Genomic DNA, 72089 nt, shown 5'->3' with positions numbered 1-72089 from the left:
GCAGCTCACCTCTGTGTACACAGACATCATGTATTAACTCTTAATTTCAGTAGTGATTCTCTGGATGCAGTAGTATTATGATACCCCACTTTACAGTGAAGAAATCAAAACCCAGATAAATTAAGTCAGTGGATTGCAGAGGAAATAGGTGAGGACAGTAAGGATTTGAACTCTCAAGCCCAAGTTACAGGTCCTAAGCCTAACCAATGGTCCGACTTTCTTATTAGACCAATGACATCTATCGGAAAGTGGCACACAGGGGTCACAGCCAATGAAACAGACAACCTGGCACTAAAAGTCCCACCCCTGTTTTGCATTCTTTCAGCCCAGAAATACAGCTGGATGGCAGGTGGCTATGGTTTGACCCACAGTAATGTGGCCTGAAACAAAGAAGTCAGGCTGCTGGATTGAACTCTAAGAGGCCAGTGTGAAAGCTGTTCAGTGGCAGAATTTTCAACCCCTGGAGGGGACCCAAGACATCCCCTTCCTTCTGGAGCAGCATGTGAAGGATCCAAATGCACTTCTGGGGTGCAGTGGAGGGATATCCCAAGGGCACTGGTTGCAAAGGTAGAAGGCTACTTGTTCTCCTGACTCTTGAAAAGTCTACTTGAACCAGAGGAAGAAGGTTAGGCATGGGGTGCATTGTTGGCCTCCCTCACTGTAATTTATTAATACTTTGTAGCAGAAAATATTTAAATATTGTTATTTTTTAGTTTCTGAGATGGAATCTCACTCTATTGCAGGGACTGGTCTTGAACTTCCTGTGCTCAAAAGATCCTCCTGCCTCAGCCTCCTGAGTCGCTGGAACTGCAGCTGCACAATAAGGTGCTCAGCTCAAATATTACAGAGGATCGAATTAGTGCTGAGGCTATGACTTTTCCTGTCCCCTCAAGCAGTTCATGGTCAACTAAATCCATTCTCTGTAACATCCTCAGGATATGGGAGAAATTGTGTTCCCTGTTAGGAAAGAGAGTGGATATGTATGCTTTTGAATCTTATGTGACCTGTAGAGTCATTTACCAAAGGGACCAGATAAGATCATTAAGAAAAAACAGCCACTGTGTCTTCCAGTTAGTTGTGGAAACCCTGGGGTTTCATCATAATGATTTTAGCAAACAGACAAATAATCAAAAATATGCACAGATCAAGTCTTCCCAGGCAGGAGGTCAGGAAGGTTTGTAGGTCTCAGATTGGCTCAGAACAGACTTGGGGCTGATGGAACTTTTTTTGTGATATTTATCAGGTCCTCCTAGATCAAAACACTTGCTTCATAACCTACCAGTTTCACTTGACTGTTGGAAGGACGGACATGATGTCCATCTGCAGTAACAATAAAAAACGATTGTCTTATCTTTTAAAAGTCCATGTATGGCTGTGTTTTGGTTATACTCTCCCGACAGGTGTCTGAGACCAAGTTGGTCAAAGTTGACCTTTTTCCTATCTATGCTAGAGTCAGCTGAGACCTTCAGAGGTTATTACTCTTGGGAACTGCTGACCCCAGCCCTGCAGCTGTGCCCAGGGGTCCCTCACCCTCCTCTGACTGCCCCTTTCACTGTCCCTTCCCCTGCCCCTTCCCAGCCTCTGCTGAGCTGAACTTCTATATGGGCAACATTTTTAGCCTCCATACTTGAGGGAGGTCAGGCATCTTGGGAAACATAATCAGGAGGATCATGTGTTTAGGCAGCATCAACCAAAGCAAGGTGCTAAGCAACTAAGTGAAACCCTGTCTCTAAATAAAACACAAGATAGGGCTGAGGATGTGGCTCAGTGTTCGAGTGTTCCTGATTCAATCCTCAGTAACTACCTCCCCCTACCAAAAAAAAATCATGACTTTAGTTTATCTCAGAGGTATATGAAAAAAAATCTAGCAAGTATTTCTCATTCACAAGTTTCAAAGTAATCACATAAAAGCCACCCTTTGCTAATTCCTTCAACACAGAAAGCAGACATACTATGCCATAATGAATGGTTGCCCAGCCGTGTGGTGGCTCAGTATGAAAATATATCCATGATGCAATGATCCAACATTTACTCTCCTTCCTCCATAAGAATTTCCAAAAGTTAAGGCTGTGTTTTTCAGTACAGATGAAAACCAAAGGGCTACTTGTGGCATAGCCATTGGCCACCATCATCTGAATACAAGGACAAATAGGGTCATGTTTCCACATGGTTCTTGAGGAGGAGAAGATGCAGTCCAAACAGTACATGAGCACAAAGAAACCCAGGAGCAGCAGGATGGTCCTAGTGGCCCTCTGTTCTGGGGAGGCTTTTGGAGACAGGCTGGTGCCATGAAAGTGCTGGCACTGCCTCTTATGTCTATACAAGAGGGTCACCATGTACCCACTGGAGAGGGCCATGAGCCCTATAAGGATGACGTCCTGTAATGCACCCAGTACGATAAATAAATGCCTGAGGAACTAGCTCATGGGTAAGACAGTGCAGGAGTCACTGAGGAATATAAGAGTGTGTGTGAGGTCACAGTGAAGTTGTCAACAGCAGAGATTGAGAATGGGGACTAAAGGACATATAGAGGACCCACAGGAAAGGAAAGAAGGGACCTCATGCTGTCCAGTGGGGACTTAGGCTTGAACTTTGCAAGCAGGAGCTTGGGAAAAATAATATGTGTCCTCATTATATGGACCATGTCACATTCTGTCACTTTGATCCAAGGTTCAAATTAGCCCATTCCTGACTCCACACATTGTGATGCCTGAGATTCTGAGCTGTTGGGAATTCCAGGTGGGCACCACCACCTTGGGCTACATGCAGTTTTCTTTGTAATTTCAGAGAAAATCTTCCTCACCCTAGATTATAAGATAATCAAAACATTTGATTATTATTTAAGTACACAAAAGATAGTATTTATCATTTATCTGTGATTAAGAGTACGGGTCAGTGGCCTTAAGCAAATTCAAATGTGAGTGGATGGATTCTCTCTACCGTCTCCCCAGTTTTTCTTATTCCTAAAATATCTCTAGATTCATTAAATAAAAATTCCCAAGGGCACACCCTTGCTCAGCTGCAGGAAAATGCCATACTAATACATTCTGTATTTATAAATTATACAACCCAAACTTCCATCTTTTACAGGTAGATTTTATAGAAATGTTGATTCTTTTGTGACAGTCATTTGACCGAATGATTTCAAGATTCATCTGTGGTTTCTTATATATCAGCATCACCTTCGTATTTAATGCTATGTTTAGTATTTAATGCAATATTCTGTCTTTCCATATTATTCTACTGAAGATTCCACCCCCTGTGTGTATATGTATACAGTTTTGATTCTGATGCCCACTGGAGAGGGCAATGAGCCCTATAAGGTAGACATCCCGTAAGGCACCCAGGACCGTAAACAAATGCCTGAGGAAGTAGCTCATGGGTAAGATAGTGCATGAGTCACTGAGGAATATAAGGCCCTGTTAGGTCACAGTGGAGTTGTCAACAGCAGAGATTGAGAAGTGGGCTCTGAAGGACGTATAGAAGACCCACAGGAAGAGAACGGACCTCAGGCTGTCCTGTGGGGACTTAGGCTTGAACTTTGCCAAGCAGGAGCTTCTGGGGATGAGGGTGATGGTCTGCAGGACACTCAGCAGGCAGGTGGCAGAAATGGACAGGCCCCTCTTCAACCTGTACAAGTAGGCAACTGATTTACATGTGATATCACCCCAAAGCCCCGCCTGAGATGTAAAAGTGTCTGCAGCTAAGAACCCAATTTTGAGCAGCATCAGCAGGTGGGTTAGGGCCAAGAGACCAATGACCCAGCCTGTGTTCTTGAGCGTCTTGTCACACAGGAACTTGATGACGTGGAACAGAAAGAGGAGGGTGTTGGCCAAGATCCCGATTCCCACTTCAGAGTAAAAGGTGTTTCTTAGGTTAATAACACCATGCATCATGTGTTTTTTCTCATCTTTTTGGGGTAAGGAATCATGGAGTACATATCTTAGGGAGAAAAGTAAGGAAATGCATTATCACAAATATTAAATTGCATCCCTCTCAGACAACACTGTTGCCAGGAGGAAAATTTGTTGGCCTATCCAAGTGCCCCCTGTCCCCTTTAACTGAAGTTTTGCTGACACACCCTGGAAACCATTCTTTCCTCTCTCTTTTCCCATCATTTCCCAATCATGGATGGATTCCAATATATGCAATGTACAAAAGGATTTCCTGAGCATTAAAAATGATCACAACTGTCATATATTTCTCATTCACAAACTCCGATGTTATAGAAAATCTTTCCCTGATGTAACCTTGATTTTTTCTTGGTGATATCTGACTGCAAGGGTGGAGTATGTGTCCTTCCTGTAGTAAGGGCTATGTACTATTGGGTCAATTGAAATTATTGCAGTTTAATTAGAAAGAAACCTGTCCTAAGCAAAGAGCCTCAATGTCTTAGGCCATGCATATTTACGTTAGCTTCCTGTTACCTTTACTCTGGTTTGTTCATGAACACATGTAATTTTCTTTATATATTCACAGAGACAATGCTAAATATTGCAACCTCTGAAGTCAGATGGCTTGAACATACCTATGTAATCTTCCATTTAAAGGATAAGTATTCAATTTTGAGAAGCCCATGAACCTGGGCTCTTGGCTCATCTCATCTATAAGCTGAACAAAACCTCATCATGTCTGTACATGAGATACCATGCATGAAACAGGATGGAGCATGTTTGCCATACAGGAAAGCTTTCTGTGCTGTAATATCTCTGTGGAATTGTTCAATTTTTTAGACTTCTGCAGATCCTCATTCATAGAAATATCCTAATAGTTGACTATCTCTGTAACCAACTCAGAGAGGCTAAAAAATTACCAGAATTACAATCTGTTGGGAATCTCTGTTCAGAGAAAATTGAGTGAATTTTAGGATTATTTGATTTATCTACAAAGCATCCTATGTTAATCATTTTTGTTATCACATCACACTTTGACCTATGTGATCCAAGTCCAGTATCAAATACTAGCAGAAACACATTTCAATATTTTTTCTACTTAAATATGTACAAAGCTGGGTGCAATGGAGCATACCTGTAATCCCAGCAGCCCAGCAGTTGGGAGTCTGAGGTTAAAGGATTGTGAGCTCAGTGCCAGGCTCAGCAACTGTGATGAACTCAGCAACTCAGTGAGACCCTGTCTATAAATAAAACACAAAATAAGGCTGGGGATGGGGCTTGCTTGTTCAGTGTCTCTGAGTTCAAACCCCAGTATCAAAAACACAACAAACAACAAACAAACAAAACCACATAACATTAAAAAAAAACACCTTAAATACGTGGAATAATTGTGGTAAACAGAACCATAATGAAAATAGATACACATTCACTCCACTTGAGGAATTTATTGCAGTGTAAGTATCCAACTTAATTTTGAAATATGAGTCTTTTTGGTGACCAAGTTTTCCGTCTTCCTTCAAGAATACAATGACATTTCTCCAGACTCAAGGGGTCCAGATATAAAATTGATACTTGGGTTTATTATATTGATGCCTCACACATACCAGATACATTTTCCACTACTGAACTACATCTCTAGCTCTGATTCTAGAGAATTTTGAAATGACTTATGGGCACAATATTTACCTGGAAAACATATGTATTTACTTTAATACAAGCATCTCATATAACTAATAATTGAGATTTAATTTGTGTTTTCACATACTGAACCATAATAACACCTGAAATCAAAGTCTGAAGGCTAAATTAGTTCATGAGCCTACAGAATGTAAAAGACCCTAAGGAAATCCCAGCTACTCAGGAGGCAGAGACAGGACGATGTCAAGTTCCAAGCCAGCTAGCAAAATAGTGAGACCCTGTCTCACAATAATAAATCAAAATTGGGCTAGGGATGTACCTCATTGGTAAAGTGCCCTGGGTTCAATCCCTGGTACAAAACCCAAAAGTGCTAAGGAAAGCTGACATGTTAAAGATGTGTGAACATTGGGCACCACATGAGAATTTAGAATTTAATGTACAGGTTTTGTTTAGACATTGAAATGCAGATCTATTTATTTATTTATTTATTTATTTAATTTTAACCTTTAGCTGACATAATATCTGGACTTAGCGAGTCTCGTATTAGAAGTCAATACATGTTGACATTGCTTGCTGAACACACAGGGGAATTAACATTTTGATTTTCTCACATTGTATAATTTCTAAGTGTGAAAAGTCTCAAAACTCTTATTTGGTCATGTGTAATCACCTGATGCAGACTCTGGTGACCACAGTGAGCTATAGACATGAGAACTGCTGACCCCAGCCCTGCAGCTGTGCCCAGGTGACCCTCACCCCTCCTCTGACTGCTCCTTCCCCTGACCCTTCTCAGATTCTGCTGAGCTGCACTTCTATGTGGGCAACATGTTTATAATCCCTACATTAGTGAGAACATGCAGTAATTTACTGAAAGGAAAATTCTATAAACCATTAGGAAAAAAGTGGTTTTTAAAATGTAGTGAACAGTAAAATGACAATTTTATTTTTTATTTTGGGATTATAGGCATGCATGACTGTGCCTGGCTTCTGTCCAAAGTTCAGATCACATACTGATATATTACTTTATCACATGCATCAGACACATATGCCTTATTCACTTAAATATTATAAGATATGTAAGTATTCTAAAGGTAAGTATACAGCTATGTCTGTGATAATGTCTACTTAATATTATAAACATTCTGGTGAACAGGAGCCCTAAAATAAATACAAGCTAATATAAATACAAGCTAAAATAAATCACCAGGCATGTCCTCTCCCAGCCATGAATCTTGACACTCACATTTTTCTAGCACAGAAGAGTCTAGAGGCTGAGGGACAAGATGAGAACTTCCTACCCCCTTGCAGTGCATTCAAGGGGCCTCCTCAACTAATGCCCTTAATTTGGTGATGGTACTTGGAAACATACTGTTTGAAGAAAAAAAAATATATATATATTTATATATATATATATATATATATATAAAATATATATATATATATATTTAAATATATATATAAATTTAAATATATATATATATATATATATATATATAAATATATATATATATATATATATATTTTTTTTTTCTTAAACAAGAGAAAGCAAACCATCCTAAGAAATACTGGACAGTCCACAGATGGGGACATAAATCACAGGGAAGGTAACATGATTTGTGCATGGTGGTGCACATCTGTAATCCCCAAATCTTGGGAGTCTGAGGCAAGAGAATTGCATTTTTGAGACTAGCCTCAGCAACTCTGTGAGGACCTAAGGCTTATAGCAAGAGTCCTCTCTAAATAAAATGTTAAAAGATAGGGATGTGGCTCAGTGGTTAAACACCCATAGGTTCAAACATTGGTACCAAAATTAATAATAATAATAATAATAATAATAATAATAATAATAATAATAATAAACAGCATCAAAGGAGCATAATTTGTTTTGTCTTTTCCATGTACTTAAACCTCCCCCTGCTCCCATCACCCACTGTATATTAACTAAAGATGAACATAGCACCGAGTTAAACTTCCATTCAAACATTTGCACAGAGAAGATATTTTTTAAAGTGAAAATTTGAGAATTTCTTTACAAAATGTCCATTTTTCTGTTAATGGTTTTGTATCCATTGAGTCATGGGCTTTTTTTTTTTTTGGTTGGTAGGCTTTTGGTGGTATCTTCTATTTCATTGCTTTAAAATGATCAGTTTAACATGTGTATGTCATTCTCACTCAGTTTGGTTAAATTATATGATTGTAGACATTTGTTGATGTCTTCAGTATTTTCTGTTTTATTGGAGTATAAATTTTCAAAATACTTTCTAATTATCTTCTGTATTTCTCCAGTGTTCATGGTGATATTTCTTTTCTCATCATGGATGAGAAATTTGAGTTTTTCTCTTTCTCTACATTAGTATGGATAAGGGTTTATCAAGTGTATTTATTTTTTCAATGATCCAACTTTTCATTTTGAAAATTTAAAAAAAATAATGTATAAAAATATATGGCAGCAAAATGTATTATAATTCTTACTACACATGTAGAGCACAATTTTTCATATCTCTGTAAAGTAGGTTGACACCAATTCATGTCTTCATACATGTACGATGGATAATGATGTCCATCATATTCCATCATCCTTGCTAATCCCCGCCCCCTCCCTTCCCATCCCTCTGACCTAAATATAATTAATCTATTTCTCCCATGCTCCCCCTCCCTACCCCAGTATAGTCAGCCTTCTTATATCAGAGAAAACATTCAGCATTTGTTTTGGGGGGTTTGACTAACTTCATTTAGCATTATATTCTCCAACGCCATCCATTTACCTGCAGATGCCATGATTTTATTCTGTTTTTTTTTTTTTTTTGCTGAGTAATATTCCATTGGGTACAGTTGCCAAATTTTCTTCATCCATTCATCCACTGAAGGGCATCTAGGTTGGCTCCACAGTTTGGCTATTGTGAATTGTGCTGCTAAAATTATTGTGGCTGTGTCCCTGTAGTGTGCTGTTTTTAAGTCCTTTGGGTATAGACCAGGGAGTGGGATAGTTCAGTCAAATGGCAGTTCAATTCCCAGTCACTTTGTCAATTTTTAATTGCTTCTTTTGTTTCAATTTCTTTGATTTTAGCTCTGATTTTAATTATTTCTGTCCTTTATTGCTTTTGGTGTTGATTCATTTTTTCCCTAGGGCTTTGAGATGTAATTTTAGGTCATTTATTTTACTTTTCCTTTTTTTTAAGGAATGAACTCCATGCAATGAACTTTCCTCTTAGTAATGTCTTCATAGTGTCCTGGAGATTTTGATATGTTGTATCTGTGATCTCATTCACCTCTAAGAATTTTTAAATCTCCTCTTTGATGCTTTCTGCAACCCATTGTTCATTCACTAGCATATTATTTAGTCTCCAGGTGTTGGAGTAGCTTCTATTTTTATCATTGATTTCTAATTTCATTCCATTATGATCTAATAGAATGCAGGGTAGTGTCTTTACTTTTCTGTATTTGCTTGGAGTTGCTTTTTGGCATGACATATGGTATATTTTAGAGAAGAATCCATTTGCTGCTGAGAAGAAAGTGTCTTCACCTGTGGAAGGATGAAATAGTCTATGTATGTCAGTTAAATCTAAGTTATTGATTGTATTATTGAGTTCTGTATTTTCTGTTTGGCTTTTGTTAGGAAGATCTATCCAGTGGTAAAAGAGGTGTGTGAAAGTCACCCAGAATTATGGTCTTGTGGTCTACTTGGCCCTTGAACTTGAGAAGAGTCTGTTTGAACATAGATGATTCATTGTTTGGGGCATAAATATTTATAATTGTTCTGTCTTGTTGGTGTATATTTCCCTTAAGCAGTATGAAAGGTCCTCCTTTATCCCTTCTGATTGACTTTCACTTGAAGTCCACATTATTTGATATAAGGATGGAAAACCCTGCTTGCTTCCACAGTCCATGTGAGTGGTATGTTTTTTAAAATATTTTTTGTAGATTGAAACAATACATTTATTTTATTTATTGATTTTTATGTGTTGCTGAGGAATGAACACAGGTCCTAACAGGTGGTAGGTGAGCATTCCACCACTGAGCCCCAGCCCCAGCCCAAGAGATATATTTTATTGCAACCTGTCACCTTCAGTCTGTGGGTGTCTTTTCCTATGAGATGAGTCTCTTGGAGGCAGCATTTTGTTGTATCTTGTTTTTAAATCCAATCTGCCAGTCTTTTGATGGCTGAGTTTTGGAAATTAACATTCAGGGTTATTATTGAGACATGATTTGTATTCCCAGTTATTTTTGGTATTTAACTTGATTTGGTTTCTCTTTGATGGGTTTTTCCTTTAGAGTGATACTTCCGTTTTCTAATTTTCATTGTTTTTCATTTCCTCCTCATGGAATATTTTACTAAGGATGTGCTGTAGTTCAGGCCTTCTAGCTGTAAATTCTTTTAAATTTTGTGTATCATGGAAGGTTTTTATTTTATCATAAAAATAGCATCTAAATCAAAATTCAATTGCTAATCAAGATTTAATTTTGCTGGGTATGATTCTTGGTTGGCATCTGTTTCTTTCAGAGCTTGGTATATATTGTTGTAGGATCTTGTAGCTTTCAGGTTCTTGGTTGAGAAATCGGAGATCCTGATTTGTTTCCCCCATATATAATCTGATTTTTTTCCTCTTGTGGCTTTTAAAATACTCTGTTTCTCCTGTATGCTACGTGTTTTTCATTATGCTGTGCATTGGTGTGGATCTGTTGTGATTTTGTTCATTTGTTGTCCTGTACTCTCCTTGTATTTGATTTTCCAATTCACTCTACATGTTTGGAAATGTTTCTGATATTATTTCATTGAATAGATTGTCCATTTGTGTAGTTCGGAACTCTATGCCTTTCTCTATCCCAATAGTTGTTAAATTTGGTCTTTTCATGTTATCTCACAATTCTTGAATCTTCTGCTCATGGTTTGTTACCATCTTCACTGGGGTCAACTTTATTTTTTCAAGATTATATATTTTGCCTTGAATGTCAGAGGTTCGTTCTTCCAAGTGATCTATTCTGTTGGAGATGCTTCCTATTGAGTTCTTAATTTGGTTTACTGTTTCCTTCATTTCAAGCATCTCTGTTTTTTTTTTTTCAGAATCTCTATCTCCTTATTGAAGGAAACTTTTGCTTTCTGTATTTGCTTATGTAGCTCTTTATCAAAATGATCCCATGATGCCTGTATTTGCTCTTATATCATCCTTTAATTCATAGAAAATTATGTACCTCCTCCACTCCTTCTCTGTTATTTCTCCTGCTGTTCTGACCATGGAGTATAATAATGCAGCATCTTTGTTTAGGGCACATTCTTGTTGGTTTTTCATGTTTTTCGTGCATCTTCCCTTCCATCTCTCTGTTTTCAAGGTGTTACAATTTTTATCCTGTAGGCTTATAGTGTCCCCAATGGGTTCCAATAACTTTATTTTTAAAAAAAATTTATTTATTTTTTAAATACATGACAACAGTGGAATGCATTACAATCCTTATTACACACAGAGCACAATTTTTCATTCCTCTGTATATATAGTATATTCATGCTAATTTATGCCATTCTACATGTACTCATTCCTTTCTGCATTACAACTCTTATCGAACACAATTTTCATATCTGTTTGTATATAAGATATGTTGGCACAAAATTCAAATCTTCAGACATGTGTTTTTGAATAATGATGTTGATCATATTCCACCACCTTGCTTATCCCCTTCCCCCTCCATTTTCCTCTCTCCTCTCTGCCCTATCTAGAATTAATCTAATCCTCCCATGCTCTCCCTCCCTATCCCACTGTGAGTCACTCCGCATATATCAGAGAAAATACTTGGAGTTTGTATTTTGGGGTATTGGCTAACTTCATTTAACATAATATTCCCCAACTCCATCCATTTACTAAAAAGCACAATGTTTTTATTCTCTTTTAGTGCTGAGTAGTATTCCATTGGGTATATATATCTCATTTTCTTTATCCATTCATCCACTGAAGGGCATCTATGTTGGCTCCACAGTTTAGCTATTGTGAATTGTGATGCTGTAAACATTGATGTGGCTGTGTCTCTGTAGTATGCTGTTTTTAAGCCCTTTGGGGATAGACTGAGGAGTGGGATAGCTAGGTCAAATGGTGGTTCCATTCCAAGATTTCCAAGGAATCTCCATACTGCTGTCCATATTGGCTGCACCAATTTGAATCCCCACCAATGTATGATTGTGCCTTTTCTCCCACATCCTTGCCAACGCTCATTGTTTATATGCATAATAGCTTCCATTCTGACTGGAGTAAGATGAAATCTTAGTTTTGATTTGCATTTCTCTAATTGCTATGTTGAACTTTTCATATATATTTGTTGCTCAGTTGTATATCATATTCTGAGAAGTGCTTGTTCAGTTCCTTGGTCCATGTATCAATTGAGTTATTTGTTTTTGTGTGTGTGTGTGTGTGTGTATGTGTGTATGTGTGTGTGTATGTGTGTCAAGATTGAGTTCTTCATATACCCTAGAGATGAGGGCTGTATGTGATGTGTGAGTGGTAAGAGTTTGCTCCCAGGATGTTGGCTGTCTCTTCACCTCACAGATTGTTTCTTTGCTGAGAAGCTGTTTAGTTTTGATCTGTCTACTTATTGATTCTTGGTTTTAATTCTTATGCTATAATAGTCTTATTAAGGATGTTGGGGCCTAATCCAACATGATGAAGATTTGGACCTACATTTTCCTCTCTTAGGTGCAGGGTCTCTGATTTAATTCCTAGGTCCTTGATCCACTTTGAGTTGAGTTGTGTGCTTGATGAAAGAGAGGGTCTTAATTTTATTTTGCTGCATATGTATTTGCAGTTTTCCTAGCACCATTTATTGAAAAGGCTATTTTTTCTCCAATATGTTTTTGGTACTTTTGTCTAGTATGAGATAACTGTATTTATGTGTGTTATTCTCTGTGTTCTTTTTTCTATACAGTTGGTCTACTTGTCTATTTTGGTGCTAGTACCATGCTGTTTTTGTTACTATTCCTCTGAAGAATAGTTTAAGGTCTGGTATAGTGATGCCACCTGCCTTCCTCTTCTAAGGATTGTTTTGCCTCTTCTGGTTCTCTTTGGTTTTCCAGGATTAATTTTTATTTATTTTTCTATTTCCATGAGGAATGCCATTGGAATATTGATTGGAGTTGCATTAAATCTGTATAGTGCTTTTGGTAGCATGGTCATTTTGACAATACTAATTCTACCTATTCAAGAAGAAGGTAGAACTTTCCATTTTCTAGGTCTTCTTTAATTCTTTTACCATTTTTAAGTTTATAATCCCATAGCTTACACAGTAGCCATAATGTTGTAAAACGATCACCAGTGTTTAATTTCTGATATTTTTATACATAAAAAATCAGTTCCTTCTAACACCCATTTACATTCTCCCAAAGAATTAATTTTTGCATCCCTTGTCATTTTTAATGTTTTCTCATTTTTAGATTTTGTGTAAATTTTAATACTATTATGTTCTACTGTTTAGATTTTGTGTAAATTTTAATACTGTTTTGTTCACTAGACAACATATTTTAGAAAGATAAACGGCATAACAATTTGTTCCTTATGGCTTTTACTTTTAAGAGCAGACTGATACATGGGCTCATCCAGGGCAGGCCTGTCAGTGTAGATTCCCTAAGGGGGAAGTTTGTACATTTCAGCTACAATTCTTGGAAAAATGGTGATTGAACTGGAGGAATAATTTGGGGACTTTATGAACTCCAAAGTAAATAAGGCTGGGAACTAAGCAGAAACATAAGAAAAGTAAAAATAAAAGTTTAAACAAATATTATTCTTAAGATACACTAGGGTCATGATTGATTGTTTTAACTTAATGACATTAGAAATTAATGGGGATTGGTAAAAAAAAAATATTTCAAGTAGAACTTTTGAGACATTGAAGTTTCTACTACAGATAGGAGACACAGAAACCCACTGAATTCTGTGGTTTTTCCAAGAAAATGACAGAGTAGATTTATGAAATATCTGTCAAATCTCACTATGTTATCAAGGCCTTAGTGGAAACTATTGCATTTGTATTTGTGCTGCTGGTAATAAAACCCAAGGTCTTACACATGCTGAACAATTTCTGCACCACTTAACTACAACCATAGCTCCATAAAATATTATTATGTAAATGTCTCTGTAGGTGAAAACCTTACAGGTTATTTTGTATTTATGCATAAATTACATATAATTAATGAAATATAATTCATAATGTCACATAATTATTCATTAATATGACTCATTATAATAAATGATTTTAAATATATATGCTTAAACTATGTAACTCTGCAGTATTTTATATATCTATAATTATAAATCTATGTACATATACAGACATCTATAGAAAAACAGATGTACATACACATATCAAATCTCCATGGATCTGTATATGTTTATTATAGTTTCAGATTATATCATTCTTATTATTGCTTCTTATAAGTTTCTAATATCATTATATGTGATAGTGCCCATTTTTAAATTGCTTATTATCTCGCTCAGTATTTTAAAAATATATTTGGTTATCAATGGACCTTTATTTGTTTTTAATTTATATGTGGTGCTGAAGATCAAACCCAGTGCCTCATACGAGGTAGAAAATGGCTCTAACACTGAGCCAAAACTCCATCTCTTTTGCCGAGTTTTAAGAGCTCAATGTATTTTCTTTTTATTTCAGACCTTCATCATACATATATTTGGCAAATATTTCATCCAGCTTCTTCTCATTCATTTAATAGCATACTTCAAAATACAGAATGGTTTTCAACAGAGAAAAAGTTTATTAACTTTCTCATTTATAGATCTTGCTTCTGGCTTTGTTCATGTCAAGGACAAAGCCATATAGAATTTCTGCTATGTTGTCTGACACAGCTACAAATTTAACATTTTCTTTCAGATGAATGATTTAATTTTTCAAAAGTTGTAAGTTCTGTGTCTAATTCATTTCTTTGCATACAGATGCCAGGGTGTTCATAATTCATTAAAAAGATTATATCATCTCCAGGGAAATCCTGCCATCTCTTGTGTGTTTTTTGAGTTTATTTTTAGGTTTTCAGTTCTATTCCACTAATCTGTTTTTATACTCTTTGCCACATATCTCACCTTTTGGGATACTGTAAGTTCATAGTAAATCTCAGTGTCAGATATTTCAGTCCCATAGATTTATTCTACAGAATTGTTGACCATTCTATATGCCTGCATTCTCCATATAGCTTTAGAAGACATTTTTTTTATATTTGTGCTATAGGTTGTTACGATTTTATCATGGTTGTGTTTAATTCATTTACTAGAGTTGTATATAGCTGATATCTTAATATTGAATGCTTCTTTGTATGTTTGGTAGTTGTAGGGTCGCCCAATTTACAGGAAGTAGATCAGCAGTGTAGATGACATTCTGGGACTTATAAGTGACATCAGAATTAGGTGAAAGACTGCAATTTTGAGACACGAAGTGGTGACACTTGTGCCAACCAGTGTCAAAAACATGTTCTTTATTTAAAAAATATTTTTTTAGTTGTTGATGAGCCTTTATCCTTTATTTATATGTGGTGTTGAGGATTAGACCTGGTGCCTAACACATGCTAGGCAAGTTCTCTGCCACTGAGCCACAACCCCCATTTGATTTTCTGCAAATTCACACATTTTCTTCTAGAAAAATAAATTTTAAAGAACATTGTAGGTGAGGACTTTAAACTGACTCCAACTATGAGTCTGTTAACTGGTGAGAATTGTGACTATGGAAGACTAACCATTTCCTTTTTTTGCAAAAGGGATCTGAGATGTGTGGACTTTACAGAATTATTTTCTTATCTGCCCAGAATTACCTGACTCTCTGCTTAGGAATGAGCCACAGAAGGCCACAGTGTTACAGAGAGGGTTCTCCACAGTTTGGAAAAAATATTTATTCTAACATGTCAGGAATTTTATTTTTTGCTTTTTGTGAACAGTGACTATAATCATCTACTAACCTGATTTGTCTTGTTGTTGTTCCTTTCATAAAATCTTGATACCATACAATTCCAATTGGCTCAAGTATTTAAACATTTTGCTATTGAAGATTTTTAATTGGTTATTTGTGTAGATGGTGTGATTATGCTCTGATGTCAAGGTAATTCTTCCAATAAAGTAGCTGTGTTTAAGTAATTAGGATCCATCCACAAGTGGAAAACCCGTGTGGACACTTCTGGTGTGTCTTACTGATCTCATCTTCTTTTTGCACACAGAGATGATGACAGCCCTGTGACTTTTTATGACTCCTAATTTTATTATGTATTTCTCAAAGCCATCATTTTCCTTGGTTATATATCCTTGGTTGTATGAGTTTTAAGTAACTTATTGTTACCATTATTTTTCCATTACAATTATATTAAAAGGTCTTTTTTCTTTTATTATTCATTTCTTTGTCTCAGTTTTTGAACACATACATGCTGCTGTCTGGGCCTCTATTGTACCAAATTTATTCACTTGTTGAACTGCTTATAGAACTTAATATTTCAAGTCTGTCTTTTGTCTCCAAACATTAATACTTTATGAATATTTTACACATTGTGAATGTGTCATGGATGATACTTGAAACTAATTGTTTTGGGGAGCTCAATCTATCTCATGGATACAAAGCAAAAAGAATAACTCTCAGACTGTTTTCAAAAGCTTTTTTACCACTTTTTGTCTCCCTTGGACACAATCACCTTATGAGTATATCTTTGACAAGTCTGATTTGCATCTGGAATGTGCCCCAAATTTCATTCACTGGTGGAAGAAAAGTTAGGAGTTTGGCTTTTATTCAGTTCTTGGATTGTGGTATATATCTTTGACTTCACTCTGATATGGAATATATATACTGTTTTAGGATTTACTTTCCATTATCTAATCCAGAGGAAAATACGTATCTTATTACATAATTAAAGTAACTCTCCTACATGACAGTCAGTTCTACTAACTCTTAATCCAAACTGAACACTGAATAATGGTTTTGTCCGTGTGCTATTGATCTACCAATTTTTATTTTAGGAGCCATTGACATTCAGGGATGTAGCTATTGATTTCTCTGAGGAGGAATGGGAATGCCTGGATCCTACTCAGCAGAATTTATATAGAGAAGTGATGTTGGAGACCTACAACAACCTGATCTTGGTGGGTGAGCATAACTTTCCTTCAAAATTCCTAATTATTATTATTTAATTTTCTTCCCTTGAAGTATATCTTTTGGGAACTTCACCATAAAAATTGGATGATTCAGATTTGTGTTTTCAATAAAAAAGATGGGGTAGTTCTTGATGCTGACAAGAAAATATTTTTTCTTTTCATCCTTAATGTTTTCCTTTGTTGGCATGATGTACATCCTTCACTTGACATATGGTTGACTTAGAGAAATGCAGTCATGTCAAATACTGTGGCCCACATATAGCAGAGGACATAGTTGAGGTAGAGGAGGATGCCTAAATTCAAAAAGTTTGATTGAGAAGTTATCCAACAGAGAAGATTTTTGAGAAGCTTGAATTTCTTTCTCTTGTGATCATAGAAGAATCTGTCCTGTGTTTTGTGATTTCAAATAATCTAGTCTCCTGATTTTCCTCCAGTAATGTCTGCATACATGTAAATTAACAACAAAACACTCCCCTTGCCTTGTGAGTGTTGATATTATCTGACAACTCTTCCATAATTTTTAAAGATATTTTTTAGTTGTTAATGAAATTCCCATTTATTCATATGTGGTGCTGAGGATCAAACAGAGGGCCACATACATGGTAAGCAAGCCCTCTACCACTAGTCTATAACTCCAGCCCCTCTTCCATTATTTGCAGGAATTTTTTGTACATTTCTGGAGACCACTAGGTCAACCCATTTTAATACATTAATATCACAAGTCAGTTACTCTAAACTTATTTGTACATTTTTTTTCACTAAAAATTCCTAATCAGAGTTTTTTCTGATATGTGTAATGGAGTTTTTGTGAAATTATCTGCCATGGAATGAAAGTCAAGATGGACAAAGACTGCTCTTTTGAGAGATGGTTTAAGTTGTATTTGAATAAGAGGATTTGTAAAATAAAACATCTGTGTATATTTATAATTTGATTGGTTAATTTTTTTCCTTATTTCTTTCATTGTGTATAGTAGATTCCATGTTGCAGACTGGGATTCCCCATATCAGTTCAGTGCTTCACAAATTAAGATATGCATGACTCTTGTTTGTATTGCCAATAATGTTATATGTGCTTTTGCTTGTATAAATATTAAGCCTTTTTTTGTCTATGACTTTTATATTGTATCTTGATTGTCTTTTAATCTGCCCATGTATGTAGAAATTGAAATTTTCTATATGTAAATGTAATGTGGATTGATGGCAGTGATACTCTAATGCTGAACTACACCCCAAGCTCCTTTTCATTCATAGTTTGAGAGAGGTTCTCACTAAGTTATTGAGGATGTCTTGAATTTGCAATTCTCCTGCCTCAGACTTCCTAGTAGCTGGGATTAGAAGCATGCCCATCATTTATATATTGATGAGTTTGTTCTTATTTATAGGATAAAGACCATATTATTTTAAATGAAGATTTGAGAAATGTTGCAAATCTTTTATGTATTGTTTGTAATTTTCATTATGATCAAAACTACAAAATAAAACTTACTGTCTCCAAGAATTTAAATATACAGTTCAGCAACATTAATTCAAATTGTTATGCAATATATCTCTAAAAAGTTTAGATCTCAAAAAAAAAAAAAAAACTATGCCTAGGAAGCAAGGGCTCATTTCTGTCTCCCCATCACAAAACCGTTCTCTTTTCTTCAGAAAGCTGCTACTTTAGTTTAGAGATGTCATGCTTGTAGAATTCTGCAGTATTCTTTCTGTGACATTTCAGTTAACCTAGTGTATATACATTTCATAAAATATATAATTAAAATAAATTCTTTGACTTCAAAGTTCTATAGTTTCTATATTCCAATATGGCTCATCATTCTTTTCAAGGGATATTTGGTTTGTGTACCCCATGATGGCTCTGTTGTATAACAATGTCAAAACACTGGTGTGCAATGTTATTAATTTGCTACTGATGTGAAGGCTATTGCCACACTCGCTAAGAAGTCTGTCTATCTAACTCCATGTCTGCATTTATAATTGAATGTTGTAAATTTTACTATATTTTGAAGCAGGGAAATAGTCTTATTTGTACTTTGAGGGATATTCATACAATTTAAAGGTTAGATTTCTCTGCAAAAAAAATATTTTTAACAACGGGAGTCTGATGCATATTACCTGGAGTCTCTAGTTAACTTTAAGTAGTATAAACATCTTTGAATTTAACCTTTCAATTCTTGAACAACAGCATGCCCAAAGGTATTTAATCAACTGACACATATTTAGGGATTTTTGAATATTCCTATCACTTTTGACTTCAAATTTTTATTCCATGTTGCTTACAAAATAACTATCACTTAAATATTTATTAACCTTTGTTTTAATATATAAAATTGGTCTATCCAGCATAATATACCACTTGTGATTAAGAATAGGGATTCTATAAGTCTACAATAGTTTCAAATATTTTCAAAGTCTTGTACTCTGCAATTACCATTTTGCTTCACTGTATTTCCCTTTTCAGTAAGTGGGGATTGATGTCTCCTAGGATGACAGTGATTCTTTGTTTTCATTCAACTCTCTCAATGTGTGTTTGGGGAATAGGATATACATTGTAAATGTATTTACTCTTAATTTGGAACCTAGGGAAATGTTCCTTTTCTTTATTTTGCTTCTTTTTAAAGTCATTTTAAAATTTAAAATGATTTCTATGTTTTAATACTGTCTTAAACTATGTTTTGTGTACTATAATTTAAAATGCACAGGTTTTCTTGGTCACTTTTGTATGTGTCATGCTTGTATCCCTTTGCTTTCAGTATGTGTGTGTCCTTAGATTTAGAGTATACTGTGGACTACCTAGAGTTGTAATTTTTAGAGGTAATTCAGATAGCCAAGTTTTGTTTTCATCAAAATTTTGTAATCTTGAATTTGCCAATAAAAATATCTAAAAATGAATAATCTCCTACTCATACTTTGTATGAGGATCAACTTGATTTCACTTTTTAAAAAATTCAATATATTTGTGTCTTTTCAAAACTATATTATTGTTACAGGTATATATGTCTATTAACAGTTTTGCTTTTATTTTTTTCTTTCAAATTATATTTCAATTTTTTGTGTCCCATTATTACAATAAAATCAATTGTTTGAGCCAAGAAATGTTTAGAATTTCATATGAGTTGTGTTGCTGTGCACACTTACATTTCAGTATGAAGGATTATATTTCATACTTTTTGGAGAACAGATCTAGTGTTGATGAATAGTGTGTGCATTTATATCTCTAAAGTCTTTATTTTCCTTCTCTTTTGAAAGATAGTAGCTGTGAATATAATGTTTTGGTTGATAATTTTATCCTTCCATCCCTTGAAAATAGCCCTGAATTCCATTCTGTGCTGTGAAGTTTTGACTAAGGATTTTACAATTATGTAGTTACACTTTTCTAGGTGACCCAACTTTTTCTCTTGGATGCTCTGAATATTCTCTGTAAGTTTTAAAACTTGGATTAAAACATGCTTTGAGTCTTTACAACTTAGAGCTGTTTTGGATGTTTTATTTTTCTTATTTTCTGAGATGCATTTATTAGTACTGGAAAGAGAACTCCCACTTTACATTTTTTACCTTGGCTGGCCTTGAAATTTTGATCCTTCTGTCTCAAGCTCCTATGTTGCTATGTACAACCACCCCATGACTCTTTCAGACATTTTCTAAAGAAGGACTTTAAAAACACATTTTCTGCTTATTACTATTAACAATTCTTGACTAAATTTAATTCCATTTTTGTGTGTGTTGGTTTAATTCAGTCAACTTCTTTTACATGATAATTTACTATTCACTTTGAGTACTTCATAACTTATTTTCTTACAGTAAATTTAGCCATGATTTTTTCTGTTGGTAAGAAGGAACCCCTTTTTGAACAGTCCCCAAATATTTGCATGTTTCATATTTTTCTTTTTTAATGAAACAGAAGAAAGTTGGTAGATTTTTAAAATATATTGTGAAGGAGGAAAGGCTTTGTGTAACACAATGTATTTTCCTCTACTATATTACCCTTCATAGTAATGTACTCATCTTGGATACTGTGAACACTAAGATGATTTGGAAACTTCTCAAAGTAATTTTCTGTGTACATTTTTATTTGATTTATATGTTTCTGTATTAACAATGGGCTTATATTTAATAACCTACTCCCCTGCTGATATTCCTTTATTACTCTAATTTCTTATGTTTGCAAAATATACTCAGCCCAGTACAGTAAGTAAACATGATTATTATTATTATTTCAGCCATGACTTCTCATTACCCTGATGAAATTTTACCAGAGCAGGGAATACAAGAGAGAGAGGGAAGATATGGAAATTATGACATTAACCATTTACAACTAAGAAAACAATGGGAAAATATAGGTGAGAGTAAAGTTCAAAAATCATATTATAGTGGTCAAAACCAATTAGTAGTCCCTATTTATGATAAAAATTTTATGGTCAAAGGACACCAGAAATAATTAATATCTGAAAAAAAAATTCAATTTATTTCACTTACTTCTGAGGAGATGTGTGTTTGTAAGAATATATCCACAGCCATTTTTGAAGTGAAAAGAAACGTGGAAAATTTGAAATCTGGTCCATGCATCAGTTTTTAACTTGGCCAATTATAAATGTAGCACTGAGTTAAACTTCCATTCAAACATTTGCACAGAGAAGATATTTTTTAAAGTGAAAATTTGAGATTTCTTTACAAAATGTCCATTTTTCTGCAACAATACAGTAATTTCTCTTTGTGCCCAAATAGACAATATTAAGAATGATAGAAAGGTTTCTAATTCCCCACTATTGCTCAATGATAATTCCAATACATAATTCTGGAAAGTGTTCTATATACATAATGCTATAAGTATCACCATTAGCCATGTCTCTACCCTGAGTAATTACCAGTATATTTACATTGGTGATAAAAATTATGAATATAGAGAAACCCCTAGACATTTTCTAAAGGAAACATACCAAGATGAAAAATGTGGGAAAGTTTGCTTCAGTCCAGACAAAACTTGCAAGTGTAGGTATATGAAAGGGTTCTTTATCACAGTGCATAGCTTGCTCAATGCAAGATAATTTATAGAGAAAGAGAGTCCTATATGTTTAAAGACTATATCAAAGCATCAGCTTGTTCAGCATCTTCTAAACACAGTAGATACTATGACAGTGATAAACCCTATAAATTTAAAGAATACAAAAAAACTTTTAGTGAAAGGTTACAACTTGTTGAGCATCAGAGGATTTATATGGAACTAAAGACCTCTAAATGTAAAAAGTGTGGAAAAGACTTAAAAAATTTTCAACTCTTACTCAACACCAAAAAATTTATTCTGCAGAGAAGACCTACCAATGTGAAGAATGCAATGCACTCAAGTACTTTACTCAACATCACAGTGTTCATACAGGAGATGTGCAATGCAAATGCAAAGAAGGTGACAAAACTTCTAATAAAATCTCCAATCTTATTTGTCACCAGTGGACACACTCGGGAGAGATGCCCCACATATATAAACAATTTTGCGAAGCTTTTAGTCAAAAACCAAGCCTTAAAAATCACCAGAGAATGCATACAATAGAGAAGCCCTACAAATGTAAAGTGTGTGGCAAGAGTTTTAATACAAACTCAAATCTTGATTGCCATAACAGGATTCATACTGGAGAGAAGCCCTACAAATGTAAAGTGTGTGGCAAGAATTTCAGTCAAAAATCATCAGTTACTCTGCACCAGCAAATTCACACTGAAGAGAAGCCCTACAAATGTAAAGTGTGTGACAAAAGTTTTAATATAAACTCAAATCTTGATTGCCACAACAGGATTCATACTGGAGAGAAGCCCTACAAATGTATTGTGTGTGACAAGAGTTTTAATCAATCATCATAACTTACTCGGCATCAGCGAATCCACACTGGAGAGAAGCCCTACAAATGTAAAGAATGTGGCAAAACATTTAATCAAAAAATATTACTTACTCTGCACCAGAGAATCCACACGGGAGAGAAGCCCTACAAATGTAGAGAATGTGGCAAAGATTTTAATCAGCAATCCTCACTTACTTGACACCAGAGAACCCATACTAGAGAGAAGTTCTATAAATGTGAAGAATGGCAAAGCTTTTCAAATTGAAGATCACATCTTACTAAACATTATAGATTTCTTATGGCAGAGAAGTTTTCCAAGTGAAACATTGCATCAGTTTCTTTAAGGATGAATCAACCCTTTTTTCCACAGTAGTTCAACAGCATTTCATACCAGAGATATGATAGCACAGAAATTATACAAGTGTAAAATAGGGGACAGAGTCTCCAACAATTGTTCATACCCTACTCAACACCTGAGAATTCATACGAGTGAGAGGACGTGGGAAAATTTTTGCAAAGTTTTTGAACATTGATCAAACATTTTTAAAACACTGGAGAATTTATAGAAAATAGAAACCCAAAGAATGTGTCCAAGACTGTATACAAATTTCAGACATTTTTCAATTTCTGACCTCCTATCTGTAGCAAGTGTGGAATAGCATTTGTCCAATGTGTGTACCTTAGATAAAAGGAAAATATTTACAAAAACACCTTGACAAATATAAAGATTGTAGTAAGTTTCTTATGTATAGCCCATCCCTTGAAGTATTTGGGACCTAGGAGGGAAAAAAATCATTTAAATGTAGAAAATGGGTAATTGCTTTTGACATTTGCTGAAAATTTTCTTAACATCTTTAACTGATATTGTAGAAATAAGTAAATACAAATATAAAATAGTGCATCCCTAAAAGGATATAATTTTACTACATATCAACAATTACTAAAGAGTCTCATTTTTCACAACTGGAGAAATAACAATTCTCAGAGTTGATTATTTCAAAAGTCTCTTATAATTTATATAAAATTTTAAATTTTTAGTTTTTATGTTTATACATAAACTTAGGAGCACTTAATCAGTAAACCACATCCCTAGATTTTTTTCCATTTTTTTTAGAGATACAGTTTGCTAAGTTGCATAGGGCCTAACTAAGTTATGCAGCCTTGCTTTTAATTTGCAAAGCTTCTCACGTCCCTAGGGTCACAGGCATGGACCACCATGCGTGTTTTACAGAGCATTTTTACTTATATTTGCCTTACAGATGCAATTTGTTTTTAAATAAAGTGTGAGTTTCTTAATGTTAACCTTGTCATGCATGTAATGATGTTATTAGGTCACACATCTCCCACTATTCACATTGCTAATGGATCGATGCAATAGTAAAACATTCTATTGGGTAAATAATGCTATATCGTCTCCATTAATTATTTCATATGTTTAATTAAGTTTTATTTGGGGAATATTATTTATGTAAATTATATACTCTTTTGTTTGTAATTATGGAAAAATTAAGTTATAGGAAGGACCTAGGAATACTAAAATAATGCCCAGATATCCCTAGTTTGAATTACAACTTTAAAATTTCACCTTATAGTGTTGCAGGACTCCCTAAGGGATCTACAACTCTGGAGAGTTATACAAGCTCCCAATCAGGGAGATGAGAAAGACCCAAGAGACTTGGCGCTAACATGCATATTCGGGTAAAAGAGGAGGGTTGCTGAAGGGGGAATTAGTCTCAAAGTTTCCTTTTGAATCCTCGTTATGCACAGGCCCATCCTTACTCTTGGACTGAAGAAATCATGCAGTTCCTCATGAATTCCATGATGTTCATCACTGAGGAGACTAGACTCACCTTAAGTGTAGGAAAAACATGCCAATTTGGGACCACCTCTTTAGTTTTGGATACCCAGTAGAAAAATGTAACCAGAGACATGTAAAATGATGTTTGTAAAAAGAAAAAACATACTATAGGAACATTTATGCCCCACAGTTTTTTATTTCATTATGTATTTTGATTTTGTAGACCTTTTTTGTTCTACTTAATAACTTACAATATAATGTTTGTTATACTTATTGGATTATACAATAGATAGCTTGTGTCATGGTCTCCCAGACCCGTCTACAACCAGTAATTATAAGATACTATAAACTATCCCTGTCCCTCTTCAGATCTTAAAGCTCTAAGAGCCCATGACATCACAAAGAGAGAAACAAAATTTTGATTGAAATAAACCTCTAGACTCTCATCTACAAGTCCTGTTCAAAAACTAAAAACACAATATTCTCTTTATATGTGAGCTTTTGGGGTAAAAAAAAAAAAACACCTCCCAAAAACATTGCATTTAACTTTATTTGGGAAAATATATATTGATATATAATGATAAGTTCTAGGAGAATAATATTCACAGCATTTTTTTATTCCTAAAGGTAAATATCTAGGTTTCATGTTTATGTCCAGATTATGTTATGCAGAAAACTGGCTTGATTTTACATATGAGAGTTTTAACTATTTATAAGGCCCAGAGGAAAGAATCAGTACTAGAGGTCTAAGGAAAATACTAAAGATCTTCCCTTTTCATGTGATTGCATGATATCTGCATATCCTTGATGAAACAGCTAAAGAATGTCAATTTCTCAATGCATCTGACTCGGTCACTCACTCATTGGAACCCCAATTTATTGAGTCATCTCAAGGCTATCACTCCCTCCTCTAGGATCTGACCTGTTCTTGGGAGGATGTAGTGTTCTTCATGGGATCACTAGGTCATCCAAGATGTTAGAATGAAGTTTTCTTTGTTCTATCTTGTATTTATTTGGCCTCACTTTCAATACAAGTTAGAACAAGATTTCAGATTCTCACCTGTGGAGAGGATGCTCTGCCCAGGACTTCCCATTCAGGACCCTAAAAAGCTGTTTGGGACTCCCTAGTACATAGGTTCAGTGTTGGGGTTTTCCTAGTCTGGCAATACAGTTGCTTGTGTCTATTACTTTTGCTTTCTCTCTTGCTTTAATAGTATTACTCAAAGAAACACTGTCTTGTGTGAAGAGAGTGTCTTCCTTATCTATTTGATCTGACCTGCCAAGTTGAGCAGCTTAATGTCACAAACACATGTATGTGTTGTCTAACCAGTAACTAGCGTATCTTTCAACTGCATGATTTTTTATTGCATGGGGAAGGAAACTGAGAATGCTTTCTTTGAGTGCACACAGCACTATTAATAGTATTCATAACACTGTTATGTAATGTTTCCTCTCTGCTCAATTTGTAAGTATTTCTCTTGTGGTGCCTTGTAAAAAAAAAATAGAAAAGAGTTGTAAACCAATATTTTGTGATAATTGATAGTTGCACAGACTGACTTGGGCAACTCTATTTGCAATTGTTTATTATTTTGTATGGGATCAAGGTAGTCTTTTATAATTTTATTTAACCTTAATGACATTACCATTCATTGAAGAGTTTTTCACTCACAAACCTTCTCTGTATACAAATTTTCCCTTATCATTTTTAAAATTTCTTACGTTTTTACATATATATGACAATAGAGCAAATTTTGACATATTATACATGGAGTAAAACTCATTTTAGTTAGCATTCCATTCTTGAGGTGTACAAGGTGTGAACCTTCACTTGTGGTGTTTTTATATATGAACACTGAAATGTTGTGTCTGATTCATTCTACTGTTATTTCTATTCCTATTTCCCTTTTCTTCCCTGCATTCCAGCTTTGTCTAATCCACTGAATTTCTATTCTCTCCCCCTCCCTTGTTGAGAGGTTTAGCATCCATATATATTATATATTATATGAAATGTCTGTTTCACTCTACTATCATTCCTATCCACATATCCCCTCCCCTCCCTGCACTCCTCTCTACTTAATCTAAAGTAACCATTCTTCCCCACCCCTCATTGTGAATTATCATCCACTTATCAGAGAGAACATTTGGCCTTTGTGTTTCTGTGTGTGTGTGTGTGTGTGTGTGTGTGTGTGTGTGTTGGCTTATTTCACTTAGCATGATATTCTCCAACTCCATCCATTTACCACCAAATGCCATAGTTTCATTCATCTTTAAAGGTAAGTAATATTTCATTGGTGGGGGGGATATATTTAATCACATTTTATTTATTCGTTCATCTGTTGAAGGACACCTAGGTTGGTTTTATGGTTTAGCTGTTGTGAATTGTGGTGCTGTAAACATTGGTGTGGCTGTGTCCCTGTACTATGCTGTTTTTAAGTCCTTTGGGTATAGCCCAAGAACAGGGATAGCTGGGTCAAATGATGGTTCCATTCTGGTTTTCCAAGGAGTCTCCATACTGCTTTCCATGGTGGTTGAACAAATTTTCAGTCAGTCCCATGAGCAATGTGTGAATGTTCCTTTTCCCCACATCCTCACCAACATTTATTGTTGCCTGTATTATTAATCATTGCCATTCTGACTGAAGTGAGATAAAAAAAATAAAGTAATTTTGACTAAGTATTCCTAATTGCTAGATGTGTTGAATGTTTTTTTGACATGTATTTTGGTAATGGATTATATTTCTTCTGTGAAGTGTCTTTTCAGTTACTCAGCCCATTTGTTAATTGGGTTTTTCATTAATTTTTGAATTCTTTGTATACCCTAGAGATTAGTGCTTGATCTGAGGTACGTGTGGTAAAGACTTTATACAAATCTGTAGGTTCTCTCTTCACATTATTGTTTCTTTTGCTGAGAAGTAGCTTTCTAGGTTGAATCCATCCGTTTATTGATTCTTGATTTTTAATTCTTATGCTGTAGGGATCTTGTTATGGAAGTCAGATTCTGGACCAACATTCACCTTAGATTTTTAAATGGCATCCCAAATTCATGAATGTTTCACTTTTACTGTTTCTCTTACTATCTCGCCTTATAGATGTACATGTTCTAAAGAGTAATGAAATGATCTAACTTCAAATGCATGATTTTCTGATGACTGTTATTTTTCAATATGTAGCTGCAGATTATTTAAAATACATTTCTACTATTTCAGACACTTGAATTAAAGCACAAACATGCCTTGTGTAGGAAATATTCCATCAGTAGATCAACATCAAATCTATAATATATATAAAAGTCTGGATTGAAATGCATACACATGCACTCCAGAGCTTGGCACATAACACTTACTCTATACCCTTCTACATTTTAGAACCTCCATGAAAGAATGACCCAGATATGATTTTTTGGGGGAGGATGATGAAGATTGAACTTGGGGACACTCAACCACTGAGCCACATCCCTAGCCCTATTTTATGTAGAGACAGGACCTCACTGAGCTGCCTAGTAAATCTTTCACTGAGCCTGGCACTGAGTGCTCTACTGCTGAGCTACAGCCCCAGCCCCAGAGATTTTAATCTGTTGTTGTTGCCATTGTTGTTGTTGAGACTATGCTATGGACTTTGAAATACTTTCTTCATATTATATATGCTTTTTTAGGAAATAAAAGGAAGTATTAATGTGCTAACATGGTTCTGTATGGAATCATCCTGTCACAGATATCAAACTATTCTACTTTATTAAATGTTCTTAGTAACAGATAGTAAAAACACAGTATTGGGTAAATAGTGGCATAACATCTCTATTAATTATTCAATTTACTTGGAGAATATTACTCCTATGAGTCATATCTTTGTTCATTTTTTTCCTTGTAATCATTAGAGAAATAAAGACAGGTGTAGATAAGGTATGGGGATATGAAAGTATGCTCCAGATTTATGTATATTGAGTAACAAATATTTAAATTTTTATCATACAATTCTGGAGAGTCACACAACCTCCTAAACGGGGTAATTAGAATGACCTCAAAGGCATAGAGCAGCTGGCACATATTCGGGGAAAAGGAGGGTCATTGGAGAGCAATACTCCCAATATTTTCAAGAGAAATGTGGTTACATGTTGATCTTTCCTGGCCCTTGACGTTTTATGTGCAGAAACATTCTGAAAAAGTCAGGCAATCCCTAAAATTAACCCCTGAGGATACTTGACTTACTTCAAAGAATGTAGGAAAATATTTTCCCCCAATATTGACTTCCTATTTATTCTTGAAGCCCTAGCATGGACATATAACCAGGAATGGGTACAATAATATGGATATAAAAGAGACATACCCATGGAGCACTTAAACCTCCCACACAATTTAATAAGAGTCTCATGCTCTACCAACTGAGCTAGCTGTGCACCTCACAATTTACTTAATTAAATATCTTTGTATTTTTCTACCTCTTTTATTGTACTTTATAATATATAATGGTAATTATGCACGTGAGATGGCAGGGTAGACAGTATATAGCATAGACTTCCCAAACTTCTCTATAATAGACAGTTTACAAGATACTAAAACTAAATCTGTCGCTTTTTTCGTCTTACAGGGAGAGGAACACATGTCCTCACACTGAGAAAACCAAAATTCTTATTCAGATAAGCCGCTAACTATGTACAAACATGTTCAAAAGTTAAAGCACATGATTACCCTATATTTTTTCATGTGTTAGTGCTTTGGCTCAAAAAAAATTCTACACATGTTGATTTAAGTTGACTAGAATATGTAAATGTTGCAATCTAATGATCAATTTTAGGGATAAGAAAACCCAGGTAATGGTAATGATGTTTCTGTGATCCTTGAGTTTTGGTTTCAGATATGGATGTATCTTGGTCATTCTCTTTTCTTCCAGGGGTCGTGCCTGTACCTTTCCTCTTGTATTCATTCCATGTCATTTCACACAGGAAATGAACACTTAGTTCTGAGGAGTCATTTTAATTTTTTCTACGGAAAGTGTACATTGTAATTTGGGAGTCACTGGGGAGCTCTTGCATTTTAAAATTTTCAGGTTAACAATAAGATGTTTTGTGGGGAGCCACACTGAATGACCACACCTTTCAGTATTGAAGCAGGAGGCTCTGACCAGTCACTACATTTGTGGTGACTCGTGGGCCATTACCCCCATACCATACGCCTAATTTTGGGATGAAACAATGTAAATAACAGAATTCAGGTACTGCCAGGAGTGATTGATTGATTCAAATTTTTGAGATGAGTTTAAAATTGCTATGCAATCAGAACATGCCATCCGGCTCTCTACAAGAGACTATCATGTCATTTGAGTGACTTAATCAAGGGTTTACTCCTAGGGAAATCAAGGGAGATTTACAGGAAGAGTACCTACCTGTAACCCAATCTCTCCAACAGAGATTAACTAATGCATCCAGTGCAAATTTTTGGAAGAGGCCCTGACCATAAAAAAATTAATTGGCTCACAGAAGAGCCAATCTGGGTTTATCAGTGACCCCTTACAGGGGAAATGTTAAAATAGCCCACATATTAGTTGAGGAACTACTTCAGGCTGGTCATTTAGAGCCCCTACACTAAGCCCTTGGAACACACCCATCTTTGTAATTAGGAAAAAGTCTGGTAACTGGAGATTATTACAAGACCTAAGATCTATTAATTGTGTTATAGAGCCCATGGGAGCATTACAATCTGGGCTTCCTTCTACAGCTATTCTTTTAGATTATTATTTGATAATAATTGATCTGAAAGATTCCTTCTTCTCTATAACTTTGCACCCAGATGACTGTAAAGAAATTGCCTTCAGTGTCCCAGCAATTAATTTTAAAGAACCAGTTAAAAGGTATTGCTGGAAAGTGTTGCCTCAGGGAATGCGTAACAGTCCTACCCTATATCAAAATGTTGTGACACAGGCTATCATGCCTGTGCATATATTATTCATTTTATGAAAGACATACTTTTAGCTCATGATAACCCAGATGTACTCTTAAAACTTTTTGCCCAATAAGGGACGTCACTCACAGCAATGGGTTTGTTCATTGCACCTCCAAAGGTGTTAAAGACATCTCCTTTTCAATATCTAGGTCATGTGATTAGAGGACATATGATCAGTCCTCAAAACTTACAAATGAGAAAGGTCAATCTCTTGTAGAATGAGCTCATTTATCTATTAAGCTACAATTATAAAAGCTAAAAGGGAAATATGACAAGGACTCCCCAAAATAACCTCAATCATGCTCTGTTTTTTAAAATTTTCTATGTTGTGACTCAGAAGGTCACACTGCAGCCGAGTGACATGTCTTCCAAAGCAACAGGCCCTTTAAGCCGAGTTTGGTGAAAGGACTTGCAGACCGGCCAATGGAGAGGACCAGATCCAATGATCATGTGGGGCAGAGGTCGTGCTTGTATTTACCCAGAAGGTGCTTTTCATCCTATTTGATTTCCTGAACCTGCCATCAGGCATGGAGGAACTAGAACCAAGATTCAAATGACTGAAGAGTGACCCAACGATGTCAGACCTAACTCCCTCCAACAAGAGGAACTCTCGAAGGTATAGAGGAAGAAAGATGGCCCAGAGAGACCCAATGGTGAAGCCACCCTCATGGAAGGACCTGAAGAGTTTGACACTGCAGGCAAACAAATGATTAGACAAAAAGGAAAAGTTAAATCTCCAACTATGTTGCTCACTGCAGTAATAGCTCTATTGAGCTGTCAGGTAAAGGGAAATCAGGGAGACACTTACTGGACATATTTTCCAGATCCACCCCTAGTACACCCAGCAGTGTGAACTGGAGAATTCATCCCAGTGTTTACTAATAACTCATTCATGATGGTAGGATTTACAGACACCCCTATTAACCCCATCCTTGTGACTGGATTTAATTATTCTCTCTATAGTGCCCAACTACCCTAGTGTTGGTCCCACAATAAATATGCTGGCTGTCAAAAAGTGGATTTGGGGAAAAGACAGCAGTTGGGGGACCAACTAATTATACTGTTTCTGGAGACTAAAAGCCTTAGATCAGATCAGTTATTGAAATGGGACTTTCTCATAACCAGTCATCTCAGCAGAACATCCATGAATACCTCCTTTTACTAACAATTTGACAATAGAAATTGGCACCTTTCCTAAGTGGATGGAATGTATAAATACTTTTCTCATACAGCATAAGGTATGTAGAAATGGTGGGTATATTTTGGACTGGTCTCCTAAAATTTACAATAGGCAGTTATGCAAGGGTCATGGAGGATTTGTTAGTAGCATCCTGACTTTCAGCGAGGGTGGCATTCAGAAAGATGTTTGACACTTAATTGCTGCTTCAGAATTCTTACATTTTACTGACAAACATTTACCAGACTTTGTAGGCAAGAACTGTAACAGGAAGGTTCTTGCTATGGCTTATGGGCCTGTGTTCAATCTCCTTATGTTTTAATTACAGGAAATGTAAAAGTTAAAAGGGAAGATGATAGATATCTTGTAACATGTAGTAAATGTAATTTAACTAATTGTATCACAAGAAACAATAGAGAAAAAGGAACTATAATGCTCCATAAGCCCTCTTTTGTCTTAGTACCAGGAAATACTTCAGAGCCATGGTAGGCTGATGCTGGTTTTCAAGTCTTACAACAAATACACGCCCAGCTAGCGAGACCTAAATGTGCTCTTGGGCTCATAATAGTGGGAGTTGTTGCCTTGGTTTCTTTCATTGCTTCCATGGTCAGAGCTTCGGTGGCCATATCTCAAATATTCAACATGCGAATTTTCTTAATAATTTGGCTCAGAATACTTCCAAGGCTCTTCACAATCAAATAAATGTTGTTGAAATGATTGAGACAAAGCTAAATGCCTTAGAGGCTGCTGTCATGAATATAGGTAATAACTTTCCACTTTGAAATTCAAGGAAAGACTTAAATATCCTGCTAGCTATAGGCATGTGTGTGTTACTGCTGCCAAATGCAATGCTTCTTATTGGTATTCGGAGAAGGTTCAAATCCATTTGTTGGATATTTGGCAGAAAAATGATAACGGCTTAGATCTTTTGCAGCTGCATCATCAGACTCAAGATATACAAAATAGTAAGATTGATTTTTCAGATCCTACTTCTTTAGCTGATCAAATACTTAAAGAATTAAACAGCTTTAACCCTGGAAACATTCTTAAACACTCTGCATGGTATATCCTTGTATTGTTCTCATGGCTAATAATTCTCTTTTGTGTTGTAATTGTAGGATGTTGTGCCCCCAGAAGAAGAATTCAGGGACTCCTATAATGACCCATCACCGGCTTTTTCAAAGAAAGAAAGACGGCTGTGTGGGAAGCCCTTCTGAATGACCTATGCCTTCCAGTCCTGAAGCAGAAGGCTCTGACCAGTCACTACATTTGTGGTGACTTGGGCATTGTCCCAACTCAGATACAGAGGCAGGTCTTCAGATGTAGGCATTACCCATGTGGGTTGACTTATCCTCATGTGTCCCTTGTAACCCTGCCCCCTCTGGCCTTTTTTGATTAGAACTTTCTAAGAACAAGAGTCCTCCAATAAAATCTCTCTTCTGAAGGTGGTCATTTTCTCACCAGCCTTCGTGACTTTTTCTTGCCCTCCCTTTTGGGGAGCCTGAGGTCAAGAGCAGAGAATCAGTACAGAATCTTGTGTAAAAGTAAAGTGTTTCTGTGTTTTATTTGGTGTCCCTGGAAATTCACATGAGTGACCTTAAGTTCAGCTGACTGTGCAGATCAGGGGTAGTAATTTGCCTGACCTGCATGGGCAGCAATTTGTAACTGGTGTTCACAGGGATTACACACACACACACACACACACACACACCCCTTATATTTTTCAAGAGTAAAAGCAAAAGCAAACATTTCCCTGGGATGACTAGATATCCACAAGAAGAAAAAAAAAGTATTTGGATATGTACCTCACATCATGCACAAAAGTAAATTTTGTTAAAAGGATCAAAGTCCTTTGTGTCATAGCTAGAAGCATAAAACTCATAAAAAACAGTTGAGGAAATTTTGGTTACTTTGGATGTGCTGATGGCTATTTAATATTTGTATTTATTTTAATCAGTTTGTTATGTATATATTTATAACTTAGCTTGTGAGACTGCCTACTCTATTGATATGTAATATATATTTTAGTTTTATCATAAATATGCATATATATATATATTTAATATATAATTTAATATGTGCAATTACAAGTATATATAATGGTCTTGCCTCTATATAACAATTTCTGTCACAGCTGATTTTGTCTGACATGTGCATGGCCCTCCAGCAGTTTTCTTTGTTGTTTTTTGTTTTTTCTCATACTGGGGGTTTTACCCAGGAGCACTTTACTACTGAGACCTGTCCCCAGCCATTTTTATGTTTTACTTTGAGGTAGGGCCTCACTAAGTTGAAAGGAGCCACCCATGAATTACTTGAGGGTCTTCTCTCAGTATGGAGCCATGGGGATTTAGATTTAACATTGGAAACTATGGAGGCACCCTCAAGCACATTGGATTGCCCAAGGCACATGACCTCTAAAAGTTACTATGTGATATTCATTAGCTGTGACCAAGTTTAAGACTACCCAGTGTAGATTTGAGTCCTTTGTTTCAGATTGTACAGGGAGATCCTTCTCTACCTTCCCATCAACTTATGGCAGAAGAAAGGATTTCCATAACAAAGGTTGAATCTGCCATGATTACTGCACAGCTTACTAGAATTAATCCACAAGAGCCTATATATTGATTTACATTTACCAATGTTCATACTCCTACAGGAGCAATGCGGCAATAATTGGGAATTATTGAGTGGCCTCGCCTACCTCATTCTCCTCTAAAGTCATTGACTCCATTTCATAGCTTTATTGTGCAGTTCTTAAAGGAAGAACACGAGTTTTGCAGATAGTTGGGTCATAGCCTAATATTATTGTTGGCCCTTTTTCTACTCAAGAGCATGATTGGCTTTGGCAGTCTTCTAATACTTGGCAGATAGCTTTTGCTAATTTCCCTGGTCAAATGGAAAGCCATTACATTCATGATAATATTATTCAGTTTGCTCTTCTGACTACATTGATTTTTCCCAAAAGTGTACGTGCTTAACCAATAGTTGGAGCATTAACAATATTTACTGTTGGATCGAGTTCAGGAAAAGCAGGTTTCTATAGCCATGTTCATACAGAGATAATACAGACATCATATTCTTCTGCAGAATGATCAGAAATTTAAGCTCTCATTGTGCTTTAATTCATTTTGCAAACGAGTCAATCCGTATTCATTCTGATAGTTTATATTGCAGTTGGAGTCACAAAAAAAAAATATTGAAACATCAACTACTGGGAAGACACCATTGCAAGAGTTATTTAATTTGTTTCAGACATTACAAAAGACAATTTAAACGTGTCACCATCCATGTTTCATTAGCCATATAAGGGCACATTCTAATCTTCCAGGTCCTTTATAATCAGGTAATGATAAGATTGATAAATTTGTTGCTGTTTGTGAATAAATATCTTTATATGATTGTGCACAAGCCTCACATTCTTTACATCATCAGAATGCTTCTACTTTACATAAAAAATTTAATATTCCTGGGGAAAAACTTGTCAAATTGTTCATCAAATCTCACAATGTTTTTTACATATTTTATCTTCACCAACTGAGGTTAATCCCATGGTTTATGACTAAATCAGTTATGACAAATGGATGCAACTCGCATCCCTCAATTTGGCAAACAGTGTTAAGTTCATGTTATTGTTGATACTTACTCTAGATTTATTTTTGCCACTGTTTGTGTAAAAGAAAATACTGAGCATGTTATTTCTCACTGTCTATCTACTTTTGCAGCATTAGGATGTCCTTTACAGATTGAAATTGATAATACTCCAGCTTATACTAATTTTTCTTTCCAGCAGTTTGGCCGTCAATTTTGTATTGATTATAAAACAGGTATTCTGTAGAAGCCTCAAGGTCCAGCCATTGTAGAATAAGCTCATTTATCTGTTAAGCTACAATTACAGAAAAAAGGGCTAAGGCCCCACAAAATAAAGTTAATCATGTTTTGTTTTCAATTTTTTTAAATTGTGACACTGAAAGTCACACTGCAGCTGAAAGACACAAAAAGTCTTCCACGGCAACAGGTTCCTTGGTCCACATTTGGTGGAATGATTTACAAACATAACAAAAGAAAGATCAGATTAAGTGATAATGTGGGGTAGAGGTCATCTTGTGTTTTCCCAGAAGGTGCCTCTCATCCTATTGGGGTACCTGAAGATGCTATCAGACATGGAGGACCTAGAACTGAGGTTCAGATGACTGAAGATTGATCCATAGATGTCAGCCCTGACCCTCAGCAGGAAGTGAAAGCTACAAAGGAGGAAGAGGATGAAGAAGGCCCAGAGAAACTGAATGTTGAATCTACCATCATGGAAACAATGGAGAATCTAATGCTACAACCTGAACAGATAGTTTGACACAAGGAGGAACTAAGTCTGAAGCCACAATGTTTGTGGCCATGTTAGCTCTGTTGAGCTGTCCGGTAAATGAGGTCCAGGGAGAAAGCAATTGGACATATTTTCCAGACCCATCTTTGGTACACCCAGTGGTATGGACCAGAGAATCCACCCAGTATTTACCAATGATACTCGTGTAATGTGTGGTTTTACAAATACTCAGATTACACCCATTTTTGTGACTGGATTTAGTTATACTGGTTACAGGGGACACTACACATATATTGGTCTATGATAAACATACTGGCCATCCAGGGGTATCTTTTGAAGAAAAGACAGCATATGAGGTGTCTAGACGAGCCAATCTTACTGGACCCTGGGACTCTAAAGAATATGTCCATACAGTTATTAAAATGGAACTTTCTCTAACAAGCCAGTCATTGCCACAGAACATCTGCCAATACCTTACTGTCCTAATCATTCTGCAATAGAATTTGACACATTTCCTAAATGGATAGACTGTGCAGATGTCTTGCCAGTACAACAAAAAGGTTCTAAAAATAGTGAATATATTTTAGACTTGTCTCCAAGAATAGACAAAAAAATCACATAAGAATGCCATGATCCCTTTAGGTTTTGTTGGTAATATCCTAACTTTCAGTGAAGGCGGTATCCAAAAAGATGTTTGGTGCTTAATTGCAGCCTCCTATTTCCTATATTACACTGACAGCCCTATGCCTGACTTTGTAGGCAGGGGGTGTAAAGAGGGTTCCTGGTATGGCCTGCAGGCCTGTGTTCAATCTCCTTATGCTTTAATTACTGGAAATGTGAGAGTTAAGAGAAAGGATGATAAATATCTTGTAGCCTGTAGAAAGTGCAGTTTACCTAATTGCATCTCTAGATATAACAAGGGAAAGGAACATTAATCCTTCACCAGTCTTCCTTTGTCTTACTACCAGCCAACATTTCAGAGCCATGGTATGCTGATGCTGGTTTTCAGGTTTTACAACAGACACATGCTCAGGTGACGAGACTCAAGCAAGTATTTGGACTCATAATTCTTGGTTATAATTTTTCAAATTTTATTTTCTTATTTTTTTTATTTTTTCCACTTTTTTATTGATTATTTAAAACATTACATAGCTCATGATATATCATCTTTCATACATTTGACTCAAATTGGGTTTTGAACTCCCATTTTCACCCCAAATACAGATTGCAGAATCACATCTGTTACATATTCACATTTTTACATAATGCCATATTAGTGACTGTTGTATTCTGCTACCTTTCCTATCCCCTACTATCCCCCCTCCCCTCCCCTCCCCTCCCATCTTCCCTCTCTACCTCCTCTGCTGTTGTTCAATTCTCTCCCTTTTTTCCCTCCCCCTTGCAGCATTAGTGGCTAGATCTCAGAACATTTAGCATGCAAATTTTCTTAATAATTTGGCTCAAAACACTTCCAAGGTCTTCAATAATCACAAATATTGATTTTTGAAAGTATTGAAACTTGAATGCCTTAGAAACTTCTGTCATAAATATTGGTAATGAGCTTTCTGCTCTCTCGTTTAAGGAAAGGTTTAAATGCCATCTGACTATGAAGGTCTCTGTTACTGTAACCAAATATAATTCTTCCCAATGGGATTTGGAGAAGGTTAAATCATCTAATGGGTATTTGGCATAGCAATAATAATAGACTGGATCTTATGGAGTTACATCACAACATCCAGGATATTCAAAAAAGCAAAATTGATCTTTTGGATCCTACTTCTCTAACTGGAAATACTTCAAGAATGGAATGGCTTTAACCCTGGAAACACGCTGAAACACTCTGCATGGTATATTATTGGAATGAAATGTTCGCTACTAGTTCTTTTTTGTATTGTGATAATAGGTTATCACACCCTCAGAACAAGAATCTGGGAACTTAAAATAATGGCTCATCATTTTCTATTGTAAAGAAAAAAGGGGGAATATTCATGGTGCCACCCGTGAATTACTTGAGGGTCTTCTCTGGGTATGGAGCCATGGAGATTTAGGTCTAACCGTGGGAACTATCCACAGCTCCCCAGAGTGCATTAGATTGCCCAAGGCACATGACTCTATCTCTGCTCTACCAGGAAGACCCCTCTTCTAGCTCTGAAGTTGGGCATAACCCAATGGGAACTGCAAAGCCCACTTTCTACCTTATTTGGCAAAAAATATTACATGGAAAACATTTGATATTCCCTGATATAAATAAAGCAAACATAGGCTCCATTTTGCTCTTTTGAGTTTGGAAGCTTCATCCCTAAGATCGGCTAGCCCATCCCACCCCTGCTTTTAAAATTACTTTCTGTATCCTGTGGGGTATTTTTGTCCCCTGCTTTACCTTTCTTAGCTTTTATTTTGCAGCCAGACCATTCCACCAAGAGAAACTCTATTTTTACCACCTGTAGTTTTTAATTCATAATACTCTTGCCTCAGCCTCCCGAGTCACTGAACTACTGTGGCGGGCTTTTGATTGCTATTTTTATATTTTTTATATTTATTTTTATTCTCATCCTGTCTTTGTTTTGGAATCCAAAGTGAGTCTGATGTAGACAGCAGAATAATTTTGTTTGACTCTAGGTTTTTACCCAAGGGTGCCTTAACACTGGGCTACATCTCCAGCCACTTTTTAATATTTTAATATTTTATTTTCAGACAGTGTTATGCTAAGTTGCTGATGCCAGCATCAAACTTGTGATACCCTAGCCTCAGTCTCACAAGGAGCTTAGTGACAGCATTGAGCCACTTTGCCCAGATGATTATGACTTAGACAGGATCTCCATAAGTCGCCGAGTTTGCCCTAAAACTTGGAGTCCTCTTACCTCAGCCTCCTGAGTTTCTAGAGTCACAAATGTGTGCTGCATGCCCAGCTTGATCAATATGTTTTCTAAAATTGGAACAAATTGGATCTATATGTGGTAATAGTCATGAAAAAAGTAATAGTAATGAACCAAATGTTTCTACTATGTTGCCACTTGTTTTCTACCTATATGTTTTTCATTCATCAATTTCCCATTATTTCCTATTAATGATTCATTTTTCTTGTGTACCATTTTTATTTCATTTTCTTCTTTTGTCACATGTTTAGCTTTTCCTTAGTGATTGTTCTGGGAGCTCTAACATCTTAAATTCATGACAATCAGTTTTTATTCATGCTAAATTTGTTTCAATAGTATAGAAAAATTTTGCTAATCTTACAGATTTCTCCCTCATTCCTGGTTTTTATATTTGTCATAGACTATAAATTCATGCATCGTGTGTCTTCTATGGCTTGGATATCATTTGTCCCCAAACAAGCTTAGGATTTGGACACTTGTTCATCATTATGGTAGCACCGAGGCATGGGAAACTTTCAAATGTGCTGTCTACTGGGCATTAATTCAGTCACTGGGGACACCACCCTCAGGAGGAATGGATGCTAGTCTCTTGGAATGAATTTTCCAGAAAATGAGTTGTTATGAAAAATCAGGACTGACCCTCTCTGGTCTGTGGCTCAAATTGGTCCATATGATTTTTCCTCTTCCACTTGTCCCCACTCTGATGACAACCACCATGCTGGAATAGAGCAACGTGGATACTCCCCAGAAGCCAAGTGGATGGGATCCCTTTATCTTGGACTCTCAGACTCTAAAATTCTGATCTAAATGACTTTTAATCACAAACTACTCAGTCTTAGGTATTTTTTGATAGGAATGAAAAATGGAGTCTTGTAGTAATTCCACATCAATGTTTGTTTGGTTCTAAGAGTTATTTTTTGTGTTCTAAGTGTTCTAAGTGTTATTGTTGCACTCATTTATTTAAAAATCTTTTTAAATTTTATTTTTTAAATACACAACAGTGTAATGCATCACAATTCTTATTACACATATAAAGTACAATTTTTTTACACTTGTATTTTTTTTAAAGAAGTGTTAGAAACTAAATACTCCATGGTACTGGGTATACTTAGCTACCATATTGAGCTACTGAGCTACATCTACCATTATTACTCATTATTTTATTTGGGCTCAAGGATCTATCTTTTATCATTTCCTTTAACCTTGGTGGCTCTATTGTCATTTCTTGAAGAGTTGTTTACTCACCACAAACATTTCCTTGTACAAATCTCCCCTTATCTTTTGAATCACAGTTTTGTAAGTAGAAAATTATTGATGGTTAAAAAAAAAGTTCCATCATGTCCTCCCACTGCCTTCCAGCTTCTTGAATTCTCTAGGGAAACCCACTAATGCTGTCCTGTACCTGAACAACTGTTTCTCTCTGACCACTCAAGAGATTGCCTCTTGGTATTTGTTTTACAGCAATTCAACTCTCATAGCTCCTCTTTCCCATGGTTTCCCTTTCTGTAAGCTATAGACAATTCCAGAATGAGCAACTCATGAGTTTTAAATTGCAAAGTGTTCTGAGGAGCATGATGCAATCTCCCCCCACCTGACACCAGCCCTCCAGGGGCATGAGACTCTGCCTTCTCCAGCAGTTTCCCAGTTGATATACTGTTTCTGGAATACCTTCCTGTTAGTTACGAGTTGCCATCTTTGTTGAGAGACTGACAGTTTTGATAGTGCTCCAATTGTGTAGAAGAGAACATCTCTCTGATTACTCATGCACCACATTCTGTTTGTGTCCATGTTGCATTGTCAGCACCTTGGAGCTTAAGAATAGAAGACACACCTTGACCCTCTCCTAACGGAAAACATGATTTCCCATGAGACTATGACCCAAGAAATTGAGATATGTTTAATAAGTTTAGGATGAACCTCTTTCACAAATAACCTCAAGAAAAATTACCAGTAACTAGGAAGTCAATTCTATTTGGTTGTAATTTTAAAATGTCCACCAGGAAGGAAGTTGAACCTCATTTCCATAGCATATGGTTGTATGCCAAAATGTCCTTAAGAATAGTTAGTGTGTAAACAAGGCAGTCTGGTTCATGCTTAACTCCCAGGTTGGAACCTGATTTCATCTGACAATACAAGGTAACCCACCCCGCCCAATGCCACCATGATCTGAGGGATGAGGTATCAGTCCTTGGGCATAATGAGGAGCCACTGGAGGCCCTTGTTTCTCTCCAAAAGGAAAATGCTATAGTCGTCATTCATGGAAGAATACTTCATCATTTGTCAGGCACATGGACAGACCTATTTAGAAAAGCAGATATAAATTCAGGAAAGAACGTGAGGGGCCCGGGATACAGTGAGGTCAGTAGTGCGCTTGCTTCACATGCACAAGATTCCAGGTTCAATCCCCAGCACCACAAGAAGAAAGAAAGGAAAAAAAAATGTGAGAAACTATAAATGGAGAGACAGCAAGTACAAGGTCAGAGGTGTTGCTATTTGGAGAGGGTCATTTAAGTGGGGCTGGACTAGAGATAGGGCCAGAGCAGGCTTCTGTAATTTTTCACCCATTTTTCTAAGCTTGCTCATATCATGCTAGTATTTGGGGGTAAAGAAAGTTGAAATGATGCATTGCAGGGAGTTGCTTTTTTTTAATTTGATTTTTATTTTTAAAAATATTTTTTAGTTGGAGAGAATAACTTTATTTTATATATTTCTTTTTTTTTTCACTTGACATGCATTAGTTCATTTAATCTTTACAACAATCTTGCATAACAGGTTTTACATTTATCCTTATTTTACAGTCAAGGAAGCTGAGTTACAGGGAAGTTAAGCAACAGACTCAAGGTCACATAGCCAATAAGTGACAGAGATTATTTTAAACCCATGTCTGACTAATTCTAAATACAGATCTTTCCATCATCCCCATGTTTCTATGCAATCTTATGCTAAACTGTTTTAAAACCGTCCTATTTTTGAGTTTTATCTCCCTACCTACATGATAATCAGGGTGAGGAGAGGCAGCATTTCTAACTCTTGCTACCTCTGTACCTCTAGATGTATACAACAGACTCAGTAACATGTGACCGGTTTTTGTCTTCAAAATTCTTTTAAAAATAAATACTTTGGAAAGATGTAACTGATTTTTAAAGTTCTTGTTATTTTTTGCTGACTCGATAAGTCTTCCTGCAAAATACCGTTTTTACATTTCCTTGTGATTATAGTGATTATTATTTCAATCATTCAATTGAAACTTCCTAACTTTCCCTTTAACATGGGAGGTAACGGTAGTAAAGAAAACACTTTAATAAATAATTACATCATCTCTATTTTTTGGAAGGAAAGATTTTACATGAAAAATTAATTACAAATCATAAAATGTTTAAGCTGAAGGGATCTGGGAGATCATTGCATAATTTATCTGCACCACTTTCATAGTTCTTACACCTCTCTACTTTGTTTTTTTTTTATTAGTTGCTCACAACTTTACAAAGCTCTTGACATATCATATTTCATACATTAGATTGAAATGGGTTATGAACCCCCAATTTTACCCCAAATGCAGATTACAGAATCACGTCGGTTACATATCCACACTTTTACATACTGCCCTATTAGTAATTGTATTCTGCTACCTTTCCTACAACCTACTATCCCCCCTCCCCTCCCCTCCCTTCTTCTCTCTCTACCCCATCTACTGTACTTCTTTTCTCTCCTTGTTTATTTTCCCATTCCCCTCCCAACTTCTTATATGTAAATTTGTATTTTCCTCGTCTCTCCCTTTCCCTCCCATCTCATGTCACTGATTAATGTTACTCTTTTCTTCCTACTTTTCCTCTCTGCTCTGTTCATATTTGTTCACATTATATCAAAGAAGACATTTGGTATTTGTTTTTTAGGGATTGGCTAGCTTCACTAAGCATAATCTGCTCTAGTGCCGTCCATTTCCCTGCAAATTCTATGATTTTGTCATTTTTTATTGCTGCATAGTACTCCATTGTGTATAGATGCCACATTTTTTTTATCCATTCATCTACTGAGGGGCATCTGGGTTGGTTCCACAGTATATCAATTGTGGATTGTGCTGCTATGAACATCGATGTGGCAGTATCCCTGTAGCATGCTCTTTTAAGGTCTTCAGGGAATAGTCCGAGAAGGGCAATAGCAGGGTCAAATGGTGGTTCCATTCCCATCTTTCCCAGGAATCTCCAAACTGCTTTCCAAATTGGCCGCAAAAATTTGCAGTCCCACCAGCAATGTACAAGTGTACCCTTTTCTCCACATCCTCGCCAGCACTTGTTGTTGTTTGACTTCATAGTGGCTGCCAATCTTACTGGAGTGAGATGGTATCTTAGGGTGGTTTTGATTTATATATTTCTTTTTAATGTGGTGCTGAGGATCAAACCCAGTGTCTCACAGGTGCTAGGCAGGTGCTCTCTCACTGAGCCACAACCCCAGTCCCTTGTTTTTAATTTCAATTTTTTTTTTTTTTGTGGGCATTCCTGCATTCTGGTGATTTATGACCTTCTCCTTTGAGGTTCAGTGAAACTTTCTTCTTGGTATCCCAACATTTCTGCCCCAACCAGACATGTTCCACAGTTCTTTATGGACATCAAGTGTTACTAGAGGAATGGATAAATGATCATTTAGTTATCAAAGCAAATAGAGCAGTGTTTTCAGGACAGAAGTCTTAAGAGAATGCTCATTATTAGATTTCCATTTTTCCTTATATATTTAGCCATGGACTCATATGGTTTTTGCAGTCATCCACAAATGGGGTCCACAAACCAGCAGATTTCAGAAACTTTTAATGTTGACAGATATTTTAAAACGGTTGCATCTGATTGAGGCACATTTGACCGAGGGTAAATATTAATATGCTTTTAAAGTGCTCATAAATTTTTTGGCTAGAATACTGTAGAGAGTTTTCCCAGTTTTGTTGCCACTTTGTTTATCTCATTGGTGTTGAAAAACCTCTCAGAAGCAAGGAATGCATGCCAGAGGCAAGCTCCTGCAGCTGGCCACCAACAGACCCCCACACCCACTGATCCAATTCTCCATCCCACATTAACTGGGTGTTGGGTGCTGTTGGATTGTTAATTATTGGGTAAAATCCAATGTTTTGTCCCCAAGGAGCCCAAGGTCTAGGTTGTTGGTTATTGGAACCACTGGGTTGGTTATTCACTTTTCTTTTCCTTTCAAGGCAAATCTGAGCTCCATCAGGGACCTATATCTAATGGCACTAGTAGCTTAGTAAAACTTCTCATTTTGTTTAAGAAAACTAACAGCAAGAATAATTTCCCTCATGGGGGAAGGAGGGGTTCTGGCCCCAAGGTGTCCCCAGCTCTTTCCCTCTTCTCACCCACATAATCTTCTCCTCATCCTGGGCAATACAACTGTGTACTGCTCATCCCTGGAATCCTGGGCATGTGTCTTGACCTTCTCAGTCTTCCTTCAAGAGAAATGTTCCCATTTCACAAATGCAGGAAAACTGGGCCCCCAGTTACCTGGGCTGCTGTTACTGAGAAGCAAAAGAAAAAAAATACTGAAGATGGGGACTGGGGCTGGGGATCAGCCCTTGAGCATTTGCCTAGCATGTGCAAGGCCCTGGGTTCCATCCTCAGCACCACAGAAAAATAAATGGATAGAATAAAGGTATTGGGTCCGACTCCAAATAGAAAAAAAAATATTTTTTTTAAAAATAAATACTGAAAAGGCAATGTATCTAGCACTAAGGGAAATGCAAATTAAAACTGCACTGAGATTCTATTTCACTCCAGTCAGAATGGCAATTATCAAGAATACCATAACAATAAATTGGTGAGGATGTGGGGGACAGGGAATGCTCACACCTTGTTGGAGAAACTGCACATTGGTTCAACCCCTCTGGAAAGCAGGATAGAGATTTCTCAAGAAACTAGGACTGGAACCACCCTCTGACTCAGTTATCCCACTCTTCAGCATAAAGAGGATAAAATCAGCATACTACAGGGACACAGCCACATCAATGTTTGTGAGAGAACAACTCACAATAGCTAAGCTATGGATCCAGCCTAAATGCCCATCAACAGATGAATAGATAAAGAAATTGTGGTGTGTATACACGGTGGAATATTACTCAGCTTTAAAAAAGGATGACTTCATAACTTTGGCCAGTAAGTGAATGGATCTGGAGATTATCATGGTAAAGGAAAATAAGGCAATCCCCCAAAACCAAAGGTCACATGTTTTCCATGACATGCTTTATCTATATCACAAGGAAGGTGGGGGGGGCAAAAAGAGAAGTTCTGTAGATGAGACAAAGGGGAGCAACAGGAATGGAGGGGAGATAAGAACAGAAAAGACAGTAGCATGAAGTGACCATAATGTTTCTATTTAATTATATGAAAATACCTTAGTGAATCTACCCATCATGCCCACCCACAAGAATGGGGTCGTAATGGAATAAGGTATATTTTATGTTTGGATAAGTTTACCAAAATGGATTCTATGGCCATGTATAACTAAGGAGAACCAATAATATAGAACAAGATTTTAAAGTACTGAAAAGGACCATGGGACCAAATTGATAGCATCCTAGCCGGATGAAGAAATGTCTTTAGGTACATTCCAGAATTTTCTAAACCGCTGCCCCATTGGATGCTGCCAAAGGTGTTGGAGCCTGTGGGAAGGTGGAGGTACAGGGCGCTGCATGATTAGAAAGGACTTCCCCCCCCCCCCGCATTCCAGGCCTCCACTGTTAATTAAGGCAGAGAGGAGCAGGGTGCATTGGAGTCTATGGAGTTATTTACCAAATTAGGAAAACCTAGAGTTGTCTTTCCTGGACTCCCAATCAAACGCAACTTGTTTTTCCTTAAAGAGAGAGACCATTGAGCCCCTCTTAACGAGAAGTCTTCTCTGTATTATGTGACTTTTTTGCACCACTGAATTGGGGGGACAAGACCAGAGCTCTCTTTGGAAACACATTGACTTTGTTTGCATCAAGACAAGCAGGTAGGGTCTCTCTTTTTTTTCTTTTTTCTTGATAAGTGCAGCATATTCAGCTGATACTAAGGATGCACACCTGGGCAGGGTGTCTCTGTTTTTTTGGAGGAGACAGGATCCCATTGCCTGGGATCCAGGGGGACTGGTGGGAACCAGGGAGAGCACCCAGGGTGGCCTTGATCTGTGCAAGGCTGTTATCCTGTGGCCACCGCAGGTATTTCTCTCAAAAAAGAAAGAAAGAAAGAAAAAAGTGGCACATGCCTGTCATTCCAGGGGCTGGGGAGGCTGAGGCAGAAGGATGGCGAATTCAAAGCCAGCCTCAGCAAAAGCAAGGTGCTAAGCAACACAGTGAGACCCTGTCTGTAAATAAAATTCAAACTAGGGCTGGGGAAGGGGCTCAGAGATCGAGTCCTCTGAATTCAACCCCCAGTGCATCAGGGAGCAAGGGAGAGCCCAGGTCTGCGTTCTCAGGGTCTCTTCTGTACTGATCTCCTTACTCTGTCTCCAGCCACCATGTGGGCAGGAGATAGATTCTACTCAGCTGGAGGAACATCAGCTCTCAGGCTGCCAACTGGGTGGCAAACTCCTCCAGGGCGCCTGCCAGGCCCCCAGTGAGCCTCAACCAGCGCTGGCCATGACGCACTGGGCAGATCCCACTGGGCGAAAGGCCAGTTCTGCTTGGAGAATTTTGCACAGATGAACAGAGGACAAGTCAGCACCCTGAAGACGCTTTGGGCGGTCTTATTATAGGAGGAGGCCCAGGTGGTGAAACTTTCCAGAAATGACTTCAATTTCCTAACATCAAAACCCAGCAGAACTTAGAATTCTTGTCACCCTAACCCTAACCCAATGCCCAGACCTCAAAAGGAAAAGAAAAAAAGCTGCACCCAAACCCTGCCATTCTGGCCTCCTTCTTGCCTGAAGCGGATATCACCCCGCTGTCACTAAAAAAGAAGGCTCCCTGGGCTCAGGCTGGGGAGAGAGGAGACTGACTGACGCCCTGTCCAATCAGAATCCCCTGTGCTGAGCGCTGTCCAATCCTGAGCGCAGCCAGTGAGCAGGGGGCGGGCCTCCGCGCTCAGGATGGGATTTATTTCTCTGCTATCCGTGCTTATAGGATTCCTGCAGTTGGACTCCAGGCTTCTCTTGTGCCCAGGATCCTGGGTGGCCCTGCCATGCAGGGACTGAAGCTCTCCAGGGCAAGCTTGGCTGCTGGGCACCAGGAAATGGTGAATGTGCAGTGGCACCTGATGCCTGGACAGGGAGGCTCAGGAGGGACATGGGGCAGGGAGGCGGACCAGCGGGTCCTGCTGTGGCGGGAACCCAAGTTGGCCAATCAGGACTCTGGGCGCTCTTTGCGTCCACAGGTCTGAGCCCATTGTGCTGATGCAGAAGGATTGCAAGTTCAAGGCCAACCTCAGCATGTGGGTGAGGCAATTAGAGACTCGGGAGAGGCTGCCTCTAAATAAAATGCAAAATCGGGCTGGGGATGGGGCTCAGTGGTCAAATGCCCCTGAGTTCAATGCCAGGTACCAAAAGAAAAAAAAAATAATAAATCTCCAAACACCGTTTTCCTGCAGGAAGGGAGCTGCGGTGTACAGGGACCTCGCTTATTCCTGAGATAGTTTATGGAGTTTATTTGTTTTTGTTTGTTTGTTTTTGTTTTGTAGTTAACAGAAGGGTGCTTTACCACTCAGCTCTGTCCCTGGTAGTTTTTAGTTTTTATTCTGACCGCTGGTCTAGCTAAGTTGCTGAGATTGGCCTAATTAAGGTTTGATTGATAATGACTTTTCCATTGCAATTAAGTGTATGATTTTTACACACTCATGGGCTCATGGATGGACTTTGTTGACGTCGTAATTCCTTGATGACAATTGTGACAGTACCACTTCACAATGCACATGTTAGGTAATAACTTCTTTTTTTTCTCTTATAATTCAAAAGTTTCTTGGTTAAGTTTACATATATTTAACTTTGTGGATGAATTTTAGGACTGGATGCTTCCATTGAGTAAAGCATGCTGGATTGTTTATTAGTGCATCAGATTTATACATAATGCCACATGCATATGGCACCCGTATAAAACTTACCCATGGTATTTTATACTATTTTTTTTAAGAGGAGAGAGAAGAGAGAGAGAGAATTTTTTAAATGTTTATTCTTTAGTTCTCGGCGGACACAACATCTTTGTTGGTATGTGGTGCTGAGGATTGAACCTGGGCCGCACGCATGCCAGGCGAGCGCGCTACCGCTTGAGCCATATCCCCAGCCCATTTTATACTATTTTTAAGATGAATGTACAATGACTATTTTTTTAAGAGAGAGTGAGAGAAGAGAGAGAGAGAGAGAGGAGAGAGAGAGAGAATTTTTTTTTAATATTTATTTTTTAGTTCTTGGCAGACACAACATCTTTGTTGGTATGTGGTGCTGAGGATCCAACCTGGGTCGCACGCATGCCAAGCGAGCGCGCTACCGCTTAAGCCACATCCCCAGCCCTGTACCATGACTATTAATGTATTATCCTGGTCATATGAACTGATTGCAGCAAGTCCCTGTGGTGGGGGACTATCATGTGTCTTTAATAGCAAAACAGTTTCCACCAATAATTACGAAGCACTTAAACTCCTTGAGTTTATTAGAATTCTTTTGTTTCCTATCTTCATTGATACTATTTAATTTTCTCTCTGATAGGTTTTAGTTTACATTTCTCGGGTATCTAAAGATGTTGGATTCTTTTTATTCTCATTATTTTTGAACACATGGGTATCTCCTGTACAAATTGGCAGCTCAAGTCTCCTCCCTGAATTTCTTGTTTGGTGGATTTCAGAGTGTTGGGACCGTGGCCCCTTTCCTACCCAAGGGGGCTGAGATCTCCAGGGATCTCAGGTTTTTCTTCCTCCTGAGCTATTCTTTTTTGGGGGGCATGGAGGGCATAGTGGATTGAATGCACAGCTCCTTTCCCACTGAGCTACATCCCTCGTACTTTTTATCATTTATCTTGAGACAAAGGCTGAATCTGGCCTTGAACTTGTGCTCAGCCTCCCGAGTGGCTGAGATTACAGGTGTGTGCCCTCCTGCCTGGGTCCCCCTGAATGTTCTAAATGTAAGGGAAGCAAAATGTCTTATCCAGAACCCCATCTCCCAGACGAAAGCTGTAGGCATGTATCAATGAATTCCTCAAATTCAAGTCCCCTGTCCCCATTTCCAGTAAAAATTTGTGTGTGTGTGTGTGTACGTGTGTGTGTGCGTGTGCGTGCATGTGTACTCCCTCTTTCTCTCCCAGGCCAGATACCTTGTCAGAATATCTTTGGGCTGAGTGTCCCCCCTGTGGACTGCATGTACCAGGGGTCTCATGCCCTCTGTGATATTTTTCTTGTCCTGGTTTGGCTCTGCCTGACACGAGGATCCCACACCTGGCACATCTGAGGTCTCCTGAGCGTTTGGTAAATCTCAGCCACCTATTGAACTATGAGCAGGTGCATTTAGAGGAAGTAGTTTCTCAGGGGCATAGGTGATGGACCTGTGGCTGGGAGGAGTCTCCTTATCCAGAAACCACTTCAGATGTTCCCTCCTCCTGGCTCATGTGGATCCTGGAACATCAGTGGGCATGCAGCCATTTATTAACACACGGGTTCAAGTTCCTTTGGAAATGCGTCAGGAGTGGGTGTTAGCTTTTAAAGAACTCCATGCTATTTTTTAAATATGGCTGCACTAAACTGGTATTCTAGCCCCATGTGAGCGGGTCTCTTTCTTCATACCCACGTCGTTGGAGGACTAGCTCCTTTGGCTGTTTGATAGGAGCCTTTCCCACAGCTGGGCTCTGGCTGAAGAGGTCTCCTACTTAGCTGGTGACTGAATTCCTGATGCAATTGGATAGAACCCAGGCTGCCTGTGCTCACTGCAAGAAGGTGGTGTGAGCCTGTTCTAGAAAGAAACAGGGTTTTGACCCCTTTTGCTTCACTCCTGGTGTGGATTGTAGCACAGGGAAATACTCAGACATCAATGTGAAGCCCCTCCTTAGTGATCCAGGGAGATTTGCACATGCACAGTTGCCATTGCTCCCAAAGCTTGGTGGGTTAGGATGGAGTCCATGAGATAGGAAAAAATTTTGGACTCTGAGTGCCTGGACATACTCCTTCCAGAAAGAACTGTTCAGGTCTGGAGTTAATACTAAGGTATGGGGGAGAGGGCTCAGGCAGGGCTGCTGAGTGGCTGTAATCCCAGCCACTCAGGAGGCTGAGCACAAGTTCAAGGCCAGACTCAGCCTTTGTCTCAAGATAAATCATAAAAAGTACAAGGGATGTTAGCAACCACAGTTTGCAGATCGTGCTGGCAAATCCCTTCTAGGGATAAACTGGGAACCTTGAGACCTCACTCCCCTTCTGCCCTGGTCCCTAGGATAAAGCTCATGACCCTCCACATCCATAGAAAACCACCCCTTTCCTTTCCTCCTGATACTTGTGTATATCCAGCTCTTTCTTCTATGAGCACCAGACAAATTGCGTTTCCAGCTACACGTCTAGTGTTCAATATGCTCCATTTGTGACCCCAATCAGTCTTCCTGTACCCTGGGTGACATTGGATTGGGGTATTCTCTCCCAATTATGTGGCACATTTATCAAGGCAAGACTAATGCCTACGTGTCCCTCAACTTTGCCTGCCGTTCGAATGGTAGAGATTTTCTCAGTGGTAGAATGCATATGTCTCTAAATCCGTGTATAACTTTATTTAAGGGGGACTCCAAACAGAAGTAGGTGTTTATTTGGAGCATCCATGTGTGAAGAGAATCAAGGAGCCTCCTATTCTGGTATAATCTTGAAACATAATCCTCCTCAATATGTGCTTCCTCAGGTTCCTGGAGTATAATCAAGTGCCACGCACGTCCTGCACCCAAGCCCTACCAGTGCTCTGCACCTCCAGTTTCCACACCTCCCTTCATGTTGGGTTGTCTTGTTCATCACATTAAATCCTCTGCTAGAGATGGTTGCATTTAGCTAGTCCTTTTCATTGCACTTTACAATAAAATTGACGTTTACATACATGTAGACTCATCTATGAAATTTCTGCATTGTGATTTTTTTGGTCCTCAAATTACTGCAATATGATAATTTTATAACATGCATTAGTGCGTGGTAATGATAGCTCCTGCTTTTCCTCTTAGAGTTCAGAATTCCTGGCTAATTTTATATCAATTCAACCTTCCAGGAAAATTTTCAAACTGTTTGCTTTGGTCCTGTCTACAATGAAAAGGAAATCATGGTGAAATTTTGATGGGGTGTTGTCATAGATGAACCTGAGGGAAGCTGTCCTCTGTATAATGAGAAGTCCTATCATCTATACCCAGGGTGTGTAATACAGTGTGTTATGTGCTGATCTGTATTTGCATTTTTTTCAAATTCTGCAGATGTACTATTTACATATGCTTATATGTGAAATGTGACATTTATGTGACAGCTATCTAAAACTGACATTGTGTATCATAGTATTTGTCAAACTGTATGCAATATGGCAAACAAAATGTGGCTGATTGCCAGAAATGGTTATTTTCCATAGTTTATTATTTATCTATTACCAAATGGACATCCTCTGTCGCCAGGCTCTGGAGGAGCGCGCTGTGTCCCCATATGAACAGGTGCTGGAGTGTCCACATCTGTTTCTGTGGCCTTCATGATAACCGCACATGTTCTTTAACACTGTCTCAATTTGTGTTCAATGTGAATTTATTGTACAGTCCCTCCTTTCTAAAGACGGTGATTGCTTTGTGATGAAGGGACATTTAGATACCTGCTATTTGAAGGGGCTGTTCACGGCTCTTGCCTGTGTTTCTCTTGTAGTCTCTGTTTCTTAGAAGAGTTTGGTTAAAGGTGAGGCAATTGGTTTCTTTCATCGGTCACTATCCCTTGTTTCTTTAATGGAGTCATTTGAGGAATAGAATTTTTGTTTTCATATATACAATTTATAAATTTTAAAATATTTTTTCTGCAACTTTGTAAAGGACTTTTTTTTCGTTCTTTTTTTTCCTTTTGTGAAACTGGGGATTGGAACCAGGGTGTCCTATTACTGAACATGATCCTCAGTCCTTTTAAAATTTTTATTTAAAAAATTTAATTTTTTCTTAAGTTTTTTTAAAAATTACTACTGCCTATTTATTTTTAAATTTATGCAGGGTTTCACTCAGTTGCTAGGGTAAGCTTCACAATTGTGATCCCCCTGCCTCAGCCTCCAGACCACTGGATATATCAGGTATGTAGCAACAAATGCATCCTATCTCAGTTTCTTTTTTTCTCTCTTTCTTTCTCTTTCTTTCTTTCTTTCTTTCTTTCTAGATGTTTTTTATATCATGATTTTTTTATGGTTTTTATTATTTTTTTAAATACATGACAACAGTGGAATGCATCATAATCCTTATTTCACATAGAGCACAATTTTTCATATTTCTGTATATAAAGTATGTTCACATCAATTTATGCCATTATACATGTACTTTTTTGCATTACAACTCTTAATATACATATATATCACAATTTTTCATCTCTCTTTGTATATAAGGTATGTTGACACCCAATTCAAGTCTTCATACATGAACTTTGTATAAAGATGTCCATTGCATTCCATCATCCTTGCTAATCCTCTGTGCCCTCCCTTTCCCTTCCAACCCTCTGCCCTATTTAGAATTCATGTATTCCTCTCATGCTCCCCCTCCCTAACCCACTACAAGTCAGCCTCCTTTTATCAGAGAAAACATTTGGCATTTTTTTGGGGGGGATTGGCTGACTTCACTTAGCATTACCTTCTCCAACTCCATCCATTTACATGCAAGTGCCATGATTTTGTTCTTTTTTTAATGACGAGTAATATTCCATTGTGTATATAAGCCACCTTTTTTTTTTTATCCAGTCATCCACTGAAGGGCATCTAGGTTGACTCCATAGTTTAGCTATTGTGAATTGTGCTGCTATAAACATTGACCTGGCTATGTCCCTGTAGTGTGCTGTTTTTAAGTTTTTTGGTATAGTCCGAGAAGATAAATAGTTGGGTCAAATGGTGGTTCCATTCCCAGATTTCTAAGGAATCTCCATACTGATTTCCAAATTGGCTGCACCAATTTGCAGTCCCACCAGCAGTGTATGAGTGTGCCTTTCCCCCACATCCTCGCCAACACTTATTGTTGTTTGTCTTCATAATAGCTGCCCGTCTGACTGGAGTGAGATGGTATCTTAGACTGATTTTAATTTGCATTTCTCTGATTGCTAGAGATGATGAGCATTTTTTCATATAATTGTTGATTGATTGTGTATTCTCTTCTGAGAAGTGTCTGTTCGGGTCCTTGGCCCATTTATTGATTGGATTATTTGGGGTTTTTTGGTGTTAAGATGTTTGAGTTCTTTACATACCCTAGAGATTAGTACTCTAACTGATGTGTGAGGGGTAAAGATTTGCTCCCAGAAAGTAGGCTCTCTATTCTATTGTTTTTTTTAAATAAAAATATTTAGTTTAAATTTATCCCATGTGTTGATTCATGGTTTTAATTCCTGTGCTATAGGAGTGTTTTTAAGGAAGTAGTGGCCTAATCCCACATGATGGAGATTAGGGCCTAATTTTCTTCTATTTGTAGATTCTCTGGTTTAATTCCTAGACCCTTGATCCATTTTGAGTTAACTTTTATGCATGGTGAGAGAGAGGAATTCAATTTTATTTTGCTGTGTATCGATTTCCAGTTTTCCCAGCACCATTTGTTGAAGATGCTATCTTTTTCCAGTGCATATTTTTAGCACCTTTGTCTAATATAAGATAATTGTGGTTTTGTGGGTTGGTCTCTGTGTCCTCTATTCTGTACTATTGGTCTACAAGCCTGTTTTGATGCCAGTACCATGCTGTTTTTGTTACTATGGCTCTCTGGTATAGTTTAAGGTCTGCTATAGCAATGCCACCTGCCTCCCTTTTCCTGCTAAGGATTGCTTTAGCTATTCTGGGTCTCTTATTTTTCCAGATAAATTTCATGATTGCTTTTTCTACTTCTATGAAGAATGCCATTAGGATTTTGATCAGAATTGCATTAAATCTCTAGAGTGCTTTTGGTAGTAGGGCCATTTTGATGATCTTGAATAGGCAGGACTAATATTGTTAAATCTTTCCATCTTCTAAGGTCTTTGATTTCTCTTTAGTGTCTCGTAGTTTTCATTGTATAGATCCTTCACCTTTTGTTGATTCCCAAGTTTCTTTATATTTTTTGAGGATATTGTGAATGGGTTAGTTTTTCTCATTTCTCTCTCAGAGTATTTGTCACTGATATACAGAAATGCCTTTGATTTGTGGGTGTTGATTCTATATCCTGCTACTTTGCTGAATTCTAGTTCTAGAAGTTTTCTAGTGGAGTTTTCTGAGTCTCCTAGGTACAGAATCATATTATCAGCAAATAGTGCTAGTTTAAGTTCTTCTTTTCCTATACATATTCTTTTAATTTCTTTCATCTGTCTAATTGCTCTGGCCAGTGTTTCAAGAACTTTACTGAATAGAAGGGGTGAGAGAGGGCATCCCTGTCTTGTTTCCCATGTTAGCAGGAATGCCTTCAGTTTTTTTCCATTTAGAATGATGTTGGCCTGAGACTTAGCAGAGATAGCCTTTAAAATGTTGAGGTAAGTTCTTGTTATCCCTAGTTTTTGTAGTGTTTTGACCATGAAGGGGTGCTGTATTTTGTCAAATACCTTTTCTGCATTTGTTGAGGTGATCATAAGGTTCTTATCTTTAAATCTACTGATGTGATGAATTACACTTATTGATTTATGTATATTGAACCAACCTTGCATCCCTGGGATGAATCCCACTTGATCATGATGAACCATCTTTTTGATATGTTTTTGTATTTGATTTGCCAGAATTTTATTCAGAATTTTTGCTTCTGCTTTTTAGAGGTATTGGTCTGAAGTACACTTTCTTTTCTGTGTTTGTCTGATTTTAGAATCAAGGAGATATTGGCCTCATAGTGTGAGTTTGGAAGTGCTCTCTCTTTTTATATTTCATGGAATAATTTGAGGAGTATTGGTGTTAGTTCTTCTTTGAGGGTCTTGTATCCATTGAGTCCTGGGCTTTATTTATTTATTTATTTATTTTTGGTTGGTAGGCTTTTGATGGTGTGTTCTATTTCATTGCTTGAAAATGATCTGTTTACAGATTGCAGAATCACATCGGTTACACATCCACATTTTTACATACTGCCATATTAGTGACTGTTGAATTCTGCTACCTTTCCTATCCTCTAATATCCTAATATTAATAATATTGATAATCTAATATTAATAATCTAATATTAATAATATAATATTAATAATATTATTAATATTAATAATCTAATATTCTGCAATCTGTATTTGGGGAAAAAATGGGAGTGCATAACCCAATTGATTCTAATCTATGAAATATGATTTGTCATGAGCTTTGTAATGTTGTGAACATCCAATTAAAAAAAAATGATCTGTTTAACTTACTCAGTTTGGGTAAGTCACATGATTCTAGACATTTATTGATGACTTCAATATTTTCTGTTTTATTGCAGTACAAATTTTCAAAATAATTTCTAATTATCTTCTGTATTTCTCTAGTGTTCATGGTGATATTTCCTTTTTCATCATGGATTTTAGTAATTGGAGTATTTCTCTCCTTCTCTACAGTAGCATGGATAAGGTTTTATCAAATGTATCTGTTTTTCAAAGAGCCAACTTTTCCTTTTGAAATTTTTTAAAAAAACTAAAAATATGTGGCAGTGGAATATATTACAATTCTTATTACACATATACAGCACAATTTTTCATATCTCAGTATATAAAGTATGTTGACATCAATTCGTGTGTGCATACATGTACTTTGGTGGAATATAATAGACATCATTATCCATCCTTGCTAATCCCTTTCCCCTTCCTATTCCTCCTACCACTCTGCCCTAAATAGAATTCATCTATTCCTCCCATGCTCCCCCTACCTACCCCACTATGAGTCACCCTCCTTATATCAGAGAAAACATTCAGCATTTCTTATTTCGGGTTTGGCTAACTTCACTTACCATTATCTTCTTCAAAGCCATCCATTTACCTGCAAATGCCATGATTTTATTTTCTTTTATTGCTGAGTAATATTCCATTGTGTACAAATGCCACGTTTTCTTTATCCATTCATCCACTGAAGGGCATCTATGTTGGCTCCACAGTTTAACTCTTGTGAATTGTGCTGCTAAAAACATTGTGACTGTGCCCCTGTAGTATGCTGTTTTTAAGTCCTTTTGGGTATAGACCGGGGAATGGGATAGCTGCGTCAAATGGTGGTTCAATTCCCAGTCACTTTGTCAATTTTTATTTGCTTATTTTGTTCCAATTTTATTGATCTCAGCTCTGATTTTAATTATTTTCTGTCCTTTACTGCTTTTGGTGTTGATTAATTGTTTTTCCTAGGGCTTTGAGATGTAATTTTAGGTCATTTATTTGACTTTTTCTTTTTTTTAGGAATGAGCCGCATGCAATAAACTTTCCTCTTAGTGCCTTCATAGTGTCCCAGAGATTTTGATATGTTGTATCTGTGTCCTCCTTCATCTCTAAGAATTTTTAAATCTCCTCTTTGATGTTTTCTGCAAACCATTGTTCATTCACTAGCATATTATTTAGTCTCCAGGTATAGGAGTAGCTTCTATTTTTATCATTGATTTCTAATTTTGTTCCATTATGATCTGATAGAATGCAGGGTAGTATCTTTACTTTTCTGTATTGCTTAGAGTTCATTTGGCATGACATATGGTCTATTTTAGAGAAGGATCCATTTGCTGCTGAGAAGAAAGTGTCTTCACCTGTTGAAGGATGAAATAGTCTATGAATGTCAGTTAAATCTAAGTTATTGATTGCATTATTGAGTTCTATAGTTTCTGTATAGATATTGTTTGGAAGGTGTATCCAGTGGTGAAAGATGTGTGTTAAAGTCACCCAGAATTATTGTCTTGTGGTCTACTTGGCCCTTAAACTTAAGAAGAGTCTTTTTGAACATAGATGCTCCATTATTTTGGGGGTGTGTATATTTATACTTGTTCTGTCTTGTTGGTGTATGGTTCCTTTAAGCAGTATGTAGTGTCCTTCTTTATCCCTTTTGATTAACTTTCACTTGAAGTCCACATTATTTGATAGAAGAATGGAAACTCCTGCTTGCCTCCACAGTCCATGTGAGTGGTAGGTTTTTTAATATTTATTTTTTGTATATGGACACAATACCTTTATTATTTAGTTTTATGTGGTGCTGAGGATCGAATTCAGTTCCTCACATGTGCTTGGTGAGTGCTCTACCACTGAGCCCCAGCCGAAGCCTGAGTAATATATTTTTTTTCCAACCTGTTACCTTCAGTCTGTGGGTGTCTTTTCCTATGTGATGAGTCTCTTGGAGGCAGCATATTGTTGGTATTCTTTTTTATCCAATCTGCCTGTCTTTTGATGGCTGAGTTGGAACTAAACTTTCAGGGTTATTATTGAGACAAGATTTGTATTCTGAGTTATTTTTGTTTATTTTTGGTATTTAACTAAGTCAGTTTCTCTTTGTTAGGTTTTTCCTTTAGAGTGATACTACCCTTTTCTGATTTTTTGATGTTGTTCATTTCCTCCTCATGGAATATTTTGCCAAGGATGTTCTGTGGTGCAGGTTTCTCGTTGTAAATTCTTTTAAATTTGTGTATGATGGAAGGTTTTTATTTTGTCACAAAATAACATCTGAATTGAAATCTAATTGCTAATCAAAATTTAATTTTGCTGGGTATGATTCTTGGTTGGCATCCATTTCTTTCAGAGCTTGGTTTATATTGTTGCAGGATCTTGTAGATTTCAGGGTCTCAGTTCAGAAATCAGAGATCCTGATTGGTTTTCCCCATATGTAATTTGATTTCTTTCTGTTGTGGCTTTTGAAATGCTCTGCTTCTCCTGTATTCTAGGTGTTTTCATTATGATGTGTGTTGGTGTAGACCTGTAGTGATCTTGTTCATTTGGTGTCCTATATGATCCTTGTATTTGATTTCCCAATTCACTCTACATGTTTGGAAATTTTTCTGGTATTATTTCATTGAATAGATTGTCCATTTCTGTAGTTTAGACCTCTATGCTTTCATCTATCCCAATAGTTGTTAAATTTGGTCTTTTCATATTATCTTACAATTCTTGAATCTTCTGCTCATGGTTTCTTACCATCTCCACTGGGGTCAACTTTATTTTTGAAGATTATATATTTTGCCTTCAGTGTCAGAGGTTCTGTCTTCCAAGTGATCTATTCTGTTGGAGATGCTTCCTATTGAGTTCTTAATTTGGTTTACTGTTTCCTTCATTTCAAGGATCTCTGTTGTTTTTTTTTTTCAAAATCTCTATCTCCTTATTGAAGGAATCTTTTGCTTTCTGTATTTGCTTATGTAGCTCCTTATCAAAATGATCCTTTGCTGCCTTATTTGCTCTCATATCATCCTTTAATTAAAAAAAATTATGTACCTTCTCCCTTTATCCTGCTATTCTGACCATGGATTCTAATAATGCAGCATCTTTGTTTGTGGCATTTTCTTTCTTGGTTTCTCATGTTATTCATGCATCTTCCCTTCCAGCTCTGTGTTTTTAAGATATATAGCCATGTAGCCTTATAGTTTCCCCAATGGGTTTCAATACCTTTCTTTTTAAAAAATTTATTTATTTTTTTAAATACACAACAATAGTGGAATGCATTACAATTCTTATTACACACATACAGCACAATTTTTCGTATCTCTGTATAGAAAGTATATTCATGCTAATTTATGCCATTATATATGAACTCATTTCTTTCTGCAATACAACTCTTAATACACATATATATCACAATTTTTCATATTTCTGGTTGTATATAAGGTATGTTGGCACCAATTTGTATCTTCATACATGTACTTTGGATAATGGTGTCATCACATTCCACAATCACTGCTAATCCCCTGCCTCCTCCCCTCCCCTCCAACCCCTCTGCCCTATGTAGAATTCATCTATTCCTCCCATGCTCCCCCTCCCTACCCCACTATAGGCAGCCTCCTTATATCAGAGAAACCATTCAATATTTATTTTTTGGGTTTGCCCAACTTCACTTCTCCAATACCATCCATTTACGTGCAATTGCAATGATTTTATTATTGCTGAGTAAAATTGCATTGTGTATATATGCCCCATATTTTTATCCATTCATCCACTGAAGGGCATCTGGGTTGGCTCCACAGTTTGCTATTCTGCATTGTGCTGCCATAAACATTGACATGGCTGTGACCCTGTAGTATGCTGTTTTCAAGTCCTTTGAGAATAGTCCGAGAAGAGGAATAGCTGGGTCAAATGGTGTTTTCATTCCCAGATTTCCAAGGAATCTCTATACAATTTTCCATGTTCTTTGCACCAATTTGCAGTCCCACCAGCAGTGTATGAGTGTGCCTTTTCCCCCACATCCTTGCCAACACTTGTTGTTTGTCTTTATGATAGCTGCCATTCTGACTGCAGTGAGATCATATCTTAGATTTTTTTTGATTTGCATTTCTCTAATTGCAAAGATGATGAACTTTTAAAAAATATTTGTTCATTGATTCCACATCATTTTCTGAAAAGTGTCTGTTTAGGTCCTTGGCCAATATGTTGACTGGATTATTGGGTTTTTTTGGTGCTTAGCATTTTGAGTTCTTTATATACTAGATATTAGTTCTCTATCTGATGTGTGAGGGGTAAAAATCTGCTACCAGGATGTAGGCTATCTGTTCACCTCAGATTTTTTTTCTGAGAAGAAACTTTTTAATTTGAATCCATCCCATTTGTTGATTCTTGGTTTTAATCCTTATGCTATAGGCATCTTATTAAGGAAATTGGGGCAGCCTAGCCCCATATGATGAAGATTATGGCCTACTTTTTCTTATATTAGATGCAGAGTCTCTGGTTCAAATTCTAGGTCCTTGATCCACTTTGAGTTGAGTTTTGTGCATGGTGAGAGATAGGGTTTTAATTTCATTTTTTTGAAAATGGATGTCCAGTTTTCGCAGCACCATTTATTGAAGAGGCTATCTTTTCTCCAATCCATGTTCTTGGCACTTTTGTCTAATGTAAGATAATTGTAATTTTGTGAGTTAGTCTATGTGTCCTCTATTCTGTACCATTGGTCTACCGGCCTGTTTTAGTGCCAATACCATGCTGTTTTTGTTTCTATTGCTGTGTAGTATAGTTTAAGGTCTGGTATAGTGATACCACCCACCTCCTTTGCTCTTCCTGCTTATAATTGCTTTAACTATTCTGGGATTCTTATTTTTCCAGATGAATTTCATGATTGCTTTTTCTATTTCTATGAGAAATGTCATTGGGGTTTTGATCAGAATTGCATTAAATTAGTATAGTGCTGTTGGTTGTATGGTCATTTTGATAATATTAATTCTGTCTATGCAAGAGTAAGGTAGATATTTCCATCTTCTAAGGTCTTCTTTGATTTCTTTCTTTAGGGTTCTGTAGGTTTCCTTGTATAGATCTTTCACCTCTTTCGTTAAGTTGATTCCCAAGTATCTTATGTTTTCTTTTTTTGAAGTTACTGTAAATGGGGTAGATTTTTTTATTTTCTTCTTGAGGCTTTGTCACTGATATACAGAAATACCTTTTTTAAATGTGTGTTAATTTTATATCCCGCTGCTTTGCTGAATTCATTTTTAGTTCTAGAAGTTTTCTGGTGGTGCTTTTGGGGTCTTCTAGGTATAGAATCGTATTTTCAGCAAATAGTGCTAATTTAAGTTCTATTCCTGTAGTTATTCCATTAATTTCTTTCGTCTGTCTAATTGCTCTGGCCAGTGTTTCAAGAAATATGTTGAATAGAAATGGTGAGAGAGAGCACCCCTGTCTTGTTCCAGTTTTTAGAGGGAATACCTTTAGTTTTTCTCCCTTTACAATGATGTTGGCCTTAGGCTTAATGTAGACAGCCAGTATGATGTTGAGGTATGTTCCTGTTGTCTGAAGTTTTTCTAATTTTTTGAACATGAAAGGGTGCTGTATTTTGTCAAATGGCTTTTCTGTGTCTCTTGAGATGATCATATGATTCTTATTTTTAAGTCTATTGAGGTGATGAATTACCTTTATTGATTTCCATATGTTGAACCAACCCTGTATTCCTGAACAAACCCCACTTGATCTTGGTGCACAACCTTTTTAATATATTTTTGTATTTAATTTGCCAGAATTGTATTCAGATTTTTTTTTTGCATCTATATTCATTGGAGATATTGGCATGAAGTTTTCTTTCTTTCATTTGTCCCTGCCTGGTTTGGAGATCAGGGTGATATTGGCCTCATTGAATGAGTTTGGATGTGCTGCTTCTTTCTGTATTTTCTGAAATAAATTGAAGAATATTGGTATTTTTGAATTTCTTCTTTAAAGGTCTCGTTTAACTCAGCAGTGTATGTATCTGGGCCTGGGCTTTTCTTGGTTGATAAGCTTCTGACGGCATCTTGTATTTCATCATTTAATATTGGTCTGTTTAAATTGTGTATGTTTCCTGATTCAATCTGGGGATATCATATGACTTAAGAAATTTGTTGATGCCTTCAATGTCTTCTATTTTATTGGGGTATACATTTTCAAGATAATTTCTAAATATCCTCTCTGTTTCTGTAGTGTCTGTTGGGATATTGCCTTTTTCATCATGTATGCTGGTAATTTGAATTTTCTCTCTCCTTCTTTTCATTAGCATAGCTAGGGATCTGTCAGAGAACCAACTTTTTGTCAAGGTTTAATTTTGTTTCTTTTAATTCAATTTCAGTTCTAATTTCAATTATTTCTTGCCTTCTACTGCTTTTGCTGTTGATTTGTTCTTCTAGGGCTTTGAGATGAAGTATGAGTTCAATTATTGGCTTTTTCTTCTTTTAAGGAATGAACTCCATGCAATGAAGTTTCCTCCTAGTACTGCATTCATAGTGTCCAAGAGATTTTGATATGCTGTGTCTATGTTCTTGTTTACCTCTACGAATTTTTTAATCTCCTCCTTGAAGTATTCTGTAACCCATTTTTCATTCTATTGTAACAAATTGATTCACTCATTGAACTGCTTATAGAACTTGAAATATTTCAAGTTTTTCTTTTCACAAGGTGGAAGTGTCACTTTACATGTCTCCAAACAATAATATTTTATGAATATTTTACACATTGGAAATGTGTCATGGGTGATACTTGAAACTAATTGTATTGGGTATCTCAATCTATCTCCTGGATAGAAAGCAGAGAGAATAAGAACCAGAGTGTTTTCAAAAACTTTTTTACAAGTCTTTTTGTCTCCGTTGTGCACAATCTCCTTGTGAGAATATCTTTGACAAGTCTGATCTGCATCTGGAATGTCTGCCAAATTTTACATTCACTGATGACAGAAAAGTTAGGAGTTGGGCTTTTATTCAGTGCTTGGGTTATGGTATATATCCTTCACTTCACTGTGATATGGACTATATATACTGCTTTTGGACTTATGTATTTTCCTCTGAATTAGATAATGGAAAATATCTTATTACATAATTAAAGTCACTCTCCTACATGACAGTCAGTCCTACAAACCTTTAATTCAAATTAAAAACTGAATAATGGTTTGGTCCATGTTCTTTTGATCTAACAATTTTTATTTCAGGAGCCATTGACTTTTGGGGATGTGGCTATTGATTTTTTTGAGGAGGAATGGGAATGCCTGGATCCTGCTCAGCAGAATTTATATAGAGAAGTGATGTTGGAGAACTACAGCAACCTAATCTTTGTGGGTGAGCATAACTTTCCTTCAAAATTCCTAATTATCATTATTTAGTTTTCTTCCCTTGAAGTATATCTTTTGGGAACTTCTCCACAAGAATGTGTTGCAGATTTATGCTTTCAATAAAGAAGATGGGGTAGTTCTTGGTACTGACAAGACAATGTTAATGATGTTTATTTTCATCCTTAATGTTTTCCTTTGGTGGCATGATATATGTCTTTCACTTGACATATGGTTGACTTAGAGGAATGCAGTGATGTCAAACCCTGTGGCCCACATATAGCAGAGGACATAGTTGAGGTAGAGGAGGAAGTCTAAATTCCAAAAGGTTCATTGAGACATTATCCAGCAGAAAATATTTTTGAGAAGCTTTGAATTCTTTCTCTTGTTATCATAGCAAAACCTGTCCTGTGTTTTGTGCTTTAAAATTATGTAGTATCCTCCTTTTCCTCCAGTAATGTCTCCATACATTCAAATTAACAACAAAACACTCCCCTTGCCTTGTGAGTGTTAATGTTATCTGACAGCTCTTCCATAATTTAAAAAATATTTTTAGTTTTTAATGAATTTCCTATTTATCTATATATGGTGCTGAGAATTAAACTCACAGCCTCACACATGCTAGGCAAGCTCTCTAACACTACTCTACAACTCCAGCCTTTCTTCCATCATTTTCAGGAAAGTTTTCACATTTCTGGAGACCTCTTGGTCCACCCATTGTAATACATTACTATCATAAGTCAGTTTCTCTAATCTTATTTGTACATTGTTTTCACTAAAATTTCCTTATCAGTGTTCTTTCTGATGTGTGTAATGGATTTTCTGTGAAATAATCTGCCATGGAATGAATGTCAAGTTGGACAAAGACTGCTGCTTTGAGAGATGGTGTAAGTTTTGTTTGAGTTAGAGGATTTGTAAAATAATACATCTGTGGATATTTACAATTTGGTTATTTTTTTTTCTTTTTTTAATGTGTACAGTAGGTTTCATGTTATAGACTGGGTTTCCTCATATCAGTTAATTGCTTCACAAACTAAGATATGTATGATTCTTGTTTGTGTTGCCAAAATATTATATGTGCTTTTGCTTGTATAAATATTAAGAATCTTTTGTCCACGACTTTTGTATTTTATCTTGATTGGCTTTTCATTCTGCCCATGTACCTAGAAATTGAAGTTTTCTATGTGTAATTGTATTGGGGATTGATGGCTGTGATATTCTCTTGCTGAACTACACCCTGAGCTCCTTTTCACTCATATTTGGAGAGAGATTCTCACTAAGTTATTGAGGATGTCTTGAATTTGCAATTCGCCTGCCTCAGACTTCCTAGTAGCTGAGATTACATGCATGCTCACCATTTGTATATGGATGAGCTTGTTCTTATTTACAGGATAAAGACCACATTATTTTAAAAGTAGCTTTGAGAAATGTTGCAATTCTCTTTATCTATTAATTTTCAGTGTAATCAAAACCACAAAGTAAAACTTACTGTCTCCAAAATTGTAAATATACAGTTCAGTAACATTAATTCAATTTGTTATGCAATATATCTCTACAAAGTTTACATCTCAAAAAAAAATGCCTAGGAAGCAAGGGCTCATTTCTGTCTCTTCATCACAAAACTATTCTCTTTTGTTCAGAAAGCTTCTTTTTTAGTTTAGAGATGTCATGTTCGTAGAATTCTGCAGTATTCTTTCTCTGACATTTCAGTTAACCTAGTGTACATACATTTTGTAAAATATATAATTATAATAAATTATTTGACTTCAAAGTTCTGTAGTTTTATATTCCAATATGGCTCATTGTTCTTTTCAAGGGATATTTGGTTTGTGTCCCCCATGATGGCTCTGTTGAATAACAATGTAACAACACTGGTGTGCAATGTTTTTAATTTGCTATTGATGTGAGGGCTTATTGCCACACTCACTAAGAACTCCGTCTACTGACTCCATGTTTGCATTTACCATTAAAAGCTATAACTTTTAGTATATTTTTTTAGCAGGGAAATCATCTTATTTGTATTTTGGGGGATATTCATACAATTTAAAGGATAGATTTCTCTGTAAAAAAATTAACAATGGGAGGGAGGTTGATGAATATTACATGGAGCCTCTAGTTAACTTTAAGTAGTATAAACATCTTTAAATTTAATCTTTCAATTTTTAACAACATCATACCCAAGAGTGTTCAATCAACTGACACATATTTAGGGATTTTTGAAAATCCCTACCACTTTTGATTTCAAATATTTATTCCATGTTGGTTACAAAATAACTATCACTTAAATATTTATTAACCTTTGTTTTAATATATAAAATTGATCTAACCAGCATAATATCCCACTTGTGATTAAGAACAGGGATTCTATAAGTCTATAGTAGTTTCAAAATATTTTCAAAGTCTTATGCTTTCCAATTACCATTTTGCTTCACTGTATTTCCCTTTTCAGTAAGTGGGGATTTATGTCTCTTAGTATGACAGTGATTCTTTGTTTTCAATCAACCCTCTCAGTGTTTTCTTTATGTGTTTGGGACATATGAAGTATGTAGCGAATGTATTTACTCTTTTTTTTAAGAGAGAGTGAGAGAGGAGGGAGAAAGAGAGAGAGAGAATTTTTAATATTTATTTATTTATTTTTAGTTCTCGACGGACACAACATCTTTGTTGGTATGTGGTGCTGAGGATCCAACTCGGCCCCCACGCATGCCAGGTGAGCGCGCTACCGCTTGAGCCACATCCCCAGCCCTGTATTTACTCTTAATTCAGAACCTAAGGGAAAGAGTACTTTTCTCTCTTTTGCCTCTTTTGAAAGTTTTTTTTAAATTTAAAACGCTTTCTATGTCCTATAACTTTCTTAAACTTTGTTTTGTGTACTATAATTTAGACAGCCCAGGTTTTGTTCGATCACTTTTGTATATGTCATTATTATATCCTTTTGCTTTCAGTATATGTGTGTTCTTAGATTTAGAGTATTCTGTAGACTACCTACAGTTGCAATATTTAGAGTTAATTCAGATATCCAAGTTTTGTTTTGATCAGAATTTTGTAATTTTGCAGTTGCAAACAAAAAACTCTAAAAATGAAGAATGTATTAGTATCAACTTGACTTCACTTTATTAAAGAACTGAATATATTTATGTGTCCTTTTAAAATTATATTATTGTTACAGGTATATATGCCTATTAACAGTATTGTTGTTATGCTTTTTTTCTTTCAAATTCTATTGCAAAATTACATGTTTGGAGAACCATCATTACATTAAAATAGAATTGTTTTTGCCAAGAAATGTTTAAAATTTCATATGACTTATGATGCTGTGCACTTACATTTTATTATGGAGGATTACTTTTAGTACTTTTTGGAGAACAGATCCAGTGATGATGAATAGTGTGTGCATTTTTATATGTTTAAAGTCTTCATTTTCCTTCTCTTTTGAAAGGTAGTAGCTGTGACTATAATGTCTTGGTTGATAATTTTATTCTTTCATCCCTTGAATATAGATAGACTCGAATTCCTTCCTGTGTTGTGAGGATTCTACTAAGGATTTCACAATTATATAATTACACATTTCTAGGTGACCAATCTTTTTCTCTTGGATGCTCTCAGTATTCAGAGTTTTTAAACTTGGATTAAAACCTACTTTGAATCTTGGAGAAAACTGAGCTGCTTGGATGTTTCATTTTTTCTATTTTCCGAGATGTGTTTATTAGTACTGAAAAGAGAACTTAAGGGCGATTTAGCACTTTGCATTTTTTACTTTGTCTGTCCTTCAAAGTTTGATCCTCTAGCTCAACCTCTTATGTTGCTATGTAGAACCACTCCTGACTCTTTCAGACGTTTTCTAAAGAAAGTCGTTAAACATACACTTTCTGCTTATTAGTATTAACAATTCTTGACTAATTTTTATTCTGTTTTTTTTTGTGTGTTGGTTTAGTTCAGTAAACTTCTTTTAAATGATAATTAACTATTCCCTTTGAGTAATTCATAACTTTCCTTACACTTGATTTAGCCATGTTTTTTTTTTTTCTGTTGGTAAGCAGGAAGCCCTTTTTGAACAGTCCCCAAATATTCACGTTTCATATTTTTATATTTTAATGAAACAGAAGAAAGTTGGTATATTTTAAAAATATATTCTGAAGGAGGAATATCTTTGTGTAACACAATGTATTTTTCTCTACTTTATTACTCTCCATAGTAATGTACTCATCTTGGATACTGTGAACACAAAGATGATTAGGAAAATTTTCAAAGTAATTTTCTGTGTGTATTTTTATTTTATTTATATATTTCTTCAGAAATGATAGACTTGGATTTAATAATCCACTTCCCTGCTGATGTTATTTTTTGCTGTAATTTCTTAGGTCTGCAAAATATACTCAGCCCAGTACAGTAAGTAAACATGTTTGTTATTTTTATTTATTACAGCCATGACTTCTCATCATCCTCGAGAAATTTTACCTGAGCAGGGAATAAAAGAGAGAGAAGGAAGATATGGAAAGTGTGACTTTGACTATTTACAACCAAGAAAACAATAGGAAAATATAGGTGACATTAAAGTTCAAAAATTGTATTATAATAGACAAAATCAATCAGGAGTCCCTATTTATGATAAAAATTTTATGGTCAAAAGACACCAGAGACAATATCTGAAACAAAAATTTAATGTATTCCAATTATTTTGAGGAGTTTTATATGTCTTTAAGAATAAATCCACAGACATTTTTGAACTGAAAGGCAATGTGGAAAATTTGAAATCTAGCCCATGCATCAGTTTTTAACATGACCAATTATAAAAGTAGCGCTGAGTTAAAATTCCAGTCAAACATTTGCACAGAAAAGATATTTCTAAAAGTGAAATTTTTGGGACTTTCTTTTATAAAATGTTCATTTTTCTGAAACAAAAGATTAATTTCTGCTTGTGCCCAAATGGACAATATTAAGAATTGTAGAAAAGTGTCTACTTCCCCACTATTGCTCAATGACAAATCTGACACAGATTTCTGGAAAGTGCACTATATAGATAATGCTATAAATAACACAATAAGCCATGTCTCTTCCCTGAGTAACGACCAGCATATTTACATTGGTGATATAGAGAAATCCTAGTTCTTCTCTAAAGGAAATTTACCAAGATGAAAAATGTAGGAAAGTCTTGCTTTAGTGATCAAAAACTAGTATTCATTAAAATAATCATAGCCAAGACAAAACCTGCAAGTGTAAGATATGTGAAAAGGCTCTTAACCACAGTGCAGAGCTTGCTTAATACAAGAAAATTTATAAAGAAAGACAGCCCGATAAGTATAGAAGATATTAAGCAAGCAAATTCTTTGACATATTTTTTTAAACACAGCAGATACTATGACAGTGATAATTTCTACAAATTTAAAGAATGTGAAAAAACTTTTAGTGAAAAGTTACAACTTGTTAAGTATCAGAGGATTTATACTGAAAGAGAGACCTGTAAATGTAAAAAGTGTGGGAAAGCCTTAAAAAGTTTTTCAACCCTTACTCAACACCAAAATATTTATTCTGCAGAGAAGACCTCCCAATGTGAAGAATACAATGCACTCAAGAACTTTACTCAATATCACAGTGTTCATACAGAAGATATGCCATGCAAATGCAAAGAATGTGACAAAACTTCCAATAAAAGCTCAAATCTTATTTGTCACCAGTGGACACGCCCTGGAGTGATGCCCTACATATGTAAACAATTTTGCAAAGGTTTCAGTCAAAAACCAAGACTTAAAAATTACCAGAGAATTCATACTGGAGAGAAGCCCTTCAAATGTAAAGTATGTGGCAAAAGTTTTAATAGAAATTCACATCTTGATTGCCATAACAGGATTCATACTGGAGAGAAGCCCTACAAATGTAAAGTGTGTGGCAAGAGTTTTATTCAAAAATCATCACTTACACAACACCAGCGAATCCACACTGGAGAGAAGCCCTACAAATGTAAAGAGTGTGGAAAAGCTTTTAATAACATCTCAGAGTGTAATCGTCACAAAAGGATTCATACTGGAGTGAAGCCCTACAAATGTAAAGTGTGTGGCAAGAGTTTTAATAAAAACTCAAATCTTGATCGCCACAACAGGATTTATACAGGATAGAAGCCCTACATTTGTAAATTTTGTGGCAAGAGTTTCAGTCAAAAGGAATCACTTACTCAGCACCAGCGAATCCACACTGGAGAGAAGCCCTATAAGTGTAAAAAGTGTGGCAAAGCTTTTAATAGCATCTCACAGCTTAATTGTCACAAAAGGATTCATACTGGAGAGAAGCCCTACAAATGTAAAATGTGTGGCAAGAGTTTTAATCACAGATCATCACTTACTCAGCACCAGCGAATTCATACAGGAGACAAGCCCTACAAATGTGGAGAATGTGGCAAAGATTTTAATCAACAATCATCACTTACTCGACACCAGAGGATCCATACTAGAGAGAAGTCCTGTAAATGTGAAGAATGGCAAAGCTTTTAATATTGAAGATCACATCTTACTAAACATTATAGATTTTATACTGGAGAGAAGTTTTACAATGAAAACATTGCATCAGTGTCTTTAAGGATGAATCAACCTTTATTTCACAGCAGTTCAACACTATTTCACACTAGAGATATGATAGCACAGAAATTATATAAATGCAAAATAGGTGACAGAGTCTCCAACAGTTGTTCACACCCTACTCAGCACCTCAGAATTCATACGAGTGAGAGGACATGTGTAAAAATTTTTGAAAAGCTTTTGGCCATTGATCCAACATTTTTAAAACACTGGAGGATTTATAGCATATAGAATCCCAAAGAATGTGTCCAAGGCTGTATTCAAATTTTTGACATTTTTAAATTTCTGACCTCATATATGTAGCAAATGTGGATTAGCATTTGTCCAATGTGTGTACCTTAGATAACAGCAAAATGTTTACAAATACACCTTGTCAAATATAAAGATTGTAGTAAGTTTCTTATCTATAGCCCATCCCTTGAAGTATTTGGGACCTAGAAGGGAAAATATCATTTAAATGTAGAAAATGGGTAATTGCTTTTGACATTTGCTGAAAATTTTCTTAACATCTTGAGCTGATATTGTACGAATAAGGAAATACAAGTATAGAATTGTGCATCCCTAAAAGGATATAATTTTAGTATAAATCAACAATTACTAAAGAGTCTCATTTTTCACAACTGAAGAAATAATAATACTCAGAGTTGATTATTTCAGAAGTCTCTTAAGATTTATATGAAATTTAAAATTTAAATTTTTAAGAGCCTCTTAAACTTAGGGGCACTTAATCAGTATACCATATCCTCAAATTTTTCTTTTTTATTTACAGATAGATTTTGCTAAGTTGTATAGGGCCTCACTAAGTTATGGAGCCTGACTTTGAACTTGCAAAGCTTCTCACATGCCTAGGGTCATGGCATGGTCCACCATGCCCATTTTACAGAGCATTGTTACTTATATTTCATTACAGATGCAATTTGTTAGTAAATAAAGTGTGAATTTCTTAAAGTAAAGCTTGTCACGCATTTAATGATGTTATTAGGTCACACATCTTCCACGATTCACTTTGCTAATGGATCGATGCAATAGTAAAACATTCTATTGGGTAAATAATGCTATAACGTCTCCATTAATTATTTCATAAATTTGATCAAGTATTATTTGGAGAATATTATTTATGTGAATTATATACTCTCTCTTGTTTGTAATTATCAGAAAATTAAGACATTTATAGGAAGCACCTAGGGATACTAATATAATGCCCAGATATCCCTAGTTTGAATTATGAGTTTAACATTTCACCTTATAGAGTAGCAGTACTCCTTAAGGGATCTACAACTCTGGAGAGTTATACAAGCTCCCAATCAGGAAGAGGAGAAAGACCCAAGAGACTAGGAGCCAACGTGCATATTCAGGCAATAAAGGAGGGTTGCTGAAGGGGGAAATAGTCTTAATGTTTTCTGGGGAATCCACATGGTCCATAGGTCCATCCTGACTCTTAGACTGAAGAAACCATGCAGTTCCTCATGAATTCTATGACTTTCATCACTGAGTTGACTATAGGCGCCTCTAGTATAGAAAAAAACATCACAATTTGGGACCACCTATTTAGTTTTGGATACCCAGTAGAAAAGTGTAACTAGAAACATGTAAAATGATGACTGTAAAAGAAAAAGACATAGTGTAGGAGCATTTATGCCCCCACATTTTAATTTCATTATATATTTTGATTTTGTAGACCCTTTGGTTCTACTTAATAGTTTACAATATAATGTTTGTTATACTTATTGGATTATACGATAGATTGCATGTGTCATGGTCTCCCAGAACCCTCTGCAACCCAGTAATTATACGATACTATAAACTAACCCTGTCCCTCCTCAGATCTTATAACTCCAAGAACCCATGACACCACAGAGATAGAAACACAATTTTGATTGACATAAACCTCTAGACTCATCTACAAGTTCTGATCAAAAAGTAAAGACACAATATTCTCTTCATATGTGAGCCTTTTGGGTCAAAAAAACACCACCCACCAACATGTCATTTAAATTTATTTGGGAAAATAAATACTGAAATATAATGATAATTCTAGGAGAATAATATTCACACCATTCTTTATTCCAAAGGGTAAATATCTAGGTTTCATGCTTATCTCCACATTATTTTATGCAGAAAACTGGCTTCATTTTACATATGAGAGTTTACACTGTTTATATGGACAGGAGGGACGTTTCAGCCCTAGTGGTCTAAGGAAAATACTAAAGATCTTCCCTTTTCTTGATTGAATGATGTCTGCAATCCTTAATGAAACGGATAAAGAATGCTGATTTCTCAATGCATCTGGCTGTGTGGCTCACTCATTGGAATCCCAATTTATTTAGTCATCTCAAGGCTATCACTCCCTCCTCTAGGATCTGACCTGTTCTTGGGAGGACTTGGTGTTCTTCAGGGGATCACCAGGTCATGCAAGATGTTAGAATGAAGTTTTCTTTGTTCTAACTTGTATTTATTTGGCCTCACTTTCAATACAAGGTAGAACAAGACTTCAGACTCTCACCTGTGGAGAGGATGTTCTGCCCAGCACTTCCCAGTCAGGACCCTGAAAAGCTCTTTGGGACTCGTCAGTACATAGGTTCAGTTGTTGGGTTTTCCTAGTCTGGCAATACTGTTGTCTGTGTCTTTCACTTTTGCTTTCTCTCTTGCTTTCATAGTATTACTCAAGGAAACACTGTCTTGTTTGAAGAGAGTGTTTTCCTTATCTATTGGATCTGACCTGCCAAGTTGAGCAGCTGCCCACATACTGAATGTCACAAACACATGCATGTGTTATCTAATCACTAAGTAGTGTATCTTTCAACTGCATGATTTTTTATTGCATGGGGGTGAAAATTGAGAATGCTTTCTTTGAGTGCCCACAGCACTATTCATAGTATTCATAACACTGCTATGTAATGTTTTTCTCTGCTGAACTTGTAAGTATTATTCTTGTGCTGCTTTGTAAAACAAATAGAAAAGAGTTGTAAACCAAAAATTTTGTGAGTATAGCTAGTTGCGCAGACTGACTTGGGCAACTCTATTTACCATTGTTGTTTTGTATGGGCTCAAGGTACTCTTTTATACTTTTATTTAACCTTAATGACATTACCATTCATTGAAGAGTTTTTAACTCACAATCCTTCTCAGTATAAAAATTTTCCCTTGTCATTTTTAAAATTTCTTACTCTTTTTGGGTATACATGATAGTAGAGCAAATTT

This window comes from Spermophilus citellus (genome assembly GCF_964194105.1).
Source record: "Spermophilus citellus genome assembly, contig: SCAFFOLD_314, whole genome shotgun sequence".
Classification (NCBI taxonomy): Eukaryota; Metazoa; Chordata; class Mammalia; order Rodentia; family Sciuridae; genus Spermophilus; species Spermophilus citellus.
Note: the sequence above shows the minus strand (reverse complement) of the source record.